Source organism: Gymnoscopelus microlampas, assembly GCF_963454915.1.
Source record: "Gymnoscopelus microlampas genome assembly, chromosome: 21".
NCBI lineage: Eukaryota > Metazoa > Chordata > Actinopteri > Myctophiformes > Myctophidae > Gymnoscopelus > Gymnoscopelus microlampas.
The window spans coordinates 23,590,910-23,662,998 of NC_139958.1; the positions used below are offsets into that span (position 1 = coordinate 23,590,910).

At 39.9% G+C, this 72,089-nt stretch overlaps 3 protein-coding genes across 5 annotated transcripts; 2 read left to right on the plus strand and 1 right to left on the minus strand.

Moving 5' to 3' along the window:
- Positions 1-1,138: 1,138 nt before the first annotated feature.
- On the minus strand, positions 1,139-6,460 carry prnpb (prion protein b). 2 transcript variants are annotated; one of them, XM_084046663.1, is made up of 3 exons: positions 6,361-6,460; positions 2,777-5,030; positions 1,139-2,736 (listed from the first exon to the last, which is right to left on the minus strand). In XM_084046663.1, the coding sequence occupies exons 1-2, from the start codon at positions 6,387-6,389 to the stop codon at positions 3,539-3,541; spliced, it is 1,521 nt and encodes a 506-aa protein (XP_083902789.1). In that variant the 5' UTR covers positions 6,390-6,460; the 3' UTR covers positions 1,139-2,736; positions 2,777-3,538. The 2 variants fall into 2 exon arrangements, with proteins under 2 accessions (XP_083902789.1, XP_083902790.1); XM_084046664.1 differs by having other exon boundaries at positions 6,335-6,409.
- A 29,300-nt stretch (positions 6,461-35,760) lies between these two features.
- On the plus strand, positions 35,761-47,077 carry LOC311038068 (protein phosphatase PTC7 homolog). Of its 2 annotated transcripts, XR_014600010.1 has the most exons (7): positions 35,761-36,297; positions 39,541-39,720; positions 41,802-42,000; positions 43,216-43,339; positions 43,470-43,599; positions 44,800-45,305; positions 45,360-47,077. XR_014600010.1 is itself a non-coding variant. In XM_084047379.1 (6 exons), the coding sequence occupies exons 1-6, from the start codon at positions 36,096-36,098 to the stop codon at positions 44,856-44,858; spliced, it is 894 nt and encodes a 297-aa protein (XP_083903505.1). In that variant the 5' UTR covers positions 35,761-36,095; the 3' UTR covers positions 44,859-47,077. The 2 variants fall into 2 exon arrangements, 1 of the variants encoding a protein (XP_083903505.1); XM_084047379.1 differs by having other exon boundaries at positions 44,800-47,077.
- A 2,928-nt stretch (positions 47,078-50,005) lies between these two features.
- On the plus strand, positions 50,006-59,134 carry LOC311038126 (TBC1 domain family member 10A-like). Its single transcript, XM_084047475.1, has 9 exons — positions 50,006-50,579; positions 53,461-53,560; positions 54,141-54,248; positions 55,077-55,183; positions 55,472-55,586; positions 56,063-56,128; positions 57,387-57,576; positions 58,097-58,251; positions 58,662-59,134. The coding sequence occupies exons 1-9, from the start codon at positions 50,365-50,367 to the stop codon at positions 59,058-59,060; spliced, it is 1,455 nt and encodes a 484-aa protein (XP_083903601.1). The 5' UTR covers positions 50,006-50,364; the 3' UTR covers positions 59,061-59,134.
- The last annotated feature ends 12,955 nt before the right edge of the window (positions 59,135-72,089 follow it).

A 72,089-nucleotide genomic window follows, 5' to 3' on the forward strand; every position in this document is an offset into this window, starting at 1 on the left:
TGTGACTCAAAGCTTTTGATGTGCAATGGGCCATGTGTAAGTGGACTTAGCATCCATTTGAATTACATAGACAACTACACAGTGTTTCACTGCATTTCTGATGTTATTGTGAATGTCCTCACAAAAAATGTGGAGCTAAAATACCTGATCTATAATTTCACAACACATCACAATGCAACACATTGTGAGCTTGTATATCTGCAATTTCGGATTATTTTTGACAGTTTTGAAGATTTCACTTATGGTATGATGACATGCCCAAAATAGGGACACCAGGTTGAAAGTGGTCAAATCATACATAATACATATTGCCATTAATGCATGTATTTTTGCATGACAGGGATCTGCCATTATGATTGGCCAGCAGAAGCTTCTAATTCTCTGGGCATGCATGTTGCTTATGGCAGCGCTGTGCCCAGGTGTACACTCTAAACGTAAAGGTGGATTCCGTGGAAAAGGAAAGGGTGACGAGCTAGACAACAAAGTGCAACCCTCACCGAGCAAATCCTCCTCCAAGCAAGGCCTGAAGTTGGCGGGGGCAGCAGCAGCCGGTGCGCTTGGAGGTGCTGCCATTGGCTATGGACTGGGGTCACTTGGTAAGACAAAGCAGCGTTACGGGCATGGCTATGGCTATGAAAGAGGTACATCTGGCGCAGGGCAGCAACTATACCATCGTGAAGGCCAAGGGATCCACAACCTGTCCAACAAGCGCCTGCTCAGAAGTGGAGCTGCCACTGGTCCCATGAGTAACATCTTCATTACACTTGGACCCATTGTTCCTTTCTTAATTGGTGCCTGGATAAGGGGAATTTAGTGTCACCTTTCATCACTTGAATACAAATGTAATTGTCTAACTCATGTAAAAGCTGACAATAAAATGTCCTTTAAACAAGTTCCTCTTGTATTGCTTCATTTATGACCAAGAATGATGATGATTATGACGATGCTGTAGTGTGTAGTCTAACCGTTTGAAATATGAATGTTATTGTCTTATGGGCAGTGTCACAGGAAATTAGCTGTGTGCTGTAGTGCGCCATATTTGAAAGGTTGAATGCACTGGAGACATATTTTTATGTTAAGAGTTAATGATTTACAATGAATGCGTGTGATGTTGTTTATTTTATTGAATCCATTTCTATTTGGGACATGTAGCCTACTAAATAACAGCCATGTAAGTACCAACTAAATATCAACAGCAAAAACATTTACAGTTAGATGTATTTTCATACATGAGTAAGTACAAGCATTTACTGTACAAAGACATGACAAAGGCATGAATATAATGATACAGCCTGAGACAGAATATCCACTTGTAAAGATGAATAAGAGCACTTGGGTGATATTCTACAAGGTAAACACTGGGGCTAGTTATTAAAAGAAATTTTGTTTTAATCGGAATTAATATAAAATGGTACATTTGGAGCCGAGTCACAGAGAAGAAGATACAGCACAAAGTAAACGTTATTGTCAGATTAACATCTCGGGTGCAGCCTTTCTTTTGGTCTTCTGTTTACAACTGTTCAACAGCATCAATACAAATCGAGTTGATTATCCAATTTAAAACATTAAACTGCTGTATGTTGAGAAGAAAATTATTATAAATAAATATTTCTGTTATAAAACATTTAGAAAACAATAGGGTAATTCAGCCAATAATAATTATGAGAATGCACCATCTAATACTTTAGCAGAAAATTAAACACACAAAAACAAAACATGTTCACAGAAGCAGGGAAAAGAGAATTGGACCCAATAAAAGAATAACACTCTACCCTACTTGGCAGCCGAGCATGGAAAGATACAGACCAAGATCTAAAGAGAATAAAGGAGAAACCCTATGAATAGAGCCTTTATAGAGACCGGAGTGACTAATAAGTGGACCATTTGCCAAATACACTGCCGTTGCTGCAATGGGCAGATGCAGATATACAATGAGCTCCATAAATCTGGTGACTGGTCAGCAATAGACTTGTGATGTCCCATGTGATTTATGAATTTGTGGGAGTTCCCTCAACATCTACACCAGTTTGTTTATAGTCCCACATTTCAGGCTGCCAATACTAATGAGACCTGATTAGACATACTGTACGTATGTGACGTTACTGTATACAGTATATGTGGACATTTGAATACACTTTTACTGTTGATATATAACGTTCTAGCTTTTGTTCTGTTTTGTTTTCGTCCTTCCCTTATGCATTTCAATATGACTATTGTCTTTTGTGCATTTCCCAATATACTGTCCAGTCAATAGAACAAATACTAGAAATAGGGAAGTGCTAGAGTTGGACATCCTAACCTTGTAGTTGTGTTGATATATCTTTATTCAAGGATGGATTTATAACTCAAGCCTCTTTCAGTTGTAATTTATAGTGATGTGGCAATCACAGCACTGAACCATTAAAAAGGCTGCAAATGAACCTGACAAAAATATATACTGTAGGCTACACTGTGGTGATTTGTATAGGTGATATTTATACTCAGGTAGTGGGGTATTTAGAAGTGCACTGAGATAACTTCTTCATGAAAAATTACTTCTGTTCTGTCCAAATACTGAATTTAAAGGTCTATAGAATAATTGGCACCCTGAAATACAGGACTATGAGCAATAAGCACTGGAATAGCCTAAACAATATAACATCTGATAATCCCATATATTTTAAGTGGAAATCTGCACCTTAATCCCATACTAGGACCAAAATGGAAACAAATCCCCAGGACTTTTTTTGTGTTATCCTTTTAGCCTTTTAGCCTTTATTAGCCGTTATTATTTTACCATTTAGCCTTAATGTCCGACTGACTGTACCTCATGCTGTTTGCATTTCTGACTAATTGAGTATTGATTGATTGATTGAAATACTTTAATAGTTACTTTATGTCTACCAACATTTAAGAGAGATTGCACAATATTTCCTTGTGTTTGTGTTACTTTAAGAAAACAAAAATGTGCACATAAAATACAAACCCTTACTCTTTTGTATTTTACACCGACATGTCTTGTAAAACAAGCAAAATACATGAAATACCATGCACTAGCATAAATTATGTTGTTTCATATATGGTGTTTAAACATTCATTAATATGATTTATAGACTGATCAAAAGCTGTATGTGTAAATTAAATACTAGAAATGTTTCAACTTAGTATCAGAATCTGTATTTTCATGAAGTGCTAAACAAATACTTTCTTATATTTTGCTAGTATTTATTTTATTTGTGATTCAGGAAGTTTTGGTATTAGTGCTAATTTCAGAACATAAAAAAAAATTGCCATCAGTAGAACAAATATACTATCCTTAAAAGTGTTTTAGAAATGTACAAAGAATTTTCTTTCCCTTATATTTTCTGGTTTTCTTCCGAGTTACTCATGTGTGTGACGCAAAACATGTACAGTTGTTGCACTATTGTTTAGTTACTAAACAATAGTAAAAAACAAAACAAAAATAAAACTACTAAACTGTAGTTTTTATGGAATGATTCCTCAACAGTATGTGCTGCAGTACAGTGGAATACGTATATGACATCAATATGCTGTTTGTTCATTGAAGCAGGAGCATGCTACTCACAAGCATGAGGAGGGAGGCGAAAAGCTGCATCAGCCCAGAACTCAGAGGGTTGCTCTTGTTTTGGGTGACCACAACTTGCTGCTCAGCTTTCTCAGTCTTTTTCTTCAGATAGGGCTCAGAGTAAACCACATAAAGCTCCACACATCGCCGGGACTTAAGTTGCTCAATTAGGGCCGGGTACCCAACCTCTTCAATGCCAACTGTGTCGTCACCTTCCTCATCACCTCCGCCTGTGATGAGATCCGTCCTTTTCATGCAGGTATCCATGAAGTTATCATACGTCTTTGGAGGAGGAGAGCTGTAGTCGTAATCACGCCCAAAGTCATTTTCGTCTGTGGATTTGGAGCCATAACGACTGTACATTTGGTTGTTGTAATACTGCTCTTCTTGGGGACTGCGGAAGTTTACACTTGGTGGTCGAGGGAATCGCCCTAACCCATAGCCTATCGCCATTCCTGCCACAGCTCCAACACCCGCTGCCATCATAGCTTTCTTTGCAAAGCCCTGAGAATTGCTTGAGGGGTAGTGTCCCATATTCTGAACAGAACGTGAGAAAGGAGACCCTCCCATGCCCTGTCCACCATATCCGTAGCCTCCTCCACCATAGCGGGGACTGAGGATCTGATTATTTGGGTTCCAATTGGGTTGTCCCCCCATTCCTCCACCCGGGTAGCCCCCTGGATATGCACCAGCCTGACCATAGCCCTGTCCAGTATTCCCCCCTCTGACTGGATAACCTCCTGGGTATCCTCCTGCAGGGTAGCCTCCAGCACCTGGGTACTGATTTGGATAATTCCCTCTGCCTGGGTTTTGGTTTGGATAGCCACCTGCGGCTGGATAGCCACCTGCGGCTGGATAGCCACCTGCTGGATTCTGGTTGGGATAGCCTCCAGGATTGCTTCTAGGTGGATTTTGGTTTGGATAACCACCTGCTGCGGGATATCCCCCTGCTGGATTCTGGTTGGGATAGCCTCCAGGATTGCTTCTAGCGGGATTCTGGTTTGGATAACCACCTGCTGCGGGATAACCACCTGCTGCAGGATTCTGGTTAGGATAGCCTCCAGGATTGGCGCCTTTGCCAGGATAACTTCCACCTGCAGGATATGGATTTGGGTTTCTACCAGCAGGGTTGCTCCCCACAGGGTATCCCCCTGCTGGATTCTGGTTGGGATAGCCTCCAGGATTGGTGCCTCTGCCAGGGTAACTTCCGCCTGCAGGATAGGGATTCGGGTTTCTATTGGGAACCTGTGGCGGCTGTCTGGGGTAGTTACTACCTAGCTGAGTGTTTGTTGCTTTTGGTGGTTTTGGGGAGGATGAGGAGCCACCTCTACTGCTGGAACCGGAAGATCCGCCTTTCTTGCCGCCGCTGCTGCTGCCTCGTTTGGCCCATGTTAGGTCAGTGTGCAGGACAGCAACCATTAGAAGAGACACAAGAACCACCTTGTACAGATTTCCCATCATGTACCTATAAAGTGAGGAAGGTATTTTGGTGAAACGTGTCATGACAATAAAATCAGCCCATGACAATTAGTCCTACAAATATAAACAAATATCTTTGGCCTAATTATCATAAAGAGGACTGTGTTTGCTTCTGTAACCTATATAGGCCTGTGGTTCAAATAATGATGTACTGTAGCCTAGTGGTTCTCAACCTATGGGTCGGGACTCCCAGGGGGGTCCCTACATGATTTTGAGGGGCTCCCCAGATGACAGTAAAGAGACAATTTAAGGACTTTTAAGACCTTTTTGATACCAAAAAAAAATACCATTACTGCATCAAAAGTAATCCAACAAACTATACTGTAAAAACTGGTCAAACAGTCAAATAATATAAGAAACATGAAACATAAAGGCAAACATTTTGAATATAGCTGATCTACAAGGCTTGCGACGCGTTGTGAGCTTGTAGATCGTCTATTTTCACAATATTTGTCTGTGGAACCGAGTAAATAATTGTAATGCCTCCTCAACCCCTACAATTCCAAGTGCTTGTTGGGGTGGGGCCCAGTTTAAATATGATTATTTTGGGTGGTCCTCAGTTCAAATATGATTATTTTGGGGGGTCCCCAGTTCAAATATGATTATTTTGGGGGGTCCCCAGTTCATGATTATTTTGGGGGGTCATGGCCTGAAAAGGTTGAGAACCACGTTAACAGGGCTGTAAATATGATTGTGTAGCCTATGTGTAGGCCACTGGACCAGCCAGAGAAAATGATGTTGTTTTTCTTTCATTTTCCATGTTTTTATTGACGTTTGAATAAATGTAAGTAGGCTCCTTGATAACAACCATTAATCGTTAATCATTAAATTATTGGGGTTATTCTCTGTTTTGCTGTGGCTGTGAGAAACAAGCAACCACTTTGAAAACAAGCCCGAAAGAAGCGACTATGGCTACGGCTATTTGAAAATAGACGATCTACAAGCTCACAACGCGTCGCATTGCGACAGATTGTGAGCTTGTAGATCTGCTATTAAAAAAAAAAAGAAAACAAAAATCTTGAAAAGAAATGAGGTAATTTTAGCTGTGAGTAAAAAAACAACAACAACAACATATATTTTGTAAAAGAAAATAAGCTACATATTATTTTGCGGGCCGTCATCATCATCACCCACTCAGTGGCAACAATGACACGACCATCTGTTTTGGAACAACGCAGTAAGCTGTGTCCGTTACCATGATGATAATAATAATAATAATGCGTCATCGCAGCATTCGCTATAAGCCAGATATTTATTACAGTTAAATAACGTTGCGGCGTTAAATATTACCGTTGTGTATGGTTGGATTTTCTTACCCAAAATTGGTGGCTGGTGGTGGCCTCATATTTGAAGGATTTTCATCAACCACTGCTGCGATGTGAGAGGAGAGGATCTGGTCCTGTATGGGTGTTTCGGAACAGTGTTGCCAGGTTTTGAGAGAGGAACAAGCAACCGGATCTATGAAAACAAGCCAAAAAGAAGCGAGCCCTTCGCCCTTTAAACATAATACATTGGCTATTTGAAAATAGCCGATCTACAAGCTCACAACGCGTCGCATTTCTTTTTTTTTTCTTCTTTTTTTATTAAGAATACTTTTGAAACATTTCAACAGCACAAATCTTGTATGGGGGTCCCTGGCATAACATGTTTTTACATGGGGGTCTGCAGACAAAATTCATTTGGGGGTCCTTGCTTGAGAAAATGTTTGAGAAACACTGGTTCAACCTGTGGGTTGGGATCCCCAGGGGATCCCCAGATGATTTTTTTTGGGGGTCCCCAGATGACAGTGAAGTGAACATAAGGACTTTTAAGACCTTTTTAATACATCTAGAAATAAAAGAAAAAAGACCATTAGGCCTACTGCATCAAGTAATCAACACATTATTCTACAAAAGCTGGTCAAACTGAGCTTGTAGATCGGCTGTTCACAATATTTATCTGTGGAACCTAGTCAAACTAATGCCTATCAGGTTGGGTGGGGGCCGCCCCAAAAAAAAAAAAAACAAGCCCAGTCGCTTAAAATGAGCGGACATGGCAACACTGCTTCAGAATGGGTGTGCTCGATTTACTGCCCACTAGTGTGTGTTGTTTCACACATCATGCACCAGTTAGTCTGACCTAAAATGAACAAATAACGGGCTGCTTTACATGCTTAAACTCCTGCTTCTTGCGCGCTACGCATATAATTTAATGAACAAACGTGGAAGTTTGCTATTAATTACGCTAACATTACATCACGTGTTCTTTGTTGGTCATAACCATGGTCATAACAACGCGAGAAGTGAAGTAGCTGATGGAAATGTATTTTTAAATGTTGTGTGTTGTGAGAACTTGATCATTTTAAAGGAGGTCAGTCACCGTTGGTTGTTGTGGACTTTTATAGATATATTTTATAGAATCTAGATCATATTTGTTTTACATAGAATGTTACCACATATGTAGAGACTAGAGAGATATAAGAAGGAAACAGTTCGCACTAGGTGCTGGGCACCTCGATGTAAAATTGGCTATTTTGTCCAAAATGTTTTTTTTAAATATATTTGGAAAATGTTTTTAAGTAAAGTAAAGTATACATGATGTAAACATGCATAGTAGTGCCCATCTATCCTGTTACCCTACAATAAACTTTGATTGATTGATTGATTGATTGATTGATTGATTGATTGATTGATTGATTGGTTGGTTGGTTGATTGATTGATTGATTGATTGATTGAATACTTTATTTAGAAAGACATGGTAAAAGTACATGGAAGTACAATTCACAATACAAGGTCCTCTAAACTGGATCGCTCATATAAAAGCACTGGCTTATTTAAAATGAGATCCCTGTGCACTCAAATTATGATGACATTTAAGACATACAAATATACACTACTATGCAGAACGTCATACAATCAGTTTATGAAAAACAAGAAATACAATAGACAGTTTTAGGGGGGGGCTCCTGAAGGTGATTCTTTAGGGCAGTTTTGAAATTTCCACATTTTTGTTGAATAGCATGAGAAAGAGTTCATTCCTTTGTTTGCGCCAAATCTGGGTTGAACATGATCAGTGGAGCTGCCTCTGGTGTTATGAGTGTGGACATCATTTACGTTTTGGAAGTATTTTGAGAAATACAGGGGGATCCCAAAGTTGTGTCGAATCTTGTAGACTAGGCCCATATAGCAAGTTGCCATACTCTATCCTCAACCCTGAGCCATCCAACCCTAGCAACGTGAGCAGGGGTTAGATGGGTTGTATGATTGAGGCCAAGCCTTACCAGATTGTTTTGGGATGTCTGGAGCCTTGTTTTAAGGCCTTATGTGTTGTTGTGATACCATGAGAAGCATGCATAGTCGAAATGACAATGGATGAGTGAGGGCCCCTGCAAGAATCTTCAGGGTATTCTTACTGACTAGAAAGTTGATCCTGTACAGAAAACGTGTTCTTTGATTGACCTTTTTGATAACTCTTTCTGCCATCTTATCACCAGAGAGGGTTGCCTCCAAGATGGGAATACCCAGGTAGGTAATTACGAATTGTTTCTTGTGATAACATCGTCACCCGCGCTTTGATTGACTGCGGTCACGCTGGCCGCTCTTTAGAGAGAGTCAGTCGCGCTAGCCGCGCTTCAAAAATGATTGCGCAGCTACTGGTTTTTTACGGTTAGGCGGACTGATGGTGCGTTCAATGAAATCGTAAATCCCAGTTACTTCAATATATACATGTAAAAATTTAATAAAACCAACTAAAAACATTGTTTGTGTCTAATGTTCTCGTCTGTGATTATTACCGAAATGTTTTACTGCACAAATTATTAATAATAAAATATTGTATTATTACAAAATCCCATACAGTTCAATGTAATTCTTTGGAAAATCAGTCAAAAAACATAGTTATCACCCAACAACTAAATATTAATGTGTCCCATGGTCTCTTGTAAAGCTGTGATGATTATCAATATGTTTTACAGCAGCAATTATTAAAAATAAATTATTGAAATATTACAGAATCCCATCCATTTCAATGTAATCTTTAGAAAAATCATAAAAAATCCAAAAAACATAGTTATCGCCCAACAACTATATATTAATGTGCCCCATGGTCTCCTGTGCACCTGTGATGATTATCAATATGTTTTACAGCAGCAATTATTAATAATAAATTATTGAAATATTACAGAATCCCATCCATTTCAATGTAATCTTTAGAAAAATCATAAGAAATCCAAAAAACATAGTTATCGCCCAACAACTATATATTAATGTGCCCCATGGTCTCTTGTGCACCTGTGATGATTACCAATATGTTTTACAGCAGCATTTATTAATAATAAATTATTGAAATATTACAGAATCCCATGCATTTCAATGTAATCTTTAAAAAAATCATAAAAAATCCCCAAAACATAGTTATCACCCAACAACTATATATTAATGTGCCCCATGGTCTCTTGTACACCTGTGATGATTACCAATATGTTTTACAGCAGCATTTATTAATAATAAATTATTGAAATATTACAGAATCCCATCCATTTCAATGTAATCTTTAGAAAAACCATAACAAATCCAGAAAACATAGTTATCGCCCAACAGCTATATATTAATGTGCCCCATGGTCTCTTGTACACCTGTGATGATTACCAATATGTTTTACAGCAGCAATTATTAATAATAAATTATTGAAATATTATAGAATCCCATGCATTTCAATGTAATCTTTAAAAAAATCATAAAAAATCCAAAAAACATAGTTATCACCCAACAACTATATATTAATGTGCCCCATGGTCTCTTGTGCACCTGTGATGATTACCAATATGTTTTACAGCAGCATTTATTAATAATAAATTATTGAAATATTACAGAATCCCATCCATTTCAATGTAATCTTTAGAAAAATCATAAGAAATCCAAAAAACATAGTTATCGCCCAACAGCTATATATTAATGTGCCCCATGGTCTCTTGTACACCTGTGATGATTACCAATATGTTTTACAGCAGCAATTATTAATAATAAATTATTGAAATATTATAGAATCCCATGCATTTCAATGTAATCTTTAAAAAAATCATAAAAAATCCAAAAAACATAGTTATCACCCAACAGCTATATATTAATGTGCCCCATGGTCTCTTGTGCACCTGTGATGATTACCAATATGTTTTACAGTAGCATTTATTAATGATAAATTATTGAAATATTACAGAATCCCATCCTATTCAATGTAATCTTTAGAAAAATCATAAAAAATCCCAAAAACATAGTTATCGCCCAACAACTATATATTAATGTGCCCCATGGTCTCTTGTGCACCTGTGATGATTACCAATATGTTTTACAGCAGCAATTATTAATAATAAATTATTGAAATATTATAGAATCCCATGCATTTCAATGTAATCTTTAAAAAAATCATAAAAAATCCAAAAAACATAGTTATCACCCAACAGCTATATATTAATGTGCCCCATGGTCTCTTGTGCACCTGTGATGATTACCAATATGTTTTACAGTAGCATTTATTAATGATAAATTATTGAAATATTACAGAATCCCATCCTACTCAATGTAATCTTTAGAAAAATCATAAAAAATCCCAAAAACATAGTTATCGCCCAACAACTATATATTAATGTGCCCCATGGTCTCTTGTGCACCTGTGATGATTACCAATATGTTTTACAGCAGCATTTATTAATAATAAATTATTGAAATATTACAGAATCCCATCCTATTCAATGTAATCTTTAGAAAAATCATAACAAATCCAAAAAACATAGTTATCGCCCAACAACTATATATTAATGTGCCCCATGGTCTCTTGTACACCTGTGATGATTACCAATATGTTTTACAGCAGCAATTATTAATAATAAATTATTGAAATATTATAGAATCCCATGCATTTCAATGTAATCTTTAGAAAAATCATAAGAAATCCAAAAAACATAGTTATCGCCCAACAGCTATATATTAATGTGCCCCATGGTCTCTTGTACACCTGTGACGATTACCAATATGTTTTACAGCAGCAATTATTAATAATAAATTATTGAAATATTATAGAATCCCATGCATTTCAATGTAATCTTTTAAAAAATCATAAAAAATCCCAAAAACATAGTTATCACCCAACAACTATATATTAATGTGCCCCATGGTCTCTTGTACACCTGTGATGATTACCAATATGTTTTACAGCAGCAATTATTAATAATAAATTATTGAAATATTACAGAATCCCATCCATTTCAATGTAATCTTTAGAAAAATCATAAGAAATCCAAAAAACATAGTTATCGCCCAACAGCTATATATTAATGTGCCCCAAGGTCTCTTGTACACCTGTGATGATTACCAATATGTTTTACAGCAGCATTTATTAATGATAAATTATTGAAATATTACAGAATCCCATCCTATTCAATGTAATCTTTAGAAAAATCATAAAAAATCCCAAAAACATAGTTATCGCCCAACAACTATATATTAATGTGCCCCATGGTCTCTTGTACACCTGTGATGATTACCAATATGTTTTACAGCAGCAATTATTAATAATAAATTATTGAAATATTACAGAATCCCATCCATTTCAATGTAATCTTTAGAAAAATCATAAGAAATCCAAAAAACATAGTTATCGCCCAACAGCTATATATTAATGTGCCCCATGGTCTCTTGTACACCTGTGATGATTACCAATATGTTTTACAGCAGCATTTATTAATGATAAATTATTGAAATATTACAGAATCCCATCCTATTCAATGTAATCTTTAGAAAAATCATAAAAAATCCCAAAAACATAGTTATCGCCCAACAACTATATATTAATGTGCCCCATGGTCTCTTGTACACCTGTGATGATTACCAATATGTTTTACAGCAGCATTTATTAATAATAAATTATTGAAATATTACAGAATCCCATCCTATTCAATGTAATCTTTAGAAAAATCATAACAAATCCAAAAAACATAGTTATCACCCAACAACTATATATTAATGTGCCCCATGGTCTCTTGTACACCTGTGATGATTACCAATATGTTTTACAGCAGCAATTATTAATAATAAATTATTGAAATATTATAGAATCCCATGCATTTCAATGTAATCTTTAAAAAAATCATAAAAAATCCCAAAAACATAGTTATCACCCAACAACTATATATTAATGTGCCCCATGGTCTCTTGTACACCTGTGATGATTACCAATATGTTTTACAGCAGCATTTATTAATAATACATTATTGAAATATTACAGAATCCCATCCATTTCAATGTAATCTTTAGAAAAATCATAAGAAATCCAAAAAACATAGTTATCGCCCAACAGCTATATATTAATGTGCCCCATGGTCTCTTGTACACCTGTGATGATTACCAATATGTTTTACAGCAGCAATTATTAATAATAAATTATTGAAATATTATAGAATCCCATGCATTTCAATGTAATCTTTAAAAAAATCATAAAAAATCCCAAAAACATAGTTATCACCCAACAACTATATATTAATGTGCCCCATGGTCTCTTGTACACCTGTGATGATTACCAATATGTTTTACATCAGCAATTATTAATAATAAATTATTGAAATATTACAGAATCCCATCCATTTCAATGTAATCTTTAGAAAAATCATAAGAAATCCAAAAAACATAGTTATCGCCCAACAGCTATATATTAATGTGCCCCATGGTCTCTTGTACACCTGTGATGATTACCAATATGTTTTACAGCAGCAATTATTAATAATAAATTATTGAAATATTATAGAATCCCATGCATTTCAATGTAATCTTTAAAAAAAACATAAAAAATCCCCAAAACATAGTTATCACCCAACAACTATATATTAATGTGCCCCATGGTCTCTTGTACACCTGTGATGATTACCAATATGTTTTACAGCAGCATTTATTAATAATAAATTATTGAAATATTACAGAATCCCATCCATTTCAATGTAATCTTTAGAAAAATCATAAGAAATCCAAAAAACATAGTTATCGCCCAACAGCTATATATTAATGTGCCCCATGGTCTCTTGTACACCTGTGATGATTACCAATATGTTTTACAGCAGCAATTATTAATAATAAATTATTGAAATATTATAGAATCCCATGCATTTCAATGTAATCTTTTAAAAAATCATAAAAAATCCCAAAAACATAGTTATCACCCAACAACTATATATTAATGTGCCCCATGGTCTCTTGTACACCTGTGATGATTACCAATATGTTTTACAGCAGCAATTATTAATAATAAATTATTGAAATATTACAGAATCCCATCCATTTCAATGTAATCTTTAGAAAAATCATAAGAAATCCAAAAAACATAGTTATCGCCCAACAGCTATATATTAATGTGCCCCATGGTCTCTTGTACACCTGTGATGATTACCAATATGTTTTACAGCAGCATTTATTAATGATAAATTATTGAAATATTACAGAATCCCATCCTATTCAATGTAATCTTTAGAAAAATCATAAAAAATCCCAAAAACATAGTTATCGCCCAACAACTATATATTAATGTGCCCCGTGGTCTCTTGTGCACCTGTGATGATTACCAATATGTTTTACAGCAGCATTTATTAATAATAAATTATTGAAATATTACAGAATCCCATCCTATTCAATGTAATCTTTAGAAAAATCATAAGAAATCCAAAAAACATAGTTATCGCCCAACAGCTATATATTAATGTGCCCCATGGTCTCTTGTACACCTGTGATGATTACCAATATGTTTTACAGCAGCAATTATTAATAATAAATTATTGAAATATTATAGAATCCCATGCATTTCAATGTAATCTTTAAAAAAATCATAAAAAAATCCAAAAAACATAGTTATTATAGCGTAGCTTTAAGCAACTTCTTACAATGGGATATCATCGCCCCCTGGCGATCGCACAGAGCAACAACAGGACTCCCGGAACTCCAATGTCTATTGGATAAGGGTCAACCGGTAGTGGTATTTTTTATACCACTACCGGTTTCCGGTTTGCGTCACATGAGCTCCAGCTTAAGCAATTGCTTACTATGGGACACATACACGTCCCCCAGGGGAGCCCCCAGTTGTGACAACCCTTACCCACACGCTTGCCCAAGGCCTCAGGACCTGCCCCCGGCAGGACCCTGACCTACAGGCACCCCAGACCCCTCGGGTCGGGACGCGCAGGACATAAATCCTGTCCCTGTCACCAATACTGGATAAAACCTAGATTATCCAACCAGTGACAGAGAAACCAAGGCCTCCTCCTCCCTGGACCATGCCTAGCCGGTCCCAGGAGGGCAAGGAAGGCCAGCCAGGTAGGAAGAGAAGCATGCCCCCGGGCACCCCTCGCATTCCCTACCATGAAACTGGCCACTGCACACTTACAGGGAGAAGAAACATGCCCCAAGGCAAGTTTACACTCCCCCACCAGTAAGAAAGGTGCAAAAAGGTTTAGAAACAACCAATTAAACCGTGACGGGGAGAGAGAGAGCACGCCTCGCAGACCCCGTCGGAACCCGGCTGCTGCACTCACACAGGGAGAAAAGACATGCCCCAAGGCATGTCCAGACTCTTCTACCCGGAGTCAGCTCCCACACCCAAGACTGTACGCGCCATCGTAGATGCCGCCACGTCAAGGCTGTAAGTAGATGCAAAGGTCGAGGGAGACGACCAGTCAACCGCGGAGCAGATCACCTGCATCGACACCCCTTTGTAAAGGGCCCAAGATGCAGCTACCTTCCGAGCAGAGAGGGCCCTCAGTCCCAGTGGAATAGGGACCCCTCTACTCTCGTACGCCAACCGAATCGCCTCCACTATCCATCTGGACAGGGTCGGTTTAGCCATCGCCTACCTCTGACTTCGGCCAAAGGCGACGAAAGGCTGAGACGACCTACGGCCTATAGCTGCCCTCTAACAGTAGAGCTTCAGAGCCCTCACTGGACAGAGACAAAGTAACCGTTCATCCTTTGCCGAAAAGAACGGCGGAGGATGAAAAGCCCCCAGTCCCCGCAACTGCGCCGGTGTGGGACACGAAGGCCAAGTTGGGTTTCAACAAAACCCTCCTGCCGTCGTCCGAAAACCACATGCAGCCCCACTCACCGAGAGCGCCTGCATGTCACAGACGCGTCATGCCGTAAAAAGGGCCACCAGGAGCACCGTTTTGAGGCTTACGATCGTCAGATCTAAGTCTCAAAAGGTTCAAAAGGGGGCCGGCATAGTGCTTCCAGCACCACGGTCAGGTCCCATCTGACCGTGGTGCGTCTACTCCCAAGACTGGCGTCTACTCCCAAGACTGGACCAGGTGATCGATCGAGAAGAACCGCGAGCACTCCGCGTTCTTCTTGGAGCCACCAGGCCGACTTGGGCCCGGCCGAACCGGGCCCAGATCAGGCCCAACGTCCTCGGGCATAGTGGCCAGTCCCCGTACCGGAGCCCTTGTTTTGGACAACCGGTCTGCACCCATGTCTCAGGAGGCGGCCATAGCTGAGTGGTTAGTGAGCCCGCCTAGGGAGCCCGCCCCAGGTTCGAATCCGGGCCAGGTCAGCATGTGTGTCGATGAAATGAAATTTGTCCCTGAGCAAGACTCTTAACCCCTAATTGCTCACAGGTTCTCATTGGAAACAAGACCGCAAGGACTTTCATGAACGACCTGTTAAAAGGAATTATCCTTATCCTTAGGCCCGGTACATGAGTGGCGCGTAGTGAAGCCGAATGTTGTACGCTCCAAGGCGTAAGCATGCGCGCTAATCTGACCAAAACAAGAGACCCTAAGCCTCCTTGTTTGTAGGCAGAACACATCGTTGTGACATTTTCCGTTCTGACCAGGACATGGAACCCCACGATGTGGCTCTTGAAACCCTCGAGAGCGAGGAAGACTCCCAGCAACTCCAGGTATCCTAACCTGAGAAGCTGGCGTCCATGGTAATCACCTTCCAGGACACTACTGTGCCTACCCGTATCCTGACCCCTCTGGATAGGAAGGCCGTGTGTGTTCATGGTTCGAGTGACGACACAAACTGTGATGTCACTACCACTTTCCGTGAGCCCATGGTCTGCGGTATCCTCAGAGACCGCATCCATTGCTGGAAAGGTCTCTCGTGGAATCTGCCCAACCGGGTCAGGCGTATGGCCGAAGCCATGAGACCCGCGGCTTGCATGCATGTCCTGCACGTGACCCGGCGCCCCAGGCGCAGGGAGCGCACACATGTCAAAGAGCTCGCCGTCCTGTCCTGAGACAGGCGCGCAACCATCGTGGTGGAATCCAAAATTCCCACGAAGGTGGCTAGCTGGGAAGAATCAGAGCGCACTCCTGAGCGTCGATTGTGAAGCCCAGGGACTGCAGGTGCGTAATGGCCACCTCCGTGTGCCGTGCCACCTCCACCCTGGAGTCCGCTGCCAGCAGCCAGTTGTCTATGTGGCGCAACAATATAGTTGCTGACAATATAAAAGTTTAATTTTGTATACATGTTGTGAATATGAAGATTTGCTAAGTTTTGCTGTGAGGAAAGAGTTCTTTTTGTATTGAGTTCATTATTATTGCAGAAGTGTAACTGTAGTACCAGTATAGCACCAGTAGATGGCGAAGTATTACCTGGGAGTGAAAACAGAATGTCTGTGTGAAGTGAACTGAACTCTCACGTGATTTCAAATGTCAGTGAGAGTTTGTTCAGTGAAGAACACACATTCAGAATGTTCAGAGACAGTGTGTGATACTGAACCGTTTATATCTATTTTGCAGGTGAGATTGTATACTGGGAATGCACATGCTGTGGGGATTATGTTATGGGATGATTTATAGTAGGATTGTACTTGGGATTGTATTTAAACTGTGTGTAGGGTTGTTTGGGAAACATGCAGAGTGAGGTAGCCATGATTAGCAACTAGCATGAGGCCTGCTTCTAGTAGCTGTAGCATGGGCAGAAGGCAGAAGCCATGACAGGGCATTGTGTGCTAAATTGGGCTGGAGTAAGATATTACTGTGACTTCTGTGATGATATGTGATACTGTGATCTTATGTAATGTGATGTGATATGTTATGTTATATGAATGTTGGGTTTATACTATACAGGAAAGTGATTTATTTTGGAAAGGAGTAAGAAGAAGTGACTTAATTTGAATGTTTATACTGTGACTTGATTGAATATTAAGTAATGGTTATGTGATTTTGATGTTATTGCCAGTAAAAAATGTCAGTGAGAGTTTGTTCAGTGAAGAACACACATTCAGAATGTTCAGAGACAGTGTGTGATACTGAACCGTTTATATCTATTTTGCAGAGAAAGCAACAAAATAAAACAAATGTGTAACGCCAGTTGGAACCAGCAGCGTATCTTTCTTGGTCCCGTTACATCTACATATGTCGCCAGACGCAGACCCTGCTGCCGCAGCGGGGCTATCGCCGCCTCCGTGCACAGTCACGAAAAAACCCTGTGGCTTAGTGACATGCCGGACGGGAGTACCGCATGCTTGCACGTCTCGCCTTCGTAACCGAAGCGCAGGGACTTTGCAGTGCGGCGGTTAGATTGGGACGTAAAGATAGGTATCCTTGATATCTATACCCGTCCACCAATCGCTTTTTCGTATGGTCTTCAACAGCGTCGCTGTTGTGAGCATACGAAGTTTAATTGAAAAACCTGCAGAATTCTGTTCAAACCCTTCAGGTTCAGAATAGGTCTTACGCCCCCCCCCCCCCCCCTTCTTTTCACCAGGAAAAGCTCTGAATAATAACCCAGTCGGTTCTGATCCGGAGATAAATCACTGATTGCGCCCTTGCTCAGGAGAGCTGAAACCTCTTCCCTCAGCGTTATGGCCACTTGGCCCGACGCGTGGGAGAACACTATCTTGCCCGATAGTGGAGGTTTGCTCGAAAATTGCAACCTGTATCCTGTTAACATGGTACGCAGCACTCAAGGATTCGGTTTGCATGCTTTCCATTCGGAAAAGCATCGAGCGAGAGGGTTCGTGGGGATGGTGGGGGCTGCTGAAATCACCTGCCCCGTCGGGCTCTGACCGATCGACGGTGGGGAAAGCCCGTGACGTAGACGGGGAATCCCACACACCGTAGACATCCGCCCTGTAGCATTGCTCGGTAGCGCTAGCTGGGCTAATGTCGGTCTCGTCACAGAGCGCGCGCCCGTTCCCATGGGGATACGAGACGCTGTCGGCTCTCCAGACGTAGTCTCGGACCCTTGCCCCGGTGTAGTACTTACCCGGATCCGAACACCTCTCCGACCAGGGGAGTGTTGATGGAGCGACACCGGGGCCCGTCGAGGCGATTTCCGTTGAACTTCGTCCGCCATGTTCGTGAGGTCGATAGGAACGGACCTCTTGTGTGGTGTGTGTACCCGGAGCGAAAGTATTGCTCCCCCTGGGGACATTCGCCGGTGTAACACCGGGGTTCTGTGAGACGTAAACTTCCGCCTCACCTCTGCCATTTTGGCGAGGTGTTGGGAGGCGGCCATTTTGTGGCTCCTCCGTCCTGCAGAGGCGTTTTGCCGCCCTCTGCCGGACGGAAGAAGCAACTGCTGTGTCGCAGTTGGAAACAAAGTTTTGTTTACACAGAACCCCCCTTTCACATAGCATATTAGAGACATTTGATTCAAAATTAAAGGTTTCACTACCTGTATTTGATTCACAATGATTACAGCATGCACAGGATTTGTCCCTACAGTGTTTGGGATGTCGCCCCGTTCTGTCGGGGGCGTTTCGGAAGCTGGCCCCGCATGACGCCGGCCGAGGGGCCGTGACGGGAAAATCAGCTGGTGCTCGCCCAGTAGAACCGGGAAATTAATGTCATTTACCCTCCCAACCCCCGCGCCGGGGCCCACTGTCCTTGCATCGGGGCCGAGGTGAGGGGGGGGTTGGGGAGCTTTCTTGTCGTCCTTACGCCTTACGTCCTGGAAACCAAGAGAGCTATCGGGTCGCTCCCAGGAACTAGCTCTGGTGGAGGACGCCCTGGATGCACCACGCTGACGTCCAGAGGTGCGTCTGCCGCCCCCAGGCCTTGCTGTTTAGGCCTGGCCACAGCGGGGGTTGCGGGGGTTGAGAGGAGGCCTGTGGTTGTGTCCTTGAGCTGCTTCTCCGCCGCCTTGGTCTTGATGATCCAGTCGGCAGCGGTGTCGAAGAGGTTGTCCGGTTTGAGCGGGAGGCTTTTCAGACCCGAGGTCAAGATGGCCTTGCAACCAGAGGCGAGCTCGAGCCACTGTAGTCTCTCTAAGTCGGCTGTGAGAGCCATGGTTCGGCCCGTCCACATCAGGGCGGTACAGGAGCAGAGTATTGCGAGCTGGACCAGCCTCGCTAGCTCCACTGCGTCTGCAATGAAAGTTTCGTGTACCTGAGCCGCTGATGCCGTGTACTCCAGGGGCCGGGCTTGCATCTCCGCAAGCTTCGCCGCGGCGGAACCCTGGAAAAGCGACTCCACGTTAGTACCTTGGCTGCCGTTGCCGAGGCCTTGTAGAGTGTGGCGTGCGTCGTGGTCTTGGACCTCCTGGTGTGGTCGGTCCCCGCGATGGGGACCCCGATGGACGTCTTCACCTGTTCCATCGGCTGCTCAAGCACTGAGCACTTGAGCACTGCGGACACGGGCTCCAGCGGTTCCGACGCCTGGCTGGCAACCGCAGGAGCCACCGCTGGGTCCGGAGCAGGCTCCGATGCAGGCTCAGGACGGTCCGGGCTGGACAACGGTACCTTCTGAGACTGCTGGTAGGATGTTGGGCCTATATCCTCCTCCTCGTCCACCACCACGATGAATTCCTCGTCCTCGCCGTCCGAGTCGCTGCATTCCGTGGCAGTGTCTCCCCATGCGGCGATGGAGGTGGTGGGGGAGAAGGCTGGGAGGCCCGACAGCCTCGGCAGCGACCTCTCGGTCAGGGGATGAGGGAGCGGCCCTAGAGGCCTGCTCATCCCGGACCTTGCTGATGGCTCCACTGGCGCGTGGGGCCGAGTGGAGCGGAGGGCCCAAGGCCCCTGGGCTAGTGCTAGCTTCCTCGGTGCCTTTGATGGGGGAGCTTCGGGGCTAGCACCGCCGCTTGTCGAGGCCGCTAGGTCCATGGCCCTTTGCAGGCGCCGGTCTAGCTGGGCCTCGGAGAACATCCCGCATGGCCCGGAGCCGCCTTTGTCCTGGCCCCGCTCGCAAGCAAGCCAGCCATGGCTCGGGCCAAGGCAGGAGATGCAGAGGCAGTGGTCGTTGTCCGCAGCGACCAGGAAACCGCATCCTCGGAACGCGCAGTGACGAGGTGCCTCCATCTTTTCCCTCTTCCGTCGAGACACGAGGTGAAAAAAAGGCTAGGCTGCTAGCCTAGCCATTAGCTTTAGCTTTAGCGTTAGCCTTAGCTCAGTCGCGGTGCCTTGTGGCAATGAAAACGGAGAGGACAGGAAAAGAAAGTAAAACTAGAAAATGTGCTCCTCGGAGCACAGGTCTCCGCCAGTACTGTTCATGATTAATCCTGTCTTACCTCACTTCAAAAAATATAAATGATCTTTTGAAGTGACACACCTATTTATAGGACTCTATTTCATCATGCGTCTCGCTAGCCAATCAAAGCACACCCTTTCAACATATTGTCACGTGTCACGTGAAGCTTGACCAATGTTAGCTTGGTGGACACACGGAAGGACGAGAACGGAAACATAGTCTCCTGGCGGAGACAAATACGTCGAAATTCGAGAGCGGGAGAGTTATAATAAACTGAAACTGTTTTTAAACGAAAGCGCCCGTAGAGAAGCACGGTAGTGCCCTCGCTATGGGTATTGTTGGATTTTGTCAGTTTCCCCTTAGTTATGCTTCGTTGGCTCCGTGTGCTTCGCGTTGGCAGAGTGGAAGAAGAGCTCATGTGACGCAATGGTATTTATACCACTACCGGTTTCCGATGATATCCCATAGTAGGCAGTTACGCTTGGGATTCTGTAATATTTCAATATTTTTTTAGTAATAAATGCTGCTGTAAAACATATTGATAATCATCACAGGTGTACAAGAGACCGGGGGAACATTAATATATAGTTGTTGGGCGATAACTATGTTTTTTGGATTTGTTATGATTTTTCTAAAGATTACATTGAATAGGATGGGATTCTGTAATATTTCAATAATTTATTATTAATAAATGCTGCTGTAAAACATATTGGTAATCATCACAGGTGCACAAGAGACCATGGGGCACATTAATATATAGTTGTTGGGCGATAACTATGTTTTTGGGATTTTTTATGATTTTTCTAAAGATTACATTGAGTAGGATGGGATTCTGTAATATTTCAATAATTTATCATTAATAAATGCTACTGTAAAACATATTGGTAATCATCACAGGTGCACAAGAGACCATGGGGCACATTAATATATAGCTGTTGGGCGATAACTATGTTTTTGGGATTTTTTATGATTTTTTTAAAGATTACATTGAAATGCATGGGATTCTATAATATTTCAATAATTTATTATTAATAATTGCTGCTGTAAAACATATTGGTAATCATCACAGGTGCACAAGAGACCATGGGGCACATTAATATATAGTTGTTGGGTGATAACTATGTTTTCTGATTTTTTTATGATTTTTCTAAAGATTACATTGAAAAGGATGGGATTCTGTAATATTTCAATAATTTATTATTAATAATTGCTACTGTAAAACATATTGATAATCATCACAGGTGTACAAGAGACCATGGGGCACATTAATATATAGTTGTTGGGCGATAACTATGTTTTTGGGATTTTTTATGATTTTTTTAAAGATTACATTGAATAAGATGGGATTCTATAATATTTCAATAATTTATTATTAATAATTGCTGCTGTAAAACATATTGGTAATCATCACAGGTGTACAAGAGACCATGGGGCACATTAATATATAGTTGTTGGGTGATAACTATGTTTTTTGGATTTTTTATAATTTTTTTAAAGATTACATTGAAATGCATGGGATTCTATAATATTTCAATAATTTATTATTAATAATTGCTGCTGTAAAACATATTGTTAATCATCACAGGTGTACAAGAGACCATGGGGCACATTAATATATAGTTGTTGGGAAATAACTATGTTTTTGGGATTTTTTATGATTTTTTTAAAGATTACATTGAAATGCATGGGATTCTATAATATTTCAATAATTTATTATTAATAATTGCTGCTGTAAAACATATTGGTAATCATCACAGGTGTACAAGAGACCATGGGGCACATTAATATATAGTTGTTGGGCAATAACTATGTTTTTGGGATTTTTTATGATTTTTTTAAAGATTACATTGAAATGCATGGGATTCTATAATATTTCAATAATTTATTATTAATAATTGCTGCTGTAAAACATATTGGTAATCATCACAGGTGTACAAGAGACCATGGGGCACATTAATATATAGTTGTTGGGCAATAACTGTTACGGTCAGGTGACCTTATGATTATGTATTATTATGATGTATGAGTAATATATTATTGACATGTATGAGGAAGAGGTGACTGACTGCATGTTTCTTCCTTATCATGCAGGAGGTGTCTGTCATGGGTGAGGAGGAGTGAGAGAAGGCTCTAAATCCCACTGTGATTGGCTAGACTCTGCTATAGAGGTGCAATTGGCTAATGGGCTGTGTGCTCCACAGGTGGACTTGATCACCCATCATGTGATGGCTATAAAAGCACTGCAGGCAGTTAATTCATGGAGATGAGACCTTCCCTGTCCTCTCCACCACTGACCCCTCGTTTGTTTGGTTTGTTAAAGTATGGTTTGAGCCCTTAGGAAAGGCTGACTTTGACTTAATGTTTGGATAACCCTTTTGAGTGATTTAACAGTCTCTTTATTTGTTTTTGTTTCCTTTTCAATTGGCCAGTTAACTTGTTTTTGTTTTCTTTTGTTTGCTTATTTACCTGAGCCACAATACCATTCAGCCTTCTAGGAAAGGCACATTTTGATATTGTTAAAAGGTAAAAGGTAACCTGTGAATAGACTTTAAGGACATTTTGGACATTTAATGACTTTTTGACCGTGAACTTTGTAATAAATATACATTCTTTTTGCAAACTGGTTTCAAAGAGTCATATATGTTGCACTCACACCACCCCTAGGGTGGGGGTCGTAACATATTTGGGGGCTCGTGCCGGTTTAGACACCCTTTTGGTAATTTGCATATATTTAAGTTGATTTATGGTGATAATTAACATATATGTGAAAAAATCGTCTAAACAGTTAATTAGTGGTTAGTTTGATGGTAAATGGAAAAAGGTGCATTCGTTAGTGAACGTTTGGTTTTTGGAAAACATGTTTGAGACTATATGATTTGTTAATTGTTTGGGTTTTTTGTTTTCAGTTGGGTCAGTGGTTAGCCGGATGGATGTGTTTTCGGCAGGTGGAGGTAAGCAGGTTTTGTGTGGACTTTTTGGTAACTTGGAGAACTTGGTTCTTTTAATTCGGTTCTCATGTTCACACGGTCTGGGAGATCGGCTGGTAGGATCTTAACTAGGGCTTCTCTAGAAAAGTGTAATAAGAGACAGTTATTGGCCATTGCTAAAGAGTTCAGGCTGCTGGTGATAGCAGGCCAAAAGCAACAAATCCTCAATAGTGTGGTGGATCAACTAAGAAGGAGGGGTATTCTGGAGTCACAGCCAGAGAACAAAGAGAGTGGCACACAGGGTACTAGTGGAGCAATGACGACTGAGGCCGCTAATGTCTCAGGCTCACTAGGAACTCCTGGGGGTCCGGGGATTTCTCTTGTAGAAGGCTCGGGCTCGACCACTCAGACATCATCAGATGTCACACCTGGGGGGGAATTGGAGGAGAACATGCAGCTGAAACTCCGTCTCAGAGAGACAGAGTGCAAGTTAATGCGTGAGGAGCGTTTAAAGAGTGAGCAGGAGCGTTTAAAAAGTGAGCAGGAAAGGTTAAGGAGTGAGTTGGAACTAAAAAAAGAGGAGGTTAAATTGCAACAGCAACAAAAAGAGTTGGAACTCATGCATATGAGATCTAGGTTGCCGGCTGCATCCCCCCAGGTTACTACTCCGCTGGAGGCTCCAGAAATTAACAGCGCTACCCCCAGAGCAGTGTTCGATGTGGGCAGGCACATTGCTCTTGTGCCACCCTTCAGAGAAGGTGAGGTTGACAACTACTTTCATGCGTTTGAACGCATAGCAAATACACTGAAATGGCCAGAGAATATGTGGGCTTTGTTATTGCAGTGCAAACTAAGTGGTAAAGCGCAGGAGGTCTGTACCAGCCTGACCCTAGACCAGAGTCTCGACTATGAGACGGTGAAAAAAAGCATTTTGCGTACTTATGAATTGGTCCCAGAGGCATATCGCCAAAAATTTCGTTCCACTGAAAAACCTGCTGACCAGTCATTTGTCGAATTTGCTCAGGTGAAAACGGTGTTGTTCAATAAGTGGTGTACAGCAAGCAAAGTGGCTGACTTTGAGCAGCTCAGGGAATTAATTCTATTGGAGGAATTTAAGAACTGCATTCCAGAGCGCATTGTCATGTACCTTAACGAGCAGAAAGGTAACACCGTGTCTAAAGCTGCCGTTTGTGCAGATGAGTTTGTGTTAACACACAGGTCAAACTTTTCTCCTATGCACCGGGAGTCCAGGGGTAACCACGGGAAAAATGGGAAACCTTGGAATAAAGCAAAGTCACCAAACAGTCCGCCGCGTAACGGCAATGGTAATGGTGCGGGCGGGGCTGGGAACAGTGGGGAAGCACGCAAGTGTTTTGCTTGTCATGAGGAAGGCCATTTAATTCGGGAGTGTCCAACACGCTCACAGAGCAACGAAAAAGAAGGTCAAAATCAGAAATACAGGAAGTCAAAAGCAGTGTCGTTTGTGCGTAATGTTGCTCAGTGTCAGCCTGAGGCAGTGTCTGTCCGGGCGGAGACTGAGGAATGTTTCGGTCCTTTTCTATTTAAAGGTACTGTGTCTCTGTGCGATGGTGAGAAAGAACAAATTCCCATTACCATCTTACGTGACACAGGTGCGGCACAGTCGCTGATGTTACAGTCTGTTTTGCCTTTATCAGAAGGCTCTTCCTGTGGTTCTGATGCGTTGCTGCTGGGTGTGGAGATGGCATCCTCTCGTGCGCCTCTCCATAGGGTGTTTTTGCGCTCACCGTTGGTTACGGGCCTTGTGCAGGTGGGCATACGGGAAGGTTTACCAGTAGAGGGGATCGCGTTGATCCTTGGTAACGACTTGGCAGGTGATAAAGTTTTCCCTACTTTTGAGGTGATAGAGCATCCAGTGATTTCTGAGTTTGTGTGCGAGGGCGCACAGAATGTTTTTCCTGCTTGTGCTGTGACTCGTGCGCAGGCTAGGAAAAACGCTGAGGAAATTAGTCTGAGTGATTCGTTTTTCTGTAGTGATGATCCGTTGTGCACTTCTGCTACTAGCCCCAAGAAAAAGGTGGAAAACGTGTTGCCTATTAAGCCAGATTTTGCGTTCGATGTAAAGAGGGATTCATTTGTGTTTGCGCAGCAGAATGACCCGTCCTTGGCTTCATGCTGGGAAGCAAGCCGTGTGGGGGGCACAGATTGTGCCTACGGTCTGGATGGTGATATTCTGGTGCGTAAATGGTGTCCATCGTCTGCTGTGGAGGCAGAGTGGAACACGGTGTACCAAATTGTTGTCCCCAAAACATTTCGTTCTCAAATTCTGAGTTTGTCTCATGATAATTTTTCTGGGCACTTGGGTGTTCGGAAAACTTATCAGCGCATTTTGCGCTATTTCTTTTGGCCTGGATTGAAAACCGACGTGTCTGATTTTTGTCGCTCGTGTCATGTGTGCCAGGTGATGGGGAAACCTAACCAGGTGATTCCCCCGGCTCCGTTAAAACCTGTCCCTGCTATGGGGGAGCCATTTGAGCACATTATTATTGACTGCGTGGGGCCGTTGCCCAAAACGAAATCTGGCCACCGTTTTCTGCTTACTTTGATGTGTGTCGCCACTCGCTATCCAGAGGCGATCCCGCTGCGCACAATTAAAGCTAAACCGGTGATCAAAGCGCTGACTAATTTCTTTTCGACTTTTGGTTTAGCTCGTTTTTTGCAGAGTGACAACGGATCTAATTTCACGTCCAGAGTGTTTTCTCAGGTGATGGAATCACTTGCTATTAAACACATTAAATCTAGTGCCTATCACCCAGAGAGCCAGGGCGCGCTTGAGCGTTTTCATCAGACTCTTAAAGCTATGCTGAAGAAATTTTGTCTAGAAACAGGTAGACAGTGGGATGAGGGATTGCCCTTTCTAATGCTAGCTGCGAGGGAATCAGTGCAGGAGTCGCTGGGATTTAGCCCAGCAGAACTAGTCTTTGGACACACAGTCCGAGGTCCTTTGCGTGTGCTGAGAGACAGTGTGTTGGCCAAGCCAACAAGCCCAGCAAAAGGTGTGTTAAGTTACGTGAGCGAATTCCGTGAGCGCCTGCACAAGGCTCGTGAGGTTGCTACGGCTGCATTAAAGCAGTGCCAGGATCAAATGAAGGAACGTTTTGATAAAAAAGCAGTTCAGAGGGAATTTGCGGTGGGACAAAAGGTTCTTGCTCTCCTCCCGATTCCTAGTTCAGCTTTTCAATCAAAATTTTGTGGTCCATATGTAGTTCAGAAGAAACTATGTGAAACTGATTATGTGGTGGAAACACCAGACAGAAAAAGGAAAACGAGAGTGTGTCATGTGAATATGCTGAAGCCATACGTGGCCCGTGCGTCTGTTGCGCCGGTGGCAGTGGCCACTGTTGCGCCAGCGGCTCCCTCACTCTATACCCCCGAGAGTGATGGGCTGCGGGTTAAGAATTCTGCTGGTGCGCGTTTGCAGAATTCTGATGTGCTGCGAGACTTGCCGACATTTTTGTCTCATTTGGATAAGGGTGCACAAGCAGACATTATGGCATTAATTAAAAATAACATGGGTTTGTTTTCAGATACGCCATCCCGCACCACAGTCCTGGCTCATGATGTGGAAGTGAGGGGGCACTCGCCTATTAAGCAGCATGCTTATCGTGTTAATCCCACGAAACGGGAATTGATAAAGAAAGAAATTGATTATTTATTGGGGAATAATTTGGCTATTCCGAGCTCAAGTGCCTGGAGCTCTCCTTGTCTGCTAGTGCCCAAATCCGATGGCAGCATGCGTTTTTGCACGGATTATAGAAAAGTGAATAATGTAACAGTGGCTGATTCTTATCCTCTTCCGCGCATGGAGGATTGCGTCGACCGGGTCGGCGCCGCCAAATTTGTTACTAAATTGGATTTACTCAAAGGCTACTGGCAAGTGCCTTTGACTGAGCGTGCGTCTGATATTTCGGCTTTTGTTACACCCGATGGGTTGTACCAGTACACAGTGATGCCTTTTGGCCTCCGTAACGCGCCGGCTACTTTTCAAAGGTTGATGCGCACAGTTCTGAGCGGAGTAAAAGACTGCGAGGTCTATTTGGATGATGTGGTGGTTTTTTCTAATACATGGTCTGAACATATTCACACGCTAAGGGAGGTTTTTGAAAAGTTACTGGGGGCTAATCTCACAGTGAATGTGGCTAAATGTGAGTTTGCCCGTGCCACGGTAACATATCTTGGAAGGCAGGTGGGACAAGGCAAAGTGCGTGCATTGGACGCAAAGATCAAAGCAATACTTGACTATCCAGTACCTAAAACCAGGCGGGAACTTCGCCGGTTTATTGGTATGAGTAGCTTTTATAGGTCTTATTGCAAAAATTTCGCAGCAGTGGTTGTACCACTGACTAGTATGACTAGTGAGAAGAAGCCTTACGTCTGGTCACCTGCCTGCCAACACTCTTTTGAGTCCTGTAAAGCGCTCCTCTGCAGTGCGCCTGTCCTGGCGGCGCCTGACTTCAGACGTCCATTCAAGCTGGAGGTAGACGCCTGTGACAGCGGTGCGGGTGCTGTGTTGCTGCAGGAGGACGAGCTGGGCATCGACCATCCCGTCTGCTACTACTCGAAGAAGTTCGGTGGGGCTCAGTTGAACTACAGCACAGTGGAAAAGGAGGCTTTGGCCTTGGTTTTAGCTTTGCAGTTTTTTGAAGTGTATGTAGGTTCAAGTCCATTGCCGGTGCTTGTGTATACTGACCATAACCCTTTGGTTTTTCTGAAACAGATGCAGAACTCGAACCAGAGACTAATGAGATGGTCTCTATTGGTACAGGATTTTAATATTGAGATACGCCACAAGAAAGGGCTGGATAATGTCCTTGCAGACGCCCTGTCAAGAGTTTATTGTTAATGTTTTTTTTTGTGTCTTTTTCCCTATAGATACATTACAGGTGGAGGTCCTTATTGAGTGAACTTCATCTGGGGGAGATGAAGTTCCCTCTTGAGGGGGGAGGTGTTACGGTCAGGTGACCTTATGATTATGTATTATTATGATGTATGAGTAATATATTATTGACATGTATGAGGAAGAGGTGACTGACTGCATGTTTCTTCCTTATCATGCAGGAGGTGTCTGTCATGGGTGAGGAGGAGTGAGAGAAGGCTCTAAATCCCACTGTGATTGGCTAGACTCTGCTATAGAGGTGCAATTGGCTAATGGGCTGTGTGCTCCACAGGTGGACTTGATCACCCATCATGTGATGGCTATAAAAGCACTGCAGGCAGTTAATTCATGGAGATGAGACCTTCCCTGTCCTCTCCACCACTGACCCCTCGTTTGTTTGGTTTGTTAAAGTATGGTTTGAGCCCTTAGGAAAGGCTGACTTTGACTTAATGTTTGGATAACCCTTTTGAGTGATTTAACAGTCTCTTTATTTGTTTTTGTTTCCTTTTCAATTGGCCAGTTAACTTGTTTTTGTTTTCTTTTGTTTGCTTATTTACCTGAGCCACAATACCATTCAGCCTTCTAGGAAAGGCACATTTTGATATTGTTAAAAGGTAAAAGGTAACCTGTGAATAGACTTTAAGGACATTTTGGACATTTAATGACTTTTTGACCGTGAACTTTGTAATAAATATACATTCTTTTTGCAAACTGGTTTCAAAGAGTCATATATGTTGCACTCACACCACCCCTAGGGTGGGGGTCGTAACAATAACTATGTTTTGGGGATTTTTTATGATTTTTTTAAAGATTACATTGAAATGCATGGGATTCTATAATATTTCAATAATTTATTATTAATAATTGCTGCTGTAAAACATATTGATAATCATCGCAGCTTTAAAAGAGACCATGGGGCACATTAATATATAGTTGTTGAGTGATAACTATGTTTTTTGGATTTTTAAAGATTTTTTGAAAAATTACATTGAAATGGATGGGATCCTGAAATATTTCAATAATTTATTATTAATAATTGCTGCTGTAAAACATATTGATAATCATCACAGGTGTACAAGAGACCATGGGGCACATTAATATATAGTTGTTGGGCGATAACTATGTTTTTGGGATTTTCTATGATTTTTTTAAAGAATACATTGAAATGCATGGGATTCTATAATATTTCAATAAAATGAATATTATAAAACATATTGATAATCATCACAGCTTTAAAAGAGACCATGGGGCACATTGATATATAGTTGTTGAGTGATAACTATGTTTTTTGGATTTTTAAAGATTTTTTGAAAAATTACATTGAAATGGATGGGATCCTGTAATATTTCAATAATTTATTATTAATAATTGCTGCTGTAAAACATATTGATAATCATCGCAGGTGTACAAGAGACCATGGGGCACATTAATATATAGTTGTTGGGCGATAACTATGTTTTTGGGATTTTTTATGATTTTTTTAAAGAATACATTGAAATGCATGGGATTCTATAATATTTCAATAATTTATTATTAATAATTGCTGCTGTAAAACATATTGGTAATCATCACAGGTGCACAAGAGACCATAGGGCACATTAATATATAGTTGTTGGGCGATAACTATGTTTTTGGGATTTTTTATGATTTTTTTAAAGATTACATTGAAATGCATGGGATTCTATAATATTTCAATAATTTATTATTAATAATTGCTGCTGTAAAACATATTGGTAATCATCACAGGTGCACAAGAGACCATGGGGCACATTAATATATAGTTGTTGGGTGATAACTATGTTTTCTGATTTTTTTATGATTTTTCTAAAGATTACATTGAAATGGATGGGATTCTGTAATATTTCAATAATTTATTATTAATAATTGCTGCTGTAAAACATATTGATAATCATCACAGGTGTACAAGAGACCATGGGGCACATTAATATATAGTTGTTTGGCGATAACTATGTTTATTGGATTTCTTATGATTTTTCTAAAGATTACATTGAATAGGATGGGATTCTGTAATATTTCAATAATTTTTTATTTATAAATGCTGCTGTAAAACATATTGGTAATCATCACAGGTACACAAGAGACCATGGGGCACATTAATATATAGTTGTTGGGTGATAACTATGTTTTTTGGATTTTTTTATGATTTTTTTAAAGATTACATTGAAATGCATGGGATTCTATAATATTTCAATAATTTATTATTAATAATTGCTGCTGTAAAACATATTGATAATCATCGCAGCTTTAAAAGAGACCATGGGGCACATTGATATATAGTTGTTGAGTGATAACTATGTTTTTTGGATTTTTAAAGATTTTTTTTTAAATTACATTGAAATGGATGGGATCCTGTAATATTTCAATAATTTATTATTAATAATTGCTGCTGTAAAACATATTGATAATCATCGCAGCTTTAAAAGAGACCATGGGGCACATTAATATATAGTTGTTGAGTGATAACTATGTTTTTTGGATTTTTAAAGATTTTTTGAAAAATTACATTGAAATGGATGGGATCCTGTAATATTTCAATAATTTATTATTAATAATTGCTGCTGTAAAACATATTGGTAATCATCACAGGTGTACAAGAGACCATGGGGCACATTAATATATAGTTGTTGGGCAATAACTATGTTTTTGGGATTTTTTATGATTTTTTTAAAGATTACATTGAAATGCATGGGATTCTATAATATTTCAATAATTTATTATTAATAATTGCTGCTGTAAAACATATTGATAATCATCGCAGCTTTAAAAGAGACCATGGGGCACATTAATATATAGTTGTTGAGTGATAACTATGTTTTTTGGATTTCTAAAGATTTTTTGAAAAATTACATTGAAATGGATGGGATCCTGTAATATTTCAATAATTTATTATTAATAATTGCTGCTGTAAAACATATTGATAATCATCACAGGTGTACAAGAGACCATGGGGCACATTAATATATAGTTGTTGGGCGATAACTATGTTTTGGGGATTTTTTATGATTTTTTTAAAGAATACATTGAAATGCATGGGATTCTATAATATTTCAATAAAATAAATATTATAAAACATATTGATAATCATCACAGCTTTAAAAGAGACCATGGGGCACATTGATATATAGTTGTTGAGTGATAACTATGTTTTTTGGATTTTTAAAGATTTTTTTAAAAATTACATTGAAATGGATGGGATCCTGTAATATTTCAATAATTTATTATTAATAATTGCTGCTGTAAAACATATTGATAATCATCCTAGGTGTACAAGAGACCATGGGGCACATTAATATATAGTTGTTGGGCGATAACTATGTTTATTGGATTTTTTATGATTTTTCTAAAGATTACATTGAATAGGATGGGATTCGGTAATATTTCAATAATTTCTTATTTATAAATGCTGCTGTAAAACATATTGGTAATCATCACAGGCACACAAGAGACCATGGGGCACATTAATATATAGTTGTTGGGCAATAACTATGTTTTTTGGATTTGTTATGATTTTTCTAAAGACTACATTGAATAGGATGGGATTCTGTAATATTTCAATAATTTATTATTAATAAATGCTACTGTAAAACATATTGGTAATCATCACAGGTGCGCAAGAGACCATGGGGCACATTAATATATAGTTGTTGGGTGATAACTATGTTTTTGGGATTTTTTATGATTTTTTTAAAAATTACATTGAAATGCATGGGATTCTATAATATTTCAATAATTTATTATTAATAATTGCTGCTGTAAAACATATTGGTAATCATCACAGGTGTACAAGAGACCATGGGGCACATTAATATATAGTTGTTGGGCGATAACTATGTTTTGGGGATTTTTTATGATTTTTTTAAAGATTACATTGACATGCATGGGATTCTATAATATTTCAATAATTTATGATTAATAATTGCTGCTGTAAAACATATTGGTAATCATCACAGGTGCACAAGAGACCATGGGGCACATTAATATATAGTTGTTGGGTGATAACTATGTTTTCTGATTTTTTTATGATTTTTCTAAAGATTACATTGAAATGGCTGGGATTCTGTAATATTTCAATACTTTATTATTAATAATTGCTGCTGTAAAACATATTGATAATCATCACAGGTGTACAAGAGACCATGGGGCACATTAATATATAGTTGTTGGGCGAAAACTATGTTTTTTGGATTTCTTATGATTTTTCTAAAGATTACATTGAATAGGATGGGATTCTGTAATATTTCAATAATTTATTATTAATAAATGCTGCTGTAAAACATATTGGTAATCATCACAGGTACACAAGAGACCATGGGGCACATTAATATATAGTTGTTGGGCGATAACTATGTTTTTTGGATTTTTTATGATTTTTCTAAAGATTACATTGAAATGGATGGAATTCTGTAATATTTCAATAATTTATTATTAATAATTGCTGCTGTAAAACATATTGGTAATCATCACAGGTGCACAAGAGACCATGGGGCACATTCATATGTAGTTGTTGGGTGATAACTATGTTTTTTGGATTTCTTATGATTTTTCTAAAGATTACATTGAATAGGATGGGATTCTGTAATATTTCAATAATTTATTATTAATAAATGCTGCTGTAAAACATATTGGTAATCATCACAGGTACACAAGAGACCATGGGGCACATTAATGTATAGTTGTTGGGTGATAACTATGTTTTGGGGATTTTTTATGATTTTTTTAAAGATTACATTGAAATGCATGGGATTCTATAATATTTCAATAATTTATTATTAATAATTGCTGCTGTAAAACATATTGGTAATCATCACAGGTGTACAAGAGACCATGGGGCACATTAATATATAGTTGTTGGGCGATAACTATGTTTTTGGGATTTGTTATGATTTTTCTAAAGATTACATTGAATAGGATGGGATTCTGTAATATTTCAATAATTTATTATTATTAATAATTGCTGCTGTAAAACATATTGATAATCATCACAGGTGTACAAGAGACCATGGGGCACATTAATATATAGTTGTTGGGCGATAACGATGTTTTTTGGATTTCTTATGATTTTTCTAAAGATTACATTGAAATGTAAGGGATTCTGTAATATTTCAATAATTTATTATTAATAAATGCTGCTGTAAAACATATTGGTAATCATCACAGGTGCACAAGAGACCATGGGGCACATTAATATATAGCTGTTGGGCGAAAACTATGTTTTTTGGATTTGTTATGATTTTTCTAAAGATTACATTGAATAGGATGGGATTCTGTAATATTTCAATAATTTATTATTAATAAATGCTGCTGTAAAACATATTGGTAATCATCACAGGTGCACAAGAGACCATGGGGAACATTAATATATAGTTGTTGGGTTGATAACTATGTTTTGGGGATTTTTTAATGATTTTTCTAAAGATTACATTGAAATGGATGGGATTCTGTAATATTTCAATAATTTATTATTAATAATTGCTACTGTAAAACATATTGTTAATCATCACAGGTGTACACGAGACCATGGGGCACATTAATATATAGTTGTTGGGTGATAACTATGTTCTTTGAAGTTTTTATGTTTTTTTGAAAAATGACATTGAAATGGATGGGAATTCTGTAATATTTCAATATTTTATTATTAATAAATGCTGCTGTAAAACATATTGGTAATCATCACAGGTGTAGAAGAGACCATGGGGCACATTAATATATAGTTGTTGGGTGATAACTATGTTTTTTGAATTTTCTATGATTTTTTGAAAAATTACATTGAAATGGATGGGATTCTGTAATATTCCAATAATTTATTATTAATAATTGCAGCTGTAAAACATATTGATAATCATCACAGGTGTACAGGAGACCATGGGGCACATTAATATATAGTTGGTGGGTGATAACTATGTTTCTTGATTTTTTAAATGATTTTTTTTTAAATTACATTGAAATGGATGGGATTCTGTAATATTTCAATATTTTATTAGTAATAATTGCTACAGTAAAACATATTTATAATCATCCATGGTATGCAGGAGACCATGGGGCACATTAACATTTAGTCGTTGTGTGATAACTATGTTTTTCTGAATGATTTTCCTAAAATGTACATTGAAATAGATGGGATTCTGTAATATTTAAATATTTTATTATTAATAATCGGTGCAGTAAAACATATTGGTAACAATTACATATTGTAAAGGAGACACTTGGGCACAATAATATTTAGTTGCTGGTTGATAACTCTGTTTTTAGAATTTTCTATGATTTTCCAAAAATTACATTGAATTTGATGGGATTCTGTAATATTTCAATATTTTATTATGAATAATCGGTACAGTAAAATATATTGGTAATATTCACATATTGTAAAGGACACACATGGGCACAATAACATTTAGTTGCTGGGTGATAACTATGTTTTTATATCTTTTTATGATTTTCCAAAAAATTACATTGAACTGTACTGGATTCTGTAATATTTCAATATTTTATTATTAATAATTTGTGCAGTAAAACATTTCGGTAATAATTATAGACGAGAACATTAGACACAAACAATGTTTTTAGATTGTTTTATTACATTTTTACATGTATATATTGAAGTAACTGGGATTTACGATTTCATTGAACGCACCATCAGTTCGCCTAACCGTAAAAAGCCACGTTGCTGTGCAATCATTTTTGAAGCACGGCTAGTGCAACTGACTCTTTCTGAAGAGCGGCCAGCGTGACTGCAGTTTTGATTGTGACTACTTGTAAACTACAGGTCCATCGGTGGTCGGTGCACAATGTAAAAGTAAATAAACGGACATCATCAGATTTTATTATTAATTATTTATCACGGACGGCCCCCCGAGTGCAAAGACGTGACGTCAGGACAGCCTATCGTGAGGACCCGTAACAAGCTAGACACACAGAGGACCAATTAACTTTGCAGGTTGCAGATCCGGTCCACAGCGGATACGGAAACGGTCTGTTTGCGCATAATTATATGTAATGTGTCTGTGGAAATTATAGGGTACAATAGGCACTAGGCAGGGCTCTAGACCGGATCTGAGCACTGAGTAGTAAATAGAAACCAGGCTTTCCACGGGTACTTAAGTAAGCCTTGCGGTCAGCATTGCCATGTCCGCTTATAATAAGCAACGTTGAGCTTGCTTTTCGCTTGAAAATATTTCATGCCAGGAACCCCCATACAAGATTGGTGTTATTAAAATGTTTCAAAAAATATTCCACATTTTCTTCTAGATTTTTTTAAATTTTTAATAACCGATCAACAAGCTCACAACGCGTCGCCTGTGAGCTTGTAGCTTAAGGGGCTAATGTGGCCTAGTCACTTCTTTTGGGCTCGTTTTCCTATACCTGCTTCCTTATTTCTCTCACACAATCTGGCAACACTCGCGGTGACGCGAGATTCGTACACAGTACGCAGCAGGCAGCAGCCCTGCGTGTTTGTGTTGCATGTGTGTGTGTATGGTTGGAAGAGTGGAAACATGTCTGGAAGAATAGTGCACACCGGAGGAACCGTGTCTATGAAATCTACCAAAACATAAACTCAGTATCGTTATCGTAGTCAGTCGTACAAATTAAGTGACGTTTCCGGGGTTGTTTCTACCCTGCTTGTTCTTTTCTTTTCTCCTCCCGTAATTTGTACCGACTCTGATGGGCGAATAAGTGAGCGTTGTGTGAAGGTTGTCCCAGAAGAAGACGATCAAGTGGAGTTTTGGGGGGCTGTAAAGAAGAAGACACACAGGGGGGGATCGGGGATGTTATCCGTGCTCTCTTATGGCAGACTGGTCGCCCGGGCTGTCCTAGGCGGACTCTCTCAGACGGACGGTCGGGACTACAGTCTGGTCACAGCCAGCTGTGGCTTCGGTAAGGACTTTCGCAAGGGGATCCTGAAGAAAGGCATGTGCTACGGGGACGACGCCTGTTTCATAGCACGAAACAAGTCCGCCGATGTCTTGGGTACGTGGCTGATGCATCAATCATAATTATTATTTGTAAACGTTCACAACTGGTTTCATTCACGATCCACTACGTTACCACTCAGTCCCACTGAAGTGAGTTAATATTATGCCATCCGTCTTGTTGTGGTTGGATGACCTTCAGTGAGTGAGCGATGCCAGCACGTGCACAAATCAGTGTTGCCAGATTTTGTGAGAAATCAGCAGCCAGGTCTAGGAAAACGAGCCCAAAATAAGCAACTACGGTAGGCCACATGAGCACGTTAAACCTATATGCATCGGCTATTTGAAAATAGCCGATCTACAAGCTCACAACGCGTCGCGATGCGAGCGTGTAGATATGCTATTTTCAAAAACTCTTGTAATACAATGTGGAATATTTGGATAATATATTTGAACCACTGGTATAGATTTTTTTGGAAGCAAGTCTAAATTAGCAAGTACATTTTAGAAACAAACCCAAAAAACAGCAACCACCAATATCTACAAGCAACTTTTGAAAAAAAAGAAGAAGTCCAAAGTCGCTTATAATATGCGGACTTGGCAACGCTGGCACGAATGAAAACAAAACAGACCCTTCTCCACCCCCAGCCCAGCATCTTACTATACATAAAAAAAAAAACTTTTATAGTAGCATGGGGAACAACAACGCCATCAAGGCCATGTTTGACATAGCTGACAGTGCTCAATGTGCATTTAATTAGGATATGTGTGTAGTGAATATGTGGACATTTGAAGGAGAACACTTTATTAAGGTGAAACATAAAATGACCTTTCACCTAGAAGAGATCCGTTAAGACCCACGGCGATACAACCTGAAATAAACCCACAGTTCGAGAGAAACACAATGCCTTTCCAAATATGATTCAATCGAGGTCAGAATAGATCAACATTTCAGCCTAAACTGTTACTTAGAATAAAGGTCAGAATGGTAGTGCATGGAGGCAGCCATGTTGCTAACGTTGTTAGCTATACCTAGCTAATAGAGCTGGCTTTAAACGGCTTTGTCCTTACTACGCTGGAATCGATTTCGCTGTACTGGTTGCGTATCCGGTCTAGAGCGGATACGGAAACTGTCTGTGTGCGTTTATGTATGCATATGTGCAAATTACCCGGATACAATAGGCGGGTTCTTGATCGGATTAAGCGTTGAGCAGTAAAGTTCTAGACAGAAATTAACGACAAAACAACGTGGCTGTTGTCCACATTTGTAACTCTAATGTGTCCTTCTATCTTTGTAAAAAATGTTTGGTGCATGTGTGCACCTCTGGGTGCAGTGACATCTGGATATAATGTCTTTGGCTTAATGGGCCATGACTGTTTGTGACTTGCCCTGAGAGCTAAGCTTTTTAGTCTGCCCTCTGTCACCCTGCTGGAGTGTGTTCCTGCAAAACTAGGAGGATGCAGAGGTCCCAGCTTGTATGCTCGACTGTCCATGGCCCTTTCTCCTTCATTCATTTAGGGATATTTCAATCCCGGGGAACTACAAATAGAAACACTTCATGGTTTTAGTTTCTCTCTGGTAAGTTATTAAGCAGATATGGGTTTTTATCTGAGGTATACCTTCTGATGCTACCTTACCTCTGGTGCCTTTAACCAGTGTGTCCAATATATTGGATATGTACTGTAATTGTAATGATAAACATTACAGTTTGTGTATGTTACCTAATGGTTGACATGGGAAAAAAGGAGGGAAAAAAAGTGATACCTGATGTCAGGTATCAGAAATGTCCTCATATGCAGAAATGAAAGTACATTAAATAAAATGTGCAATATACTCATGCACCTTTTTTATTGTAGAATTTGTGAGAAAACATCTGCAAACAGAAATAAATGTCAATATTATAACGCATTGCATCACTCTGCTATTTTCAGCAAGTGACAGAACAACACTCACACGACACCTGCCACAGTATGTCATTATGTTGTTACCACAGCAACCAATGCCGATAGGTCCACGCTGTCTGAATATGCAAATCAGATCAGTTGCAAATAACAGTGTGGACTTTCAGTCCAATGATGAGATTTGAGAAACAAATCAGATTTGCCTGCGGTCTGAACAAAGCCTTGATTGGAACAAGTGATGACCACCAGTTACCCATTTGGATTCAGTGTATTCTATAAGTAAAACTGCAGCAACTAACCACACTAGAATTCATTCTATCCATTCTGACATTGGTCCTGAAAATGTCAAACTGATGCCAGCCCTGTTGATGTCAGCCCTGTTAACTCACTGAGTGCCATTAACGTGTTTCACGTGTTTTTACCGCTATGGCGCTGGGTGCCAATGATGTGTTTGACGTGTTTTTGAAAAAAAAAATGGAATTACAATCAGTGAAATGCATACTATGTTGGGTCTTACGCTAAGTGAAATAAAATGGAATCCCATTAACAAGTGTAGTGTATTGGTGAAAAAAAAGTGAGAAAATGGAAAAAGGAAAAAAAAAAGCTGCTAGTGTTTTTCTTTTGTTTTTTGGGGACCAGCCAGAACACTCAGGATATACCTGGCTGGAGTAACCAGTACATGTTCTTAACTGGGTAGATGTGAAGTAACCAGTACATGTCCTTAACTGGGGATAGTCATTTTCAGAGTCACTTGTCTTTGGATAATGGAAAAGACTGCAGCCACCTCTTCAGCTTTGTTCAATGGCAAACAGGCGGATCTTCTTTCTTTTTTCTTTTTTTTACAGGAACTGTAAAAAAAGAAAAAATAACGAAAAGTATACACCAGAGAACTAATCTATCAGAATGATAAAGAGTACTTTATTCTCAAATTGAGTTCTGTCAGAGTGGCGGACTCGAGGAATTATGAAAAAAGTATGACATTTTGTCACCATACCCTAGGTGGGGTTGGCGAAAGGGCCTACTCTGTGTGGAGTTTGCATGTTCTCCCCGTGTCTCCCAGGGTAGTTAATACCCTCACAAAAACATGCAGTAATCCTGGTCACTATATTGCCTCCCCCATGACAGCCGGGGCGCCTGATGGAGGGGAAGGGAACTGGTTGGAATAACGTGTTCCTTCCACGTGCTACGTCCTACCAGGGAAACTCCCCCGTCAGGTGACAAGAAGGCCAGTTGGCTCTCATGCACTGAACGAGGCATGAGCTCGGCCCTAACCTCCCTAGGCTGGTGAGGGGAGTGTAGCGCCCAGGATCACTTAGATAATTGGCACCGGGTGAAAAAGTGTAGTGTATTAATTACACTGTCATCGTTACTCAAATGTCTTTTGTTATTGTACCATCAGGTGTAGCAGATGGCGTGGGTGGTTGGCGTGACTACGGCGTCGACCCCTCCCAGTTCTCTGCCACTCTGATGAGGACATGTGAGCGACTGGTGAAGGAAGGCCGGTTCATACCAACTAACCCAGTGGGCATCCTCACCTCTGGTTACTATGAGCTCCTACAGAACAAAGTACCCCTGCTGGGTGAGTATAGGACACACACTCACGCACGGAAAAGGGGTATATTTGCTCATACGTGAAATCTGTCCTGCATTTAAACCATCCTAACTAACTTCATACAAAGTCAATGGCAGAATGAGTCATAAATAAAGCTACCAATTTAAACTGTTCAGTGAAATAAATAACATAGCTGCAAGATGAGTCAGAGACAGTCGACAGTGGCCCAGCATACCAAACTACAGAAAGTATTTTCGCTCTCAAATACTGAAACACAAATGTTGTTGTTGGAATTTGCTACACTACTACTTTTGCACAAATGCTTAGAATAAACAGGATTATACATGCATTTATAAGGAACACTAGGCCTCAATGCTTGTTCCATTGAATGGTGTAATACTGATGAAGTAACAAACTGTACTCAAAGGTGATCAGATTGTATTTCGTTCAGCCCAGACGCTGAGACTCGGCGAGGTCATAAGGACAAACTTTGTCCCCTTAACAAGGAGCTACATGGCACCTCATGGTCCAAACTACTTTAAAGGCACAGGAAAGGAACTGTAGCTGTGGCCAAACAGACTTTAAAAGCTGTCATGCCAAGAGGTCACATTTCTACTGAGATTCAGTATGTCTGGAATCCTGCCAGAGCGGACACTAAATGTTAACCCGCTTGACATGATGTTTATCAAAAGGTCTAGTTATATTTTGGGAAACTGTGACAAGGTGTGTGCTTGACAGTCAGCGCTCAAGGTTACTGGGCCTGCTGGCTGTTAGGACTGCCGTTACTGGAGTGGGGATCAGGGACAGGGAAAGGAATATGCCCTTGCTTTTTTTCAGCTAGAGCCCTGACTTCATCTCAAATCTACCTCCTCCACGATCGGCTTCTTGCAGTACACATCGCAGAATATTAAAATTATGGTATTTTTTTTTTCCTGTATTTTTTATTTTTACAAAAAAGTGGTACAAGACATTGTAAGCACCGGCTGTCTTAAAGTTGGGCAAGATTTAGATGGGCAAGAAAGAGAAATATAAAATTAGATTTTGATCAGTTTTCATTAATGCAATGAAAACAGGCACTCACCATAATGCAATATAATAATCTTGTGCTTTGTAAATAGAAAGGAAACGCCTGCGCTGGACTTCAGACCAACTTGGAGCTGGTCTTAAAGCGCAATCGCTTGGGCGCAATATCATTTGGTATTTATTAGGGCTGTCCCCGACTCAGGATTTATCTAGTCGAATCAAGAGTCAGGAATTTAATGCGACTAGTCGGCGATTCGTTTTTAAATAGAAAATAGGTGACCTAATTGGAGGCTACAATTGCATGTGTTTCAGGAACTTTCAGTGCTGATTTAGAGCACATTGCATTGTGAAGTGCAACAGAGCCATATGAACATTTTTTGAACATTTAAAAGCAATGAATCCGTTAACTACATGACTGCAGACTGCTTATTTTAATTGACAACAATCAACTGTAGGACTACAAACAGTTCAGAGTGCAACGCTACTGTATCAAAGAGCTATGTCGTAGATCCAGCAGTCGCTGGTGCAAGACAAAACTTTAGCCAACATGAGATGCTGCGGGGGTAAGAGTTCAACACACTTCCAAACGGTGTACATTGTTTAAGTCACAGGAGCAATGGTTTTCATATTATAAATATGAACTTTAGCCAAAACCTTCATAGTAGCTTAGCAGCAACAGAAGAAGTATTTCTTCTCGAAACGGCAGATTTCAAAATAAGAGCCTCCCGTAATATGATTAGTCAGCTGGTTTTATTTTTAAGTCTACTTACGGATGGACTAAATTAGAAGTACATGACACATCAGAGCTCCGCACCGTATAGCCTACACTAGTAACTGACACTATAAAAAGAATTGACCAAAAGAAGAAAAAAACTTTCAGGGGACAGGCCTAGTATTTATACAACGTGGGCGCTGGGCATGTAAATGACTGCGTTCCTACTGTGTTGGTAGGAAATAGCAAAGATAATTGCGCTGTACCTAGGGTTGTCTTACGCCGTGAAAATTGGGCCGTTAATCTTGTTCACCAAATATCCCCTCTCTCTGTGCTTTATCCATAAGCTTATCAATCTTTCTCATGTCTCCAGGGAGCAGCACAGCCTGTATTGTGGTTCTAGATCGTCGAAGTCACCGACTGCACACGTGTAACCTTGGTGACTCAGGATTCCTGGTGGTGCGAGGAGGAGAGGTGGTACACCGATCCGACGAGCAACAGCACTACTTCAACACTCCCTTCCAGCTGTCCATTGCCCCCCCAGGGGCTGAAGGGGTGGTACTCAGTGATAGGTCAGTACTGTTACATTTAACCACATGAACCCTAGCATCTGACATGATTATATAGGCATGTCATCTCCCCTCTCCAGCCTTTCCTGTCTCTCTGCTTATTTGTCACTAGAAGAAAGTGAGCAGAATGATTTTTTTGATACAAAAACTAAGGCAAAGAGTGAGCTTTATGGGTTCCATTATTAGCTAGAGTAAGTCACGTGATGCTGTGACCCCAAAAATCTCCCCTCCCCCCGTAGTCTTTTACAACTTGATCTACGATGCACGTGATTCCCTGTGTACTGCCAGCATGTGCTACTGAGCTGGCCATGTGACAACAGACCTTCACTTCAGCTGTTATGCCAACTGTGTGTGGGGCCACATACTGAAACCCAGGGGGACAATCAGAGGGTGGACTTAATTCTCTACCCCGGTTCTTTTCAATCTTTTTCTGCTACCTTTCAAACAAAGGTGTCTGGTCGCCCCAAGATGGGTATATATATTTTTCATCTTCTACTGTATATCCGTTTTCAAGTAGACTTACTGTGTTTTGTATTGCATCCCAGGCGAAGCACAGATATGCAACATCCATTTTGGGGAATGATTTATATCCATCCTTATTTTTTGTTGTGTGAAAGCCTATTGTGCAAGCTGTCTCTGTGCAATTGCAAAGGTATGTGCACGCTAGAAAGTGAAATAACAAGCACACAAAAGCTGGCTGCATGCATTCAGTAGCAGTAATTGGTGTTACTACAACATTCAGTTTCCTACCCTGGTAGACTGCTTAATAGGGGATAAACCTTATGCCATTGCTAAAACAATGCAAGGGCAAATCAACTTGAGATGAGAGAAACATGGCATAGAAAGACATGGCATGCTGCTTTAGAGTCAGCTGTGACTACCATCCCCACCACCCTCAAGACTTGAGAGAATTACCGTAGACCTAGATGTTCCTTAACCCATTTAGACCTGAGGCCAATTCTATAAACACCTTCTAAATCCTGACCTGACCTAAGTTTTCTGAAAACAATTTTTATTACAAAATTACAAAAGATTTATGTTGCTATATACTGTACATAGCAACAACCCCCCCCCCCCCCAAAAAAAAGGGGTTCCCGGATTGAAAGGTATAGTTACATATAGGAGTTCCCGGTCTAAATGGGTTAATGGAACTAGCAGTACTCGCATGCTCCTGTTTCACTTGTGACCGACCTGGCTGTGCTCTCGTCTTTCCACCAGCCCTGAAGCAGCTGACAGCTCCTCCTTTGATGTCCAGCTTGGTGACATCATCCTCACTGCCACCGATGGCCTCTTTGACAACATGCCAGATTACATGATTCTGCAGGAGCTCAAAAAACTCAAGGTGCCACATTTTGATGTCCATAAATATATATTATGCAGCAATGCATATCCAGCTCAGTGTTTTAAGTATATTCAGAAAACACATTTGCCGTGCCTTCTCCATGTTGTAATGCAATGCATTGTTGTTGCAGACCACCAACTATGACAGCATCTTGCAGACTGCACAGAGCATTGCAAAGCAGGCTCATAACCTAGCATATGACCCCAACTACATGTCCCCATTTGCACAGTTTGCCTGTGCCAATGGCCTGAATGTCAGAGGTATGTCAAATTTCAATGATCACTGTGTGCCCATTTGAAAGATCATGTTTCACGTCCACCGTCTACCCACAAGGCAATTTTTACATTATAGGATGTATATAGTTAGTGTGATGTGTATATGTTTCTCAGACAAGGACCAAACCATCAAAAAGGAAAAGGCTTGAGCACGCTGGACACCTTAAAACGTTTAATAGGGGCAAAGAGAACTACTGACCTTTCAACAGCACTGTGTCATCTTCAGACTCGGAGTGAAGATGCATTGTGCTGGCAAAAGGTCCGTAATTCTCTTTGCACTTATTAAAGAGAATTACTGCCGAATCATCATGGCTGCTGTCATCACTGCCGACAACAGCCATCATTTTTATATTTGAAAGCTAAATTATAAGCTAAATTACTGACTGCCAAGATTATTCAACTACTGCACCAGTGCAGCAGAGCCGACCGTGACAGGCGGGATCTGCTTGCTTGCCCCCCATTGAAAATGAATTGCTAGAGGCTGTCTGAAAAGACCATCATGGAGCAAGAAGCTTACCAGAGGCTTCTGTATGAGAAGCTTTACTGTTTATGTCGGTGCCTTATGTCAGATTCATAAACTGCAGTATTTTCCTTGACCTTTGCACATTTTTGTACGTTCATCAAGCCGTATGGAAGTAAGCATTTGACTTCCCGTCAGTGAACTTCACAATAAGGTGTTATTGAAGAGCTGAACGATGCATAATAAATTGCCAACACAGAGCTACATTACATTAACACACTACATAAGGATGACTGTGATTGTTGAAAAGTTAGTTGAAATTCCAGTCCTTAAAACGTCAAATTGAATCGTGGATTTGGAGAATCGTGACACCTCTAAAACATAAATATACTGTGTATGTCTGCATGCAATCTTGACAGTCTGTCTGCAGATTGTGTAACTCAGATCATAGCCATGACAAAATAGTCATATATAAAGTACTATTTCTTTACCCTCCATGTTCTTGTGCACCAGCCTAAAGAAGACAGGATTTCTGACATAGGCTACAAATTAGAAACAAAGTCACTTATATTGTCACAAGAAGTTGGTGAAATTCTTTAGGCATGAACCTGTCCCTTAATTGGTCAATCACCAATTTATTTATTTATTTTTTACTTTAATTGATCTCGTCCCTAAAACGATTTAGGCCTGTCACATTCTTATCATCTGTCTTTGTTTTTCTGCAGGAGGGAAACCAGATGATATTACAGTGCTGCTGTCCATTGTGGCTGAATATACAGACTAATGTGTGTTTGAGTATGTGTGCTGATCGTTCCTTTCCCTCTGCCTGAGTCTTCCACCTGTGGCCCTCTCAACTGCACTGCTTCCTTTGGGGCTGACAGGGGAGGCCCAACCCCACACCACACACTCCTTGCTGTGGGACTGAAGGCTACCAGGTTGTCCGTTTTAGTGCTGGTGCTCAAAAGGTTGACAGGAAGCGGGCAGCTAGGATATTTTCATGTTGATCATGAAGCGCGTGAAGCTGAGAAGAGTGGGCTAGGGGACATCTTTCAGTTTCCAATGTCTAGTTGCATGATGTTGAACACTTTCTATGTAATGTGAGGGAGGGACAGTTTGCTTTCACTGACCAGGAGAAAACCTGAGTTATACTTAGTTGCGTGCCGGTGTTGTGTACCGAAAATAACCGAACTACAAGCTCACAATCTGTCGTGGCGTGATGCATTGGGAGCCTGTAGATCTACTACTTTCGGTGCGCAACACCGGCATTCAGCTACGTATTAATCAGGCTTAAGGCTGAGGACTTTGACGTTGTATAGCCCTCATTCATAAATGTGATATCATAAGAGGAGTAAGCCATGGTTTGGAGTTATTTTGGAAAGTACACAGTAAAATCCCCTGTTCATTTAACTCAGAGTTACAAGTGGATAAATTAACACTGAGGATTTTACTTTGTATTGGTAGTGGTGCCTAATGAAACAGAGTGGCTGTGTTTTTGTGTTTTAGACCAGGGTTGCACAAACTTTTTCAGCAATGATCCAGAAATATTGATTCATGCTTGTCACGACCCTACCCATTGTAGTATTCATACATGAGAATTCATTATCAATTAATTAATCAACAGCCACGATTTCTATCAGAATCTAAAGAAAAGGATCAAGTTCCAGAAATGAACAGATCATTATTTTGGCGAAAAGCTTCTTCTTAATGCAAGTTTTTGCTTTAATGTGCGTAAATAAAGGCATGCAACATCCCAGTAAACAACATATGATTATGATTATCAGGAAATTCAGTTTAAAACTGAAATTACTCAATGCAGCATGTTTTTAAAGTATTTCTATACTTGGCATTACTTGGCTCATGCAATTGCATTCCCATTGCGTTATACAATTCCAAATAGATATCCTATGACCCACGTTTGGGTCGTGACACAAGTTTGTGCACCACTGTTTTAGACACTGTCCAATGTTGTTGATGTGGGGGTTATAAGGAAGATGGATTTGTAAGACGAGTTTATGGATGTGAGAATGGTATCGAGAGCTACGGTTTGGAGATACTGAGTGAGGGTTTGGGTCCATGGCTTTGGTCAGAGTATGCGCTTGATGGAATACCTAGTGAGTGAGTTATCTTAAGTATATCCTATAAATGAAGGGTAAATATTTTTTTGTCACATGGCTTAGCCTGTTACAGAATAGATCCATTGGTGTACACGTTGTAAATATTGTTTATTGTGTTTTAGGGCCTTTACATTGTTTTATTGCTTTGGTTGTTAAAGCAAAGAGTTATGTAATTATTGTGAACAATGTACACAATACACATGCATCCAGAAATATGTTTTTTAGCTAATGGATCGGATCTTGAAGTAAGCTTTATCAATCCTGCACTTCCACTGGCTAAAATAAATAAGATGTCTGCTGAGATTGACAGCAGTGCCATTAGGGTTGTGCATGTCCACAGTCCACAGCAGGTTCTTGGGGTGTCTGTAATGTGGAGAGGTGTGTGTACGTGTGTGTCATAAGTCTGAGTAAGTGTAAGCTGTTGAATTTGTGAGATATTTAATGTTGACACTTGTTATTTTGCAAAGCTGGCGCTAGCATCTGGGAATGCTTACAACTGCAAAGATAGGTCAGGCATGAATTGAAACAAAAGATTTATTTTTGTAGCTTTGTTATTTAGTTTTATGAGTAAGATTTCCAAGTGTCATCTGGCACAGTGTGATGGATGTTTAAAAAGATTTGAATGCTATCTTAACATGAATCAGATGTTGCGCAATGAGTGTGTGCGTGTGCGTGTGCGTGCGTGCGTGCGTGTGTGTTTTCTTTATTTTTTTTTGTTTGTTCCGGTTCTTTATTTCCCGACCCTTTGTAATAATTTGCTGCTTCTATTTTGTAATGCAATTGTCTGTGTATACCTGTACATGATCTACGTGAACATGGTCATCATGATTGTATTAATTGTATGTAAATGTGTGCGCTGGATTTAATGGAGTCATGCTCTTCAAAATCATGATACTGTCCTGGTCTTGGTATTTTGTCCATTCCCTTTCTTATAACTGATGATATGCTGCCCACACTTGTCCATGTGGTTTGGAAAATGTTTTAAAAGCAATTGCACCAAAGACACCGTTTATTTACTTACATCATTATGTTTTTTAGCAAGCAAAACACGTAACAGTACTGTAAAATCCTTACGCTTATACACGTCCACTCATGCTTGATGTCCCGCAGTCTTTTTCATAAAAATATTCTGAGGGATTTCACTTCCTTGCCTAAAATTCTTTCACCAGACTAGTGCTTATATCATAGTTATGGCTTTAGATGTATGTGACTGGTTATCTGTGATGACCTACAAGGCAGGTTTATACAACCAAAGAAGGAAAGCCATAGACACGTCATTAGGGTACAGTTATCTGGGCCCTGCTGTCAAGATAACATTGTGACATATAGTGTCACTGTCTGGTCTAAAAAAGAAGAAAGAAAACAAGCAGCACTATTGCAGACGTCTCAACTCGGCATCTTTCCTGAAACAGTCAAACAGGACTTTATAAACAATTCTATAAGCTTGAGTACCAGTGCAACCAAAACTTGAGTTTGCCAATGAATACCATAATATAGATTAAAATATATTTCTGTCTTTACGCTTATTCAGAAATGAGACCCCTTTTCTTTTGTGCAAGAATTATTTCCCACTAGTTATTTGGACCCCTGACATAAACTAAGTTGTCATTGTACTGAATGTCAGCTGACATACAACTTGCCTCATCCATTAATATCTGTCCTTTAAACTACTGTGCACTTCAGTTTATTTAAAATAATTATAATTCTATTTTCTCAAGCAAGTAAAGAAAATGGTTTATATGTAAAGATGAATTTAGTTTTTACTGACATTTGAGGTTTAAAAAAATATTCCATGCACAGAGGCAGGAGCGGTGAACTGTGGTGTGGTGCTGTTAACTGATGGAGGTGCACAGTTTCAGCCTTAACAAAAAAGTTAGACCTGTAATAATAAAGAGGCCTTCCCTTGCTTTTCTTGTCGTCATGTTGTGCAGTGTTTAATGTGAATGAAATCTGCCCCTGTGTTTCTCCTGTCCCTCTAAAGCAGTTTTTCAAAGGTGCTTCTACAGTCAGTACAAGGTATGATTGTTCTTTTTTCCACCAAGCTATGTTTGTGTGTATGAACGTTCTTCTCATATATACTGTGTAACAATGCAGGTCTAATTTCTGTATATATATTTTAAAAGATGTACAATATTTAAATAAAGAATCTAGTATTTATACTAAATCTGTTAATCTGAGGTTTTTTATTATGTAGACACTAACATATCTTGTGTTTGAACTTTGCATACTACTTAGTAATGTTGTCATACTGTTTTTTATTTACAAAATACATGTTAATGTTTTATGTAATCTGTAGTGGCTACTTGTGTGGCATACTGTATCAATGCACAGTGTGAAATGAGTGAACATTCTAGGACTGTTTTTAGGGCAGTTAGCTGGGAATCTAAAGAAAATGTTAGTGTTACTTGGGGGGCAGAAGGAACAAGTGCCCATACCATTTAGGAGTTATGATCATGAGTGCACTTGTCAAGAAAAAAATAATTAATCAAATCATTCACCAACTATTGACACACTTTTAACAAGTCAATAACTCAACAGTTTGTGAATTGACGATATTGACTGTCTAAGAATAGTTAATTCTAAACCTGAAGTGTTAGTCATCTTTTCTATGTGTGATGTCGTAAAATTAGTCTGGAATGTTGTCTCGTGATATTTCCCTTAATCATTAATTTGTGTTAATGGTGAATAATAACATAAAAAAATAAGCATAGACTAAGAGCAGTTCTGGTGGAAAAAACTATACCAACAGATTAATATCATGGGTAAACTAGTTATCCAATTAGTTATTTTACGTTGAAACATTTGACTAATCAATCAATCAAAAATCATAATCTAGGAGGCAATAGATTATTTAGTCACGTGTGTAAGTAGACATGGTGCAGTCAGTGTGTATCTGTGTGCAATCTTGACAGTCTGTCTGCAGATTGTGTAACTCAAATCATAGTCATGACAAAAGAGTAATTTAAGTCAATCAAGTTCAACCCCATCAGCGACGCAGAAAAGAAAAATATGTACAGTTTAAGAGAGGAGATTCAGGGTTATTGACTTATTAAACAACATTGTTGACCCAAGTCACCAAGTACACTCACACCTGCACCAGTCTCATTCTAAAATAATAAGGGAAACATGTTTACAGTAAACTATTCTGTCTACCTAGGCTATCTGTAGATTTTACTTTAATTAATCTTTACTTTACTTAATCACTATTCTGTCTACCTAGGCTATCTGTAGATTTTACTTTACTTAATCAATTTGCAGAGTGTGTTTGGTTTCATTTTAAAATAAAATCAGCCATTTTTAATTTAAACAGAAAAAAGACATTTGGATTCCAATGATGAAACTGTTTATAATTTGAAGGCACTACTATGGGTATAGTATTGGTAACATTAATGGTGGTTTAAGTGATATTTTTTGTAAAACCAAAACGTTTTTTATTACAAAAGTTAAAGCTCTATATTCTGATTGTAATCATTGCTAGTACCCCCCCACCCACCCCCCACCCCAAGAGATGGGGAGACCATTGTTACTGAACAATCATTCTATGTTTTTTGTTTTAGTAAATTAAAGGTGGTATAAGTGATATTGCCTTTTATTTACTAAAACACACGTGGAATATAAAACGAAAACTATATTGGAAATAATGTTTGAATTTTCGTTTTATTTCCTTTTATTTGAGCCATAATGAGGTAGTCATTTGTGCCACTAGATGGCAGTACAGGACAGAGGTGAGACTGGCACCGGTGTTTGTTTAGTGCTGCTGCTCCCACATACTTGCTGACAACAGGGATTCAGTCCATTCAAGGTGTGTGTCTGTCAGCTGACAGCTGTGTGATGCTAGCAGGTTAGCTCCTTCACTTAGCTAACAGCTCGCTAGCGTCATTTATTTAGCATCATATTCTAAACGGTTCTTTGTCACTTTAACCTCGCAGCGACGGCAACATTAACCTATACGTGATGACAGAAAATACGTGTAGATGATATAAAACTATCCAGCCTACCACTGCTAGCACCAGCTAGTTGCTAGGCAGCAATTCCTCTTAGCGACTTAAGAGGAGCACCAAAACATTAGTTATCAAATACCGCTCGGACGTCTTCATGGAGATGTCACACACCGTCGAGGAAGTGTGTTACTTAAGTACGTTAGATGTGAACTAGCTAATGCTAAATGTTAGTTAAATGGCAAGAATTGAGCAAGGCAATGGACTCCACTCAGCAGAGTCCAGCACAAGTTTGCGAAGCAGCACCACCATGAAGAATGTGTCAGCTGATGGCGAAGAAGACAACTCTTTGGGCTCCGACTCGGAACTGAACGGCTCTGCAAACTCTGGAGAAAGACAAACTGACAGATATGGATTCCTCAGGGATGGCCAGCAATGTGCTGCTGATGAATCGTAAGTGGCATTTCTTGATGTGAACAGTGATGGGAGAAGTACTACTACTCACATGTTTTACTTAAGTAAAAGTATCAATACTGCAATGTAGAAATACTAGCTGTTACAAGTAAACGTTTGGAATTCAAAATTTACTTCAAGTACAAAAGTAAAGGTATTCATTGTGCAGAATGTCCCATTTCACATGTTTTCCATAAAATGTTAATAACTCTTTGAAAATAGCAGATCTACAAGCTCACAATGTGTGAGCTTGTAGATAATGTCCGAAATGTATGTAGGGCTAAAGTGGTAATGTATGTTTTGTAATAATAATCAAATTTCTACAAAGTAACTAAAGTCTTCAAATAATTATAGTGGAGTAAAAGTATAATATTTGCCTCTGAGATATAGTGGAGTAGAAGTAAAAGTATTGAAAATTGGAAATACTTAAGTAAAGTAAAGTCACCTGAATAGTGTTGGTGAATCAGATTCAGATTACACTTTTTTGTAAGAACATCAATTATTGTATTTATCAGACAGCTCCCGGTTTCAAGAAAAGGTAAAGAATAGAAAGAAAGACACTTCAGATAGGCCTATTTCGAATATAATGCATGCAATTGCAAAGCAGTGTTATATATACATGAGGTGCAGGCCAGGGTTAGAATAGCAATAAAATGAAGCAGTTAAAATAGCACCAGATATGGAATCAGTCTGTTGTACATGGTTAAAATAGCAATAATATGAGGCAGACAGAATGGACTGAATTGGCAATTGGCACGGTCTGAACAGATAACCACAGAGAAGTGAAGAATTTTGTATTAACATAAAGTTAATAATAATAAATCGAGTGAGCACTGCACTCACTAACAAACGCATACTCCATAGGATTGCCAGACCAGATGAACAGGAAACACTCCTCTCTAGTCTACCTGCCAGTTATTTAACTTCAACCCTCGTCACTTCCTTTTGATTTAGTAAGCCACAGGGAATGGCTGACTGATACTGAGTTTGGAGGTTGATTGGTACTTGGTAATGAATTCAAAATTGATTCAAGTAAATAGGGTAGGGGCCTATCTCCTATTTCTGTAGCGTGAGGTGGCTTGATGTACAAGTGCATCCCCCAGCCATGGTGGGCAAGTACATCCCCTGACGGCTGACGCTAGTATGTCGCAGGGACTTACCCCCAATCCAACACTTGATGCTGAGTGGCAAGCAGGGAGGCATGGGGTCTCGTTTTTATAGTCTTTGGTATGACCTGGCCAGGGGATTGAATCCCAACCTCCCAATCTCAGGGCGGACACTCTTAACTACAAGGCCACTGAGCTGGTCAAAATTTTATGCAAGTCACCTGAATCCGTTTTGTAGAGGAAATGCTGTAAGTCAAATGAGAAGTTATTTGGTAATTGCTTGATGCATTCAAGCTTTTTTCTCTCTAATATGACTGATGACGAGCTTAGCCTGAATAGTGGTATTACCAGACCACCTTAGCTAGCCTAATTCTTAATTCTGTTTTGTTTGTTAGCGTTTTTCCCACATTTTCACCTCAATGTCAATTCCCAGAGTTAATTATATCAACCACAACTTGTATAATCAATAACTTGTACCTTCAATACTATTTTAAAATCACATTACATCTGTAATGGCCTGTAATGTATCAGACTAACATATCAGCAAAGATGTTTGCTGTGTAGGGTATTTGCATAGCTTTTGAGCTTAGGAGCGATAGTGATCTATCTCTGAGTTCTGGTTTATCGCATTGTTGTACAGTATGTAAAATATGTAAAATATGTTAAATGTATGTGAGTCTACTTATTAGGCTCGGACAAACTCTTCAGTTAGTGATATGAGATGAGAATTTCTACAACATTATGCAAATTCTACTTTATGAAAAGTAGGGAGACCTGGCCCATGTTGTGCCATGGATCTTTTCCTTGTGTTGATGATAAACCTCTAGCTAAATATAATCAGTCATGTAGGATAAAAACATATAATTCTTAGTGCTGTCTTAGTATTTTTTATAACATCATAATGTAGGACTCTAGTGAGATATTAGAGAACGTCATGTAAGAGGCTGTAGAGAAAATAACTAGAGGAAAGTTCTCTCTCAACTTCCTGTTTTCCATATACTTCACTGGCAGTGGCAAGTGTTCCACTGTTTTGTCTGAGGACAGATTTCCTGTGTGGAAGAGATCAGGCACTGTCCCACCCCCTCCCATGACAGGCCTCTCCCATCATGAATACCAGGAAGTGATGAAAAGTGTGCATGCCACACCTTAGGGCTATTCTTCATTCATTGTTACTATTGTGTTTATGTATGTGTGGTTTGCACGGCAGCATGCACCTACTACAGCATCCTCATTTGGCTTATTTGTATTCCTGAGATATATCTGTGCCCACTTGGTTGTAATCTGATCCTCTTCTACACAAATCCAGCTTATGGTAATCAGCGTGCATGCACAGCCTCTAACACTTGTAAGTTGACATAATTTCATATAGCTTCCCCTTATGCACAAGTTGTCTTATAAAACAAAAACAACTTGAATTCACAAATTGTATTTATCTTAAAGTACATTATGTTGTGTGGCTGAATGCATCATTAGGCCTATCCAAAGTGTATATGCTCGTCTTTGCCTTCCATCAACAACCTTCTTTGAACTTACATATCAGGGAAAGTATCATTCTAAACTAAAGCATGACTTAATTAGTTCTCTCTGGTTGAAAAAATCTTGTTATATTGGCTATTTTCGATTAGGATAATTGCCTTTCTTCTTTGGCCCATAAATCTTCCTTGCATTAGTATCGTTTCCATCTGGGATCACAAACTCGAAATTGAAATTGCAAACTGTTAACACTAATTTGTTTGTTTTTGCTGGCCCTAATACCTGTCTTCTTGTCTCCAAAGTGCTGGAGACATCCCCCCTGAGGTGTTGAGACAGCGGGAGGCAAAATGGCTAGAGATGCTCAGCAGCTGGGACAAGTGGATGGCCAAAAAACACAAGAAGGTATGCTTTGATTGCCGTTTGTTTTGACCAATTTTACCATTTCTTTATATGTCTGAATATTTTAACATGTGTTTTCCCTTTCTCATCTAATGTGTTCAAATTTAAACAGATTTTACTGACATGAATGTATTATATAGGACTTGTAGCCTGATCATAATAAACTAAATCTGAAATGTACTACTGAATGTACTCATTCCCCAACACCCAGAGTATAAAATAATTACAAGAAAAATGTCTGCTTTGTGGATATCGTCAACTAAAAGGATAAATAGTTTTTTCTCTGTTGGCACTTATATTCTGCAAATATGTTTCATTAGCATTTTTCACATTCCATCTAAAAAAAACTAGCCCTTATTATCTATTCTGGCTTGAAGCTGGTTTTGCTCCTTGTCTCCTTCACGTCACTGTGGAATGCCAGCAAATGCATACTGGTACACACACCATGTCTAATTTATCAGAACACTTAAAAATAAGTAACAAGCAAATAGTCAATGTATTCTTTCAAGTTATCCCGTTGTCTAGTTTCTTCTCTCCATATATTTCTGTAGTGATAACAATGTGGTTTTCTTTTAATTGTCAGGTGAAACTGCGCTGTCAAAAGGGAATCCCACCCTCGTTACGGGGGCGGGCATGGCTCTACCTGTCTGGGGGGAAGGTGAAAAAGGAGCAGAACCTGGGCAAGTTTCAGGTCAGCCATACTTTCATTGTTGAATTCACTGATTATGTAAGTCAACTCTCAAGTTTCCTGACAATAAAAGATTCAAGGTTTATTGTATCTTGGCAAAACATTCCTTGTATAGCGAAAACAACAGCAACCTCCACAAAACAGATTTGGATCTGATATCTTTGTAATGAATTGAACAATATCTGCTTACAACAAGTCTCTCTGGTGATCTGCAGTCAATAAGGCAAATTCAGTCTTGGAAAGAAAATAAATACATTCATACAATTTCATCGTACTAGACAAGTAAAATAGGGAACAACATGGGTACTGTAAAAGGAACCTGTTACAACTCAACTAGTTGATGGTTAGGTCCAGCTGCTTTTCAGCCAGCTCTTTATGGAGGTCTTGAAGTTAACAATGGAGCTAATTGACTTAAAGGATCCCTGGCTAATAAGCCATATATGCCTTAATACGTTATAATTGCCCTATATGACTAAAACACCTTTAAATACTTTATTTATTTTTTAGAAATGGTACATTTTTCACTCAATAGGGACTCCTATCGCAAGTTGATGATGTCATTTGTCCATGTGTGGTCCAGCCATATGGAATGCATGTGCTAATAAAAAGTATTTCAAATATTGCTTTGATGCTCATATTAACCTTAGGAAGTGTTAAGTTGTTTTTTATAATTTGGTTTTCTAATTTTAGTTATAGAGGGAAATTATAATGTATTAAGGTATAATAAAGCTTATTAGCCAGGGATGCTTTTAAAGCTTGCAGGTAACCCAAATAATCCAAAATGAAACTATGCTGTGCTGTTAATACTGTGTTTGCATGACTACATTTCAGGATCTGGACAGCCAGCCAGGGGATCCCAAGTGGATAGACGTGATACACAGGGACCTCCATCGACAGTTCCCTTTCCATGAGATGTTTGTGGCGAGAGGAGGCCATGGGTGAGCATAGTGTCAGAATCTAAATAAGAACTGTCCACAGACTACAGCAGATGGAAATTCCAAAAATATAGGCCACCAGGCAGATTTGACAAGCAAAATATATATACAACCAAGCTATAACCTATTAGGTTCTCCAAATTATGATTTATTACATATCCGTATGATTAATCAAGTGGAATTTGTTTTGGTTATATAAATCGTTGGATAAGGAGCCCTTTATAGCCCTTTGTACTGCCAGCTTGTCAGAGTGATTTAAAATGGTGGTGTCTTTTTCTTTGCATATTGTAGGCAGCAAGACTTGTTCCGTGTGCTGAAGGCCTACACTCTGTATCGTCCAGAAGAGGGCTACTGTCAGGCCCAGGCTCCCATTGCTGCTGTGCTTCTGATGCATATGCCAGCAGAGGTACGCGCACACGCACACGCGCGCGCGCGCGCGCGCACACACACACACACACACACACACACACACACACACACACACACACACACACACACACACCCTTAAAGGGGTATTTCACTTTAAAACACTTCTGGGGGGTCATTTTAACATCTACTTAGGCTTTTGTGTGCACCCAAGACAGTTTTTAAATTGCTTGATTCAATATTTAGACATTTCATATTCATTTTATTAGACACGCCATGATAAACTCATTGAAAACACACGTCCCTGCTTATGCTGAATATCTTAAATATTGAATCAAGCGACTGGGGTGCACACAAAAGCCAGAGTAGACATTTATACTGTTAGTTTAGTTTCATACTGTTTATTCACATACTGTACAGCACTTTGGGCAACTCTTGTTTCAAATGTGCTTTATAAATAGAATTGCTTTGCCTTGCCTTTGACTTAAAATACTAAATATTTTCGTTTCATTGTAGGAGGCATTCTGGGGTCTGGTCCAGATCTGTGAGAAGTACCTTCCTGGATATTACAGTGTTGGACTGGTGAGACTGACATCTTGTTAGCTTGAATGAAAAAAGTCTGAATTGTGGCACATTCTCTAGCAGTCTAGTCTAGTTCATCACTTGATGAAAAGTGTGAACTAGAGAATGTCCTACACAGTTAAGCTGACTCTAAAATGACATTACATATTCACATTGCTCAGCATGTTAATAATTGTCAGGGATATGTACAATTTTTTTTTGCTCAGTCAGTTCTTTTAAAGTTGGAAAAAAATCCAACAAAAACTAAACATAATTTTCAACATGTTATTGTGTTGGAAATTGAACAACTTACAACTGTTGTCCATTTGTACCAAATGTATGGCAATTTTAGTATGAAGACTGTGTACTTCGACTATGTCTATAATTACTACACAGTAAAATTCTCAACGTTCATTTAACTCTCTGAATACTGAAGATTGTGTATGGACTACTGGCACTCGAGCTGTCAAATGAATCCTGGCATTTAACCACTTAAACTCTATATACTTTGTTAACCGGGATCCCCCAGGGGTCTATACTTGGTCCCTCTACACCAAATCTTTTACCGATTCACAAGTGTTATCAGCTTGTAGATGTGCTATTTTTGCTGTACTGTATGTGTTCACCTATTATTATGACATGCCCAGAGTAGGGACACTAGGGTTCATGTGGTTAAAGGTCTAGAATGAGACAAAGATCACCTGATTTGACAAGCAAAACACACACAAATGGCATACGTATGTCAGACACCAGCTGATTCCTCCTACAATGTGTTACACAGTCAGTCTTAAGACACTCAGTACTGGGTATGTTGCTGCTAGTGTGTCTCTAGCCTGACCATGATATACACTAATTACTTAACAACCATGAGTGGGTGACCAGGCAATGAAGCCTCAATAAAATGTCTATCAGATTAAAGAGAGAGAGAGAGAAGATTCTGTTCATTCTTACTTCCCATGGCATAACACACAGAGTGCGTATTAACTGTTATTAAGCAATTATGCAACCAGCCAACTGTGTGTGTGTGTGTGTGTGTGTGTGTGTGTGTGTGTGTGTGTGTGTGTGTGTGTGTGTGTGTGTGTGTGTGTGTGTGTGTGTGTGTGTGTGTGTGTGTGTGTGTGTGTGTGTGTGTGTGTGTGTGTGTGTGTGTGTGTGTGTGTGTGTGTGTGTGTGCGCGTGCGTGCGTGCGACACACTCATTCTCTCTCTTTCACACACACATTCTATCTCTCCATTTCCCTTTCTGTATATCTCCATGCTGACCCTTGTCATACCCATAGGAAGCTATCCAGCTGGATGGAGAGATCCTCTATGCTCTACTGAAGCGGGTGTCTCCTGTGGCCTACCGCCACCTGAAGAAGCACAAGCTGGAACCCATTCTGTACATGACTGAGTGGTTCATGTGTGCCTTCTCTAGGACTCTGCCGTGGGCCTCAGTTCTGCGTGTTTGGGACATGTTCCTCTGTGAAGGCAAGATGAATGAATTCATTAAAACCACTTTCAATCTGGCATTCCCATTTTTGGCATGTCATTATCGGTGGAAAAAAGAAGATCTACAAACGTGGGCTTGTAGACACCGTGTACGACTAAAATAGGGATTCATGTATTTTTCCATTGGACAGTTGTGCAAATGATCAGTGGCTCATTACAACAGTGGGATTGGCTCATTACAACAGTGGGTTTGTAGTATATTGCATTATGTTACAGACAAGACAAGACAAGACACATACCGTACATTAACATGACTGGACAAGACGCAGACATTATGATGCCTAGGGTGAAGGTTTTGTTTGTCCTGGTTGTCTTTAATATTACAAACTTTTACTTTGGTAGACATTCTGTGCTGCAAATACAGAAGGGTGGGGAGGTGCAGGCGCAAGAGGGCAGAAAACATTTCCCTGCAAGGCAATTCAGTACAATGCAGTCACCATCTAAAAGGAAGGGAGAACCACTGTTCTTAATGTATGTTGGCTGATGTTACTGTTCTCAGGTGTGAAGATCATCTTTCGAGTTGGCCTGGTGCTGCTGAAATGCATGCTGGGCTCTCAGGAGAAACTTAAGAGCTGTCAAGGCCTGTATGAGACAATGTCACTGCTGAAGGCGATAGAGCCACGCTACATGCAAGACAATTTCCTAGTGCGGGAGGTAGGTTATATTGGCAACAACTCACAAAAAGTGTTTTGGATCAGAAATGTAACATACTAATATACAGTAGATATTCTTAGAGTAGCATCATGGTTTATGTTGTGTGGTTGCTCAGCCATCTAATTTAATTGTTGTTTGAATTATGAAATAATATGCCAATAATCCTTTAGCCTCCAACACTTACAAACCGACTTTATTCAGTCTCAAAATACACAGTGTCGTCACCTAGTGGAAAATCAAATGCAAACAATGCAGCCTAAAAATGTAACCGTAGCCGAAATTGACAATATCCATTTAAAACCGTGAATATGTATTTCAAAGTAAAAACTTACCAAGCCACGTATTACATCTTATTACATTTTGAAAATTACCCATTTATCAATACACTCTGTCTTCTCTGCATGTTTCAGATCATCGAGTTGCAGGTATCGGAAAGAGACATCGAGAAGGAGCACCTCGCCCAGCTGCGGCAATGGAAAGAAACACGTGGTGATCTAAACTGTAAGTCCCCTCCGAGAATGCACGGTGCCAAGGCGATTATAACTGCCGATCCCCCGAGCCGGCAGGATCTGAGACAGAGGCCCACTATCATAGTGGAGTCTCCGCTAGCATCTAAGAGTGATGTGCAGGGAAGAGAAGAGACAGAGGAAAAGACCATAGGGGAAAATAATACGGAAGCAACCTCTCTACCACCAGAGATGACCAAACCGTACCTTTCTCCCAGTGACACCTCACCTCTCCCCAAACACATGCCTATCCAAGGGTCCAATGAGAGTCTGAGTAGTGCAGAGCACGACACCTACCTGTAACAGTGAAGATCGGGATTCCCACCCCTTCCAGTTTAACCACATTAACTCTGCTGGCATCCCTATTTTGGGCAAGAGTTTCAACATGTTTAAAAAATATCCACATTTTAAGGTAATTACATACAGAAAATAGCGATCTACAAGCTTACATTGTGTCGCGAGGTGACATGTTGTGAGCTTGTAGATTGTCTATTTTTGCTATTGGTCGTACAACTATAATTAGGGCTTAAGTGGTTAAACGTACTGTATACCATTCCGTCCGATCAACTGACCTGCACCACACACGCACGTACACACACTCGCTCACACACACAGAAACCACATCTGACAATCATCAAAGTCCTCAGTGTAATTAATACCTTCCATAGCCCTGCATACATGCACGCAGTTGGAAGGATATGTAATAAATGCATTGTCCAATGAGCAACTTGGGTTGGGGAGTGGGGACCATGTTGTTTTGCACACAGAGAATGCTTTAGACAGTGGGAGAGTCGGACTAGTCTTTCTTCATATTATTGGACAATACACTCACTAACTATCACACATGTTGGTGCAATGATTTGCCTCTAAAATGATTCCTGTGATAATCTTGAATGCTAAATTCTTATTAATGAAATTGATTTAGTTTTAACTGGGATTATTCCTATAGCACTTTTCCTTTGATAGTCTTCCTCTTGACACACAATCACTACATAAGCACAGTAGTTGCATGCTTATCCAAAATTATTATACTGAATCAGATTGTTCACATTTAAAGGTGGTGTAAAGGATATTTTTACATTAAAATAAGTGTTCAAAAGCTCTATATTCTGATAGTAATCATTGCTGTATCATCCCGTCATCCCGTCTCTCCAGCTCGTAAACAGAAAACGCATGTTCTGGTCAGAATACCAATTGTATCCAATTAGGAGAAAGAACTCATACAGGATACAGATTAAACAAGTGAAAATGGAAGTAATGAACTAAAAAAACGTGCAGACTGATTTGGACCTGAACACTATAAGATTGAAGCTGACAAATGATCTTGCGTGGGGTTATCTCTTCTGATCGGATACACTTGCTATCCCTACCTGAAATTGTATTTTCTGTTTATTAAAGGGGTGGAGAAACACCTGTTACTGAACAAGCACTACATAGCAATGATTACTATTGGAATGTATATTTTTAACCTTTTAACAACCTTTTCTATTTTACCAAAGAATATCACTTATACCACCTTTAAAACTCAAAGTCATCCGCGCACAGTTTGATAATATAGGTTGGTTTCTTGGCTGGAATGAAGATGTCTGTGTCTTTTTGTTTGCTGTTGTTGAACACTTGAGGGCACCGTGAAAATGGTTCTCAGCCATTACCAGCAGCAATTTGGAGAGTGTGAAAACTGATATTAGGTGTTGACTCTGACTCCAATGAAGGAAAAAGTTAGCAGGGAAAGTACCAAACCAAAGACGTTTTTTTTTTATTTTGTAAATTAAATTCTTTTTTTTTCACTTATTCTGAGTTTTTACACATATTCTGTTCTGAGTAAGGGAGAGGGAAAGCAGAATTTAAATTTATGTTCTGAATGAAGTATGGGAGAATACATTACGTATACAATGCTTAAAATGTGTGATTCCCTCGACCCATCAAAATGCTTGTCCATTTCTTTCTGTGGATGTCCGTGAAAATGAAGTGAGAGAAACTCCACCGAAAGTGCATACTTTCTATCTTTACATTGAACAGTGAGAGAGCGATTTATTTTTTCTTTGAAACCTCAATAACTGCACTCTAAATGAAGTAATGAACCGAACAGTCCTCACTATGCTTATGTTTTGTTTGGTCCACTTAAACCTTATATACTTCGTTATACGTAAATGGCAAAGGCAAAGATAGCAAACCTACAAGCCCACAACCCAATAATGACAACATGTTGCACACTTGTAGATCTGTTATTTTCACAGACTATTTTCCTATTGTGAAGAATTGGGAAGCAAGGGTTAATTGGGATCAAGTCTACATGTAAAAATCTTTAGATGAAGAACAATATGTTGTAAATGGAAAATGTTGTTCCAACCCCACAACTGCAAATTAAATGTGAGGTGAAAAGTACACAAAGCAACATATTGGACACACATTTTCTATGGACACCAATTGGATGAAAATTAAACAAGGATGTATATTTTGCACTAGATGATCACTAGATTTTTCTTGTATATGAATTTTTTACCTTCCCATAATTTGAGTTTTATTTTCATATTGATTGAATGGACAACTTTTGTAGATAAAGAAAAGAAAAAGCCAAATACAGTAATCCTGCACTGTTAAATTATTTGGTTGGACAGCAAAATGTGCTAAATGTCAAAGTGCATGCAAACCGATATTTGTTTTTTCTTCCTTTTTTAACTGTTAATTATAGCCCATTATAGGAAAATCGATGCTATTTGTCTCTGTCAATTCCGCAATTTTCTTATCAATCATTATATGATATATTTACTGTAGACACTAATTGCAAAGAAGTTTGTCTTAAATGTGTTGATTTTAACAGTCTGGAGAAAAGAGGTTTATTTTCATCCGTTCGAAAGCTCCATTTATTTGCCAAATCCTTTAAAGAGTCTTGAGATAACAATGAACCTTTTATATCTGCATGTAATACCATTTGTATTTTCAACACTAATTTAGAAGAGATTGCCTGTACATACTGTACATTCATATAGCTGATTTATAAAGTGCAAGTCAACTTTAAACTGAGTGAAGGGACATAAAACTGTTATCTGGTTAGAAATTTGCTCTACTTTGTTTTGACAACTTGGATAGCTGACAAATACAAATCACCATTAGAAGCAATACCCGAAACTCAAATAGCTGTAATAGAACAGCATTGTGGTTATAGTGCCATATAAGTTAGCCATTTCTTGTTAAGAGATTAAGAGTTATACTTATGTTAAGCTTTTGTGTATGCACAATTATCCAACACAAACCAACTGACAATCCAGTATCAACTAACAGAGCAGGTACTAGTAGTTCTCTATGCTGTCATGTAGAGGGTGCCAGTTAGCTTTGTCACAGGATTGGGACACAAATCTTTAACTGTCTTTCAGTGGGTTTTGCATCACAATATGTCCAGTATGAAGCTACACACTGCTCATTACTGAAGAATTTATTGTGGAAGAAACCTGCTTTGTTAACTTGTCCTTCTATGTTCAAATATTTATAGTAGCCTACAACCTCCCTCTCATTTTACAAATTTAATCAGTAAATTACTGTTATTGTATGTACCGAATGTTTTGTACCAAATCACGTTTATATGAATAAAATGTCATACTCTTGATCACAATTAAAATTTGTCCTAATTTCAAACGCCTGACAGACCTGTCTGAATAAGCCCCATTCAATGCATCTAGTGTAATCACTCAATACCCCCCTCTCCACACACACACACACACACACACACACACACACATTAGTACACGTCTTGGACACCTGTTTCTCAGAGTCTTTCAGCTCTGTAAGGAATTTGCATCCCAAATTGGGCAAATTCCCACAACACCCACTCTACCCAAGCGACAAACTCAACCATTTCCCCTAAAGCAATAGGACAATTTGGTAGAGGTTTCGGTTGTGTAGGTTACCTTGCCATGATGTATCTCCAAAGGTGGGTGAAATAGTTGCTCCATTGATAAGAAATTGATCCTTGCTCCTCATTGGCTTACATTGTATGGTGACTGAAACAGCTGTCAAATTCACTCTTTTGTTGCCTACACATAAATGAACGCAATCAATTTATATATACAAATGTCAACTTCCTGTTGATTTAGCTATTTATATTAGGAAAAACACCCGGACTGGATCTGTGGATCCGAATCTTCAAATAGTAAAATCAACATGAAGTGGATTAGTTTAAACAAAAAAGCTGGGATGTTATATATTGGCCGAATCAGCTTAGTTTGCATTTGTTTATATGCTAAAACGGTGACTTTGAGAGCTGTTTCCGGTTGCAATGTAAGTCAATGAGGAGTATATTTTTTATTATGCATTTCTAATCAATGGAGCAACTATTTTTTTTATATCTTTTGCACCTTTGGAGTTGACAAGGGAACTACACAACCCAACCCTCTACCAATGTGTCCTATTGCTTTAAGCCTAATTTATATTTAATCTTATGACCATGTTGCTCACTGAAAATAACTGATTTCCAAGGGGAAAACACAATTTTCACTTGAAAAATCTCTTATTTTGATGAGTGACACAGTTGTACAATGAAGTATAAAATAGACTTTAATCTGTCTCTCTGAATGGGTGTAGGAGACTTCTGAATACAGGCCTTCTTAGGGCCCAAGCGTCTTCATCGTCACCATTCGGTAAATGGTGACGATGAAGAAGAGGGTTTTAATTTATTATACTCAAAGGAAAATGGTTTACCACAAGAGGCAGAGGACAGCTCAGATCTGATCAGATGACAGATACAGCCTGTCATAGTATTTGTGTTCACAATTCACATTCCTGAAATTCCCTCAGGGTCGTCAAAATGGTTTCTATTTCTATGTATGGTGGTCTGTGCTTTTGTCTGACGATGCCTGTCATTTGGATATTTTCTCTCCGCTTGTAATTATCGTTTTACTTTTTCTCTCGGTAAACAATGTTGGTCTGTCTGCCGTTCCACCTGTCCCTCTCCACTGGTGCTCAGTCAGTGGCATTTCAGTCCAGTTTATACCTTCTACGACTGTGTTGCTCGCCGAAAATGAGCAACACAGCCGCACGACAAAGTATAATTCAGCCATTAGATGGGGGCCTACACTAGAGGGTGTAACGGGAGACTGACTTTAAAGCTAGTCTGAGGGAGCAATGACCCAGACATACTCCCATATCCACACAAGCTGTATTCAGCATTTTAGGACATGCATTTTGATTGTTCAGTTTTCTTAACCACTTAAACCCTATACTTATACTTAGTTGATCCTAGGTCTGCTAGTGTTTTTCTCTGCAAAGAAATCTCTAAATGAAGATCTACAAGCTCACAATGCCACGCGTCGCTGGCTTGTAGTTCGACTATTTACGTGGGTTATTGTGGGCCTGCAATGTTGATGGAATATGAAGAATCGGACAGATACATCTTCATCACTTGGCTATAGAGATAATGTGTACCGATTTGCGAGATGTTTGGACAAAATCTGTAGGAGCAATATCAATATTGTTTTTGGCAAAAATCGTCCTCTTGGTGGCGCTATAATAGGGCAATGTCAAAAGGGTGGCATTTGTTCCTCAATGTAGTGCGAATGTGCGTGCAAAGTTTCACCGCAACCGGACGCTGCGTTCATGATTTGAGGCATTTGGGCCACTCCTGCAAACTTTAGATGTCAATCTTAGCCAATCAGGATGGAATGTGAAAAATCTAACCGATTTGTGTGAAATTTTGATAAAATCTGAAGGAGTAATATAAAAAAAATTGTTTACACAAGTCGGCTCCCGGTGGCATTCATGTAATAATTACAGGCCATGGTAAGTTACAGTCATTTCTTTACAATTTGTCACTGTACATTTGTAAATACTTGAAATTTGTCCTGGACATTTAACCCATCCAACTGTTAGGAGCAGTGGAGAAGTGTTATTAATACAGCGCCGGGAAGCAGTAAGGGTTAAGTGTCTTGCTCATGGACACAGACTGGGTGGGCTGGGGGCGAACCGGCGACCTTCTGATTACCAGAAGGTGTACCCACTCAGCTACGGCTGCCCCTAAAAATAATATTGATGAATACACGGAATCAGTCACTGCATACATCAGCAAGTGCATCATTTTACTGAGGATTACAATATAGTAATTTCCAAATCAGAAGCTGTTGATTAACAGAACCTATGCTAAGGCTTAAAATCCAGCTGCAATGGCTTTAATTGCAACCTTTATTGTGAAATCAAAACAGAGGCTGGTTATGTCTCAGCCAATCACAAGTCTGTCTCACCCGTCCCCTCGGGTTATGGGATCTAAATGTAGCGACTGCTTTGTTTCAGCACTCGTGCACCGCGATTCAGCAAGAGAAAGAGGCAGTGCCGAACCACGTTTAAAAAGAAATTTGGACTGGCAGAATCGTCCGGTTTTCCAGGCTACAATATAATAGTCCCACTACAGTTTGCATACAGCCAAAACAGGTAAATGGACAACGCTATCGCCCTCAGCCTCCACACTGATGGCGGTGGTGCTGTGGATTGGCACTAGCACCTCTTCCATACACTGGCTCTTAGCACTGGGGCCCACCAGGGCTGTGTGATCAGCCCCCTCCTGTATTCCCTGTTCACTCATGACTGTGGGGCCAATGCACAGCTCAAACTCCATCATGAAGTTTGCAGACGACATCACCGTCATTGGCCAGATTGCTGACAACGACGAGACATCCTTTAACGAGAGGAAGTGAGAGCCCATGTATCATATACCATGATGTCATCATGGTATCAGGATCCATCTTAACATCAGCAAAACAGAGGAGATGATCATAGACCACAGGAGGCTGCAGAGAACACACACCACCCACCATTTACATTAACAGATCTGCAGTGGAGAGAGTAAGCAGCTTCAGGTTCCCCAGGGTCCACATCAGTGAGGACCTGGTCGGATCACAACATGTCATGTGGGCACCGCTGTCAAGGTGGCAAGACATAGGCTCTTCTTTCTCTGTAGACTGAAGAGGTTCCACATGGACTCCAGGATACCCTACAGGTGCACCACAGAGAGAATCCTGACTGGCTGCATCACTGCTTGGTACACAGAAGATGTTCAAATGACCACAAGGCTCTACATGGGGTGGTTAAAACAGCTCAGCTCACCAGGACTGAATTGCCAGCCATTCGGCCTTTGCACCCAAAGGAGGTCTGTCCAGCAGACTCAGGGTCAGGGATCACATCTATCCCAAGGCCATAAGACTTCTGAACTCAGGAAAGTGATTAAAGCTGTAACCTGATTCTGTTCACATTTTGTATTGCGGTTTCAGATTTGTACTACTATATTTGACTGGGGTAACCAGTCCTATATATAGCCGTTAAAAAAGGGTGTTTCTTCCCCAAAAAAAGGGCGTTTCTTAGAAATGTGGGCGTTAAGCAGGACTTTTTCATGATTGGTTCGCTATCGCTTCCTAAGTTCCCCTGCTCTGGAAGGGCGATCACAGATTTCGATATGGCAGACAGAGTGCCGGGAAGTTAGAAATTGCCATTTCATTAAACAGGAGAATAACAGCAACAATGTCATGAGATGTCGGAAGATCGTCTGCAGGTCTTCAAAAACGTTGTTTATCTCAGGTATGTGTGCTTGTATAGCTTTAGCACGATATAGACGTTAGCAAATGATGCAATGCTAGTGTGCCATAGCGCTCCTCAGAGACAGCTCATTGGATATGGGCTGGCGAGGCGCCCAAGCTTGTCCGTCGCTCCCCGGCCGGCCTGGGCACGAAAAAACGCCTCCCGCGGAGGTCGAGGGACTGCCCTGTTTTCAGACTGTTATCACAGTCATAATTGACACTTGTTCAGTATTATACTGCACTTCAGATAGAATGTTCACTTTACCACCACCACTGCCGCCATACTACATACTGTAGGTGACTGTGCTATTTATATCACTCACACACACACACACACACACACACACACACACACACACACACACACACACACATTACTTATTACTTACTGTTAACCAAGGATAACCAACAAATCCTTCCTCTAATCATCTATTGTGAAGATGCATTGTTACATTCTTTTTGGGGGGTGGGGAAAAGTACTATATTATAGGGCCATATGTTTGAAGCGTCTGGGAGATTAGAGTCTGACTTCATTTAAAGCTGTAAAGCTCCTCTAAAGCTTTTTGGTAACAAACAGTGAGCCCCCTAACAGTTATCCCCTTGCCTGCCAACTGCCTCCATGTATTGTGGCCTGCCCAGTGAGGATTAGAGAGGGTAGAGGTCAAGGGCGGACAACAAAAAACACCACCATCATACAGAGTTATAGTTATACAGTCATTATACTGTATCACAGCTAAGGCGCGTAACAGATCGTTCTGACACCCCCCTTAGCGGTGATATAATGACAATTTGGCCTGGATTGAGTTATTGCTTTTATAAAACTGTTACCAAATGTGTCACTGTTGTAAACAATTCTCAATCCAAATACCTATAATAAAAATGTCAACACCATAATCATTTCTACAAGAAAGTAGTCCCAGACTACCTGCAAACACTGATGGCATTGAATATCAAATATTTAGATGGTGGAAAAGCACTAATTTTCTCTATTCTCTAATTGGAAATGTCAGATCAACCCTGATTTCAGTCGTATCCAATGCAAGAGCCAACACTGATCATAATGGCATCTGAAATTATTTGAAAATAATACTTCACAGTTACACAACTATTGTTACTAGGTCGAGAATTAAAGATTTGTGTTAAAACATTGAGACTACGAATTGTGATTTGACTTGACTTGGGACTTTATTTGCCATTCATGTCTTAGGACTTAATGTTATTAGAATTTCAAAGTTAGTTAGTCTTACTTATAACTTAATTAGTACTGACTTGGTCACAACTCTGCCATTATAATGATTGTCTCAATAAGTAATTAGCTTAATAAGTTTGTTGAAAGGCAGCATTTGACACATGCTTCTAAGAAATTCTGGCCTGTCCATCTGCATACAATAATGGATACAATAATAAGATCATCAAATAATACATGTATTATTTGATGATCTTATATTGAATTTGCATCTCTTTATGTGCACCCATATGCAAGCATGTAACTGTTGCTAACCTCACATAGCTAACATAGCATTCACTCTGTAACCCCTATCAATAACACTTTGATCTATGGATGTATGTGTAGCGTGCACGCGGTGTGTGTACGTGCGTGTGTGTGTGTGTGCGTGCATGTGTGCGTGTTAGAGAGAGAGGGGGAGAGAGCTAGAGAGAGAGAATTGAGGCCTTATGGACAATATTTGTAACATTTCCACTGATGGGAGGGTGAGCTTTGATCTGTGGTGTAAAGTAACTAAGGACATTTACTCAAGTACTGTACTTAAGTATACTTTTGGTAGGAGGATTGTTTTACTTTACTGGAGGGTTTCGAATTTTCCACTCTTTTACTTCTACTCCACTACAGGCAAATATTGTACTTTTTACTATTCTAAAACGTTAGTTACTAGTTACTTATATACCACTTCAGCCCTATATATACACCCTATATACTTCGGCTATTTGAAAATATATAGCCGATCGATCTACAAGCTCACAAAGCATTGCATTGTGACACGTTGTGAGCTTGCAGATCTGCTATTTTCAAAAGATTTGAAACTTGTGAAATGGGGACATTCTGCATATTGAGTACTTTTACTTTTGGTACTTTTAAGTATGTCTTGATGCCAATGCTTTTGTACTTTTACTCAAGTAGTAGTACCGGACCTTTACTTGACTTGTAACAGAGTGTTTCGACATTGCAGTATTGATACTTTTACGTAAAAAATGAGAGTATGTTTTTGCACCACTGGCTTTGCTGAAACATTGTAGTAGTGAACCTGCACATGTGGGGCAGGAAGCTGCGTCAGGTAGAGGCCATCAGGGGTCAGACAGATGCTCTTTCAATGGACAGTGGACAGGAAGTGTGTGTGCCCTTTTATGGTGCTCTTTCAGAATAACAGTAGCTTGAGTACAATAGTTGCTCCTATGATGATCTCACATCTTGGCTTTGTTCTTTGCTTTGCACTTGATTATGGTTTGTAGAATATCGTGATCGATGTGTCCCTACTGTGTTTATTTGGACATGTCCTTGGTCATTTTGTAAAATGCAAAAATGGGGAGAAAGGATGAAAGCTTGCAGAAAATAGACGATTTTCCTTTCTTACTTTTTTAAATAAAAAAAAATGGTGATGGCTCTTCTTTTAGGCACTTTCAACCTGCCGTCCCTATTTTGGGCATGTCCCAATTTTGGGATAATTAAAGATTAAAAAAGAAATGTCGCCCAACAAATAAATTACCCCTGCTCACATACAGCATTGAAGTTTGTGCTCAGAAGTTAAATTAGAAAAGAGTTTCAGACAAGCTCTGATAGTTTACATTACGATTTAATTTCCATGTGTTTTATTGGTCTGCAAGGGGCCTTGGATCAAGTTGCTTAGCGTGTTTTTGTGAATATCTTATCTGGCGAGGGGAACATGTTTCTTGTTTATCCGTCCACAGGGAAAGTTTGTTACCGTGTCTACATGTTGCACTAATCTGTATCGATCTGAAGTCACTTCCTGCCACTTCGTAACGGGTTGTGAGCTTGTAGATTGGTTATTTTCGCTATTCTCATGCAAGAAATTCGAACAACAACAACAACATTAGTATAAGATAGAGCTTAAGTGGTTAACACCTGATTGCACTCATTAGACAGTTCTCCAAAACAGAGGTCAATAGGCGTATTTGACAAATGACTGTATATTTGTGAAAGAGAAGTGAAGTATAAGGTAGACTTCATAACTTGTGATTATTGCATGTTCAGTTATTTTACGGTAAATTTGTTTGGGCTCAGAATTAAATGTAGAATAGTTTGTGTTTTAAGGGTCTGCAAGGGCCTTGTATTCTGCTTATTCTTTGGCTTGTTGTTCAAATGTTATTCATCAAGTTGCTTACAGCGTGTTTGTGAATAACTTCTGGCAAGGGGAACATGTTCCTTGTTTATCTGTTCACCGGGGATTCGGGGAAGTTTGTTACAGTGTTTACATGTTGGTGCTCTTCGCGCTAATCTGTATTGATCTGAAGTCACTTCCTGCTATTCTTGTGTCACATCCCTACTGTCTCCTCTCTTCCTGTCCATCTAGTTCCCTCTTTCCCCGACAAGGAAACCAGGGGCTCAGAGAGGATACCCATAGAGTAGGGGGGGCAGGACTGTGGGTGCATGCCATATATTGATGTTTGTGCATGCATGCGTGCGTGCGTGCGTGCGTGCGTGCGTGTGTGTGTGCGTGCGTGTGTGTGTGTGTGTGTGTGTGTGTGTGTGTGTGTGTGTGTGTGTGTGTGTGTGTGTGTGTGTGTGTGTGTGTGTGTGTGTGTGTGTGTGTGTGTGTGTGTGTGTGTGTGTGTGTGTGTGTGTGTGTGTGTGTGTGTGTGTGTGTGTGCGTGCGTGCGTGAGTGAGTGCGTATGTGCACACCTTTGAGCATGCAAGGCCTTGTTAGTGTGTGTCATTGTGTAAGCAAGAACCCTCTTCTTTACCCTGGCCCTGAGAAAGTTGGGCCAGACTTAAGTTGATATGGATGGGAAGCCGCAGAAGCAGGCTATGATAACAGTCAGATAGAGTAGAGAGAAAGCAGAAGGTCTGGTTCCCTAGCACGTAGCAAATGAGCTGGACTGGTAAATGAGCAGAGCAAATGTCACAATATTTACACTTCATTCACAGTCATTCATATCTTTTGGGAGAGTAGATTGAATATTTACAGTCTTGTGGAGATTGTAAGCACACACACACACACACACACACACACACACACACACACACACACACACACACACACACACACACACACACACACACACACACACACACACACACACACACACACACACACGCGTGCGCGCGCACGCACGCACGTACGCACAGAAAGTGTGAGGGATAAATGCGTTAATACGTACAGCAGAAAGTGACCTCACAGCTCTGTTATAATTGAGAGTAATGATAAAACCATATGGGCGGCAAGACCTTTGGTTTGAGGTTACAATAGCTTATTGTATTCCAACTGGTGTAGTCATGGGTGTTACACTGTGTGTGTGTGTGTGTGTGTGTGTGTGTGTGTGTGTGTGTGTGTGTGTGTGTGTGTGTGTGTGTGTGTGTGTGTGTGCGTGTGCGCGCGCGTGCGTGTGTGTGAGATGTAGGCCTATGCATGAGTCTTCTAGACCTTGAACTAAATCGAAGCGGACGCTTAAGTTTCACAAACACTGTGAAGCCCGACAGCCATAAAAATCCATCAGGTTCATGTTACTTGTGAAGGATAAAAGTTCAGAAACCTACTAAATCCTACAATACATTTGGAGCATTTCCCTCACAGTTTATAGAATGTTGCCCACTCTACTGCCCTGTAGAGTGGCCAGCATGTGAACCGGTTCTAAGCGCAAGACAAGGCAAGCAGCAGGAGAAAGGATTGCCTGTAGACCTTCTCTACAGGAAGAGGGGTTGTGTTTTTATTGCTGCTGTTTTTCCGCTGTTTAGACTGAAGAAGACATGAGGCACGAGGCCTTATCTCTACTACTTCAACATTTTGAATGGAGAATCGATGATAATATTCAGGATAAAGACAGCAAATGTAATATTGTCGCTGTCGGAAGAAACCTTGCATTTCCATATTTCATCTTTTTATGTATTTCTTTCATAAATTAATGCCCTATTTATACTTCATCGTTTGACAGTGTAGTGCAAATGTAGCAAAAATAGCTGATCTACAGTACAGCTATTTTTTTAATGTTTTGATTTTGAAAAAACTATGCAAGGTTGAACGTATGCAGTCAATTATAGTGCTAATACTAGTGTTCACTTGGCATGTACAACCCCTTTGCCATAGTGTCAATAATCCTCAGTGACCTAAGGAGAGAACTCCATCCCCCACCTTTAAGTTATTGGTCCCTATCCTGTGTCAGACAGGAAACATATTCTCACCAGTGACACTGCCACAGCTGTCAATGGAAACAAACTGCTCATGGGCACTGGGAATGAGTTACTGCAGTGCAGCGGTGGAAAGTACATTTACTCAAGCACTGTACTTAAGTACAATTTTGAGGTACTTTTACTCTTCTGCTCCACTACATCTTTTAGAAGCAAATATTGTGCTTTTGACTCCACTTCAATTATATCAGAGCATTAGCGTTCCTTTGCACATTTATAGTATTATTACAAAACGTACATTAACTGATAAATTATTTTGTATTATTATAGGTTAAGCTACCCAGCAGCATATGAAGAAATAATAGAACATTTTAATACAGGACTTTTATTTTTAATAGAGTATTTCTAAATTGTGGTTTTGATACTTTTAATTAAGTCAAACATCTGAGTACTTCATC

Bases quoted from the DNA above. Each gene is read 5' to 3' on its own strand.
- prnpb (XM_084046663.1), bottom strand. From the start codon at position 6,389: ATGAGGCCACCACCAGCCACCAATTTTGG. The intron at 5,031-6,360 runs GTAAGAAAATCC...CTCACTTTATAG, and splicing joins CCACCAGCCACCAATTTTGG to GTACATGATGGGAAATCTGT.
- LOC311038068 (XM_084047379.1), top strand. From the start codon at position 36,096: ATGTTATCCGTGCTCTCTTATGGCAGACTGGTCGCCCGGGCTGTCCTA. The intron at 42,001-43,215 runs GTCAGTACTGTT...TCTTTCCACCAG, and splicing joins GGGGTGGTACTCAGTGATAG to CCCTGAAGCAGCTGACAGCT. The intron at 43,340-43,469 runs GTGCCACATTTT...TTGTTGTTGCAG, and splicing joins AGGAGCTCAAAAAACTCAAG to ACCACCAACTATGACAGCAT.
- LOC311038126 (XM_084047475.1), top strand. From the start codon at position 50,365: ATGGCAAGAATTGAGCAAGGCAATGGACTCCACTCAGCAGAGTCCAGC. The intron at 54,249-55,076 runs GTCAGCCATACT...ACTACATTTCAG, and splicing joins AGAACCTGGGCAAGTTTCAG to GATCTGGACAGCCAGCCAGG. The intron at 55,184-55,471 runs GTGAGCATAGTG...TGCATATTGTAG, and splicing joins GTGGCGAGAGGAGGCCATGG to GCAGCAAGACTTGTTCCGTG.